Raw genomic sequence first — 72,089 nt, 5'->3', positions numbered from 1 at the left:
TGAAAAATGTCCGATAATTTACTGAATAAACATATTTAAAAGTAACATACATGTCATGCTATATCTCTGTACGTGTATATAATCTTATACAACTGTATAATACGTGAAATAAATCTTAGGATTGATAGCTAGCTGATGCCATGTATTATCCCCACATGACTGGGTTGTGCGGCTCGAAGGCGGGACTTAGCACCGGTTGGCTGACCATGCTAGATCAATATAAGTCTATAAGTATGATGGGTCCGCCCCACCCTGGTCCGAACTACCAGGGAGACGTCTACAACTCTGCACTGAAACCATATTGACTGCCAATCTCCCACAACCCTTTGCGGCATGTGGTAGCACTAACATAATCTGAATACATATATAGCTACGGTACTATGCTCCTGAAAACTAAACTAAACTAAGCCATCTGGGTTCTGATATCATATACTATGTTTCATATGCTGAACATAACTATTTCATCATAATATCTAACATAATAATAATTTCATGAAAATAGCATATCATACATCACGACCCTTGCGCCGGCATATCATATTATATAAATTATGGCCCTTGCGCCATTTCATATAAATCACGCCCCTTGCGCCGTATCATATAAACTACGGCCCTTGCACTATTGCATTATAATATACTTTAAACATATTTCTGTACTAGTTTTAACAATTTCTCGAAACAGTGATAGCATGCTTATTTTGAAAACATAGCATTTTGTGATTGCATAAAATCATAAAATTCTATACCTATGCCACACAAAAGTAAATTATGTTCTACTCATAAAATCTGTATTGAAATCATTTTCCCTAATTAAATGTATAAAAACAATCTCCTGTTAACAGCAATAAATTTCCCAAACATAATTCTATACTATACATAATTTCCTGAAATAAAATGCTGTAAAATAGTAAATATTTCCATAAAAAATGCTGACTTAATTTATTCCCTTACTCGACTTATTGAGATGTCCACACAATTAAATCCTGAGTCCGTGGCATTTCCAGCACAAAATCTACAATTTCCATTTCCCTATAACATTTAACAGAATTCCAACATAATTTCCATAGAACATTTCCTAGGCTCCCAATAATCTAAATAAATTATTAAACTCCAAAATAATCAAATTACCTTGGTTTTCCTAAACCATGCCCGTAGGATCCCGAAGTTACACTTGCGGAGCTTACCCGAAACCTGAATCAAGAATCATAATTCTATTAAATCAAACCTAAATAAAATATTATTTTAATATTTCCTAAGCTCATAAATTCCAATAAATAATTATACCCTCAAATATAACCAATTTACTTTATAAACTCCTAATAACTTATTAAACTTTATAAATAACTAACTGATATAATTTCATTATCCTTACCCCAACTTTTAAGTGGTGTTTGGAATGTTTAAATAAAAAATCTGCTCCGATGAACTTACTAAGGGCCACTCCTAGGACACTGTGGTGGTGTCTGGATGTCGAATCGGACTGAAATTAGAGAGAAATCGAAGAGAGAAGGGAAAGGGTGCTATCAGGTTTTAGAGAGAGAGAGAGAGGTTTATATATTTTTTTTGTTTAACCAAAACAAGGCTGCAGGATTTTCTTTCATTCAGCACTGTCAGACGAAACCATCGACAGTTTCGCAAACCGTCGACAATTTGGTATTTTAACCCTTCCGTTTTTCACTGTTTTATCGTTATTGGGCCGCAGTTACACAAAACTGATAACACACTTAAAGTACGTAATTAGGTGCTTTAATTCATGCATTGAGACTTATATTTTTAATTAAATACCTAATTACTCTCAATAATTTAACGTTGTGTCCTATTTATAATATTTTTTATCGCAGGACAATTATTGGAAGCTAAAATCAATGCTACTTCGTAATCTGTGCATTATTTTCTCGTTCAACCTTCGATCGAGACAATTCAAAATTCTATGAAAATTTGAGAAAATTATCTACAACTTTTGTGTTTTAAGCTTCAAGAGATACAGGCTCTAGAACAATCAAACTCGAGCTTGTTCGCTGGGAGACAGAAACTTAAAATGGAAGAAACAAAAAATAAAAAACATGACGTGACCTGGCCATGCGGAATGAGCGCACAAGAAGAAAGGGGTTGGAGTTCCTTTTTTTATGAATGGAGATTTTGACAAGTCAAAGGGGGATAGATGTAGGTAGGGGTGAGCAAACGGTCGATTCGGCCAAATTCGGGTAATTAACCGAATTAACCAAAAAATTCGGTTAAATAATACCATTAACTGAACCGACCGAATTGAAGGAGGAAATCGAACCTAACCCGACCGAATTACCCATTGGTTAACCGATTTTAACAAAAATTATCATTAAATATTTTGAAGCTGAATTCGTTAATACACACAAAACCAAATTTGTTAAATAATCTGAAGGTCGTAACTATTTACACTGAAACTGAAATACTTATCCTAAATGCAAAATCAACTTCAAAGACAAAACATATTTTCCATCCTTAACCTTCTAATAATTTCTACCATAAATTAAAAATGAAGCAGCAAAAATGTCGATAAATGCGAACCCAAAAAACGCAGATAAATATAATAACAAAAGTGGAAGAAGAAGATGAAGACGAGGAGGAGGAGAAGAGGAAGAGTTACTGGGGTCTGGTTTTGCACGGCGAGCTGGTGGCTGAGACGCTGAGGGCCGAGAGGCTGGACTTTGGAGAGCCAAGCTGCCGTAGACTCGAAGAGGCCAGAGGGGATTTGCTGACTCCGAGAGTTGGTCCGAATCCAATGGAGAGCTGCGGGCCTGCGGCCTGCGGGGCAGATTAGCAGAACGCAGAGAAAGTGAGAAACCTAGCCCTAACTCTAATCCCCAAACCCCACTGTGAACGAAGCCTTTTTTCCCCCCAGGCCCCAAGCCAAACTCCGTTCACTACCCGACCCTATTATAAATTATATTAAAAATGTAATTAATTAGTAATTCGGTTAATCGGTTAACTGATATTTTTTTTACCGTTAACTGAACCGAAACCGATTAACCAAAAGTTTGTAGAATTCTAACCGAACTGACCGAACCAGGTTTTTTACCCGAACCGAACAAGCCAATTTCAACCGGTTAATCCGGTTAATTCGGTTTTCACCGAATTATGCTCACCCCTAGATGTAGGGTTTTCTTTAAGATTTTTTTCTTTAGTCCTTTAAGAGTGGCTTTTTGGGGGAGGACACATGAGGGAGGCTGGGAGGCCGTGTGCACCAAGGCAGCCGAGCAGCCGTGAAGCTCCCTCGTTGGGCCTTCTCTCTCTCTCTCTCTCTCTCTCTCTCTCTCTCTCTCTCTCTCTCCCTATTGTTTTTTTTATTTTAATCTTAAACACTTGTTGGATTTATTTTAATTATTAAAACATTAGTTCAATTTCCTAGTTATTTAAATATTGTCAATTAGTTTTAGGATGAATCTTTCTCTCTTCTACTCTCTTTCTTTAGTGTATTTATTTAATAAAAAGTTGTGGTTGGATTTTATTTTGATTGGGTTATTTTGAATTATTTAGTTTAGATTGTTCTTAAAGTCTTGCATGGAGTCTTTAACTATTTGTTTGGGTTATTATTTATTATATAAAAATTTTCAATTTGTTTCTTTTATTTGGAATCTTTATTAGAATTTAAATTGTTCTTGGATGTTTTTATTATTAAAGTTGGTGTTTTTATTTAGAGTGTATTCTTGCTTGGGTTTACGTTTAAAGTTAATATTTTTATTTAGTTGAATGATTGCAGGGTTTAGTTCTTTCATTATCCTGACATTGAATCTGATATTTATTTAAGTTATTTCATGCATATTTAATTTTTAGTTGGGGTTTAAATTTCATTGCAAAATCTCAAAAATCCCAGGAAACTGAATCTGAACTATGTTAAGTAAATTTTTCTTTTCTTAATTTCTTTTGGAATTACATGAGTTTGGAATTAAAATGCATTCCCTAAGGAGACGATTTGGCCTTTGGGCTAAATATTACATGACAAAACTCCTATACTTGGGATAGTTTCCGAACTGCTCATTTTTCGAGTGAGTCAAAAATCGTCGACGATTTTCTGGCCTCCACCAAATCGTCGACGGTTTGGTCTACACCAAACCATCTTCTATCTTTTCCTTGTTTTTCTTCTTATTATTTAAATTTTTCGGGTCTCTACATCCTCCGCTCCTTACAAAAATTCCGTCCTCGAAATTTGTTTTCTATCACATTTACCAACCTTAAGGAAAAGTACCGATGGTAACGCTAACCTGTAAGCAACTGGACCCACTTTCTCCAATATTTCAAATGGTCCAATAAACATAAAGCTTAACTTACCCTTTTTCCCAAATCTCATAACTCCTTTCATCGGTGCAACTCTCAAGAATACGTGATCCCCCACACCAAACTTCAGCTCTCATCAGTGGGTGTTAGCGTAACTTTTCTATCAACTCTGAGCCATCTTCATCCTATCTCTAATAAGTCTAACTTTCTCAGAGGTTTGCTAAATAATTTCTAGCCCCAACACCTGCCTTCCACCAATTTCATCTCAATATAATGGAGATCGGGACCTTCAACCATACAATGCTTCATATGGTGTCATCCCAATGTTAGTCTGGTAGCTGTTATTATAAGCAAATTCAATTAGTGGCAAAAACTGTATCCAACTACCTTCAAAGTCCAGCACATAAGATCGCAGCATATCCTTTAGTATCTGTATAGTCCTCTCTGTCTATCCATCAGTCTAAGGATGAAATGTTGTATTAAATGTCAGCTGAGAACCCATGGCTCCTTGCAAACTCTTCCAAAATTGAGATGTGAACTGTGGGTCTCGATATGATACCATGGATACTAGCATGCCATGCAGTCTAACTATCTCCTATATGTACAGCTCTGCCAATCTACTCATGAAGTAGTTAACTCTAATTGAAAGAAAATGAGCAGTCTTCGTCAATCAGTCCACGACCACCCAGATGGCATCTTGTCCATGAAGTGCCGGCAGTAACCTTGTGACAAAGTCAAATAAAAGTAAATAAATAAATAAATAATATTAATTATTAATTATTATTAAACTGAATTAACTAAAAAAATAATATAAGAGGATATACATACATACATATATATATATATATATATATATAAGTTTATAATATAATACTATTATAATATAAGTTATAGGAAGTTGGAAGCTTCCTAAATTCTGCAGAGATTTCAAATTGAAATCTCAATTGCAATTTTTCCTACAAACAGATGCCCCTTTTCTTCTGCTTAGCCGTGAGGCCACTTTGCTTCTCCTCACTCCACCTCTCTCTCTCTCCTTGATTTCATTAGCCTAACGAGCATCGATTGGAAATTAGAAAATACTACTAGGCTTCATTCTCCACCATCGACATTTCTACTAGAGTGGATTTGTCGTAAGAGCGACGTAGGCATATCTCCTAGGGTAAGATAAATTCTCATTCTTACTTAAATTTTTCCTAAATCTTAAGCCAAATTGACGATCAGACACCACCACAAAAATTTAGGGATGGTTCTCTACAAGTCTAGTAGAGCAGATTTCTCATGGGGTTGTCGTAAGCATAGCCCCAAAACTAGGATAAGAGGGTTGTTTAGAGATTAATTGTTATTTATTTAATGTGAATTTGGAAATGTCAGAATATTGGGCATTCTAGGGTTGAACTAGGGTTATTGAATTCAAGATTCGGGTAAGCATCGCGGGTATAATTTTGGGATCCCTGCAGGCGTAGTTCAGGAAACCAGGTAAGGGGAATAAATTATAACAGACGATTTTTAGAAATACTGTTTGAGTTATTATGTGAAAATGAAATATGATATTTTACCTGAATTTATTATGCTATAAATATCAGATAAAATGGTGTGGCATATGAGGTATACTAAAAAAATGATATATGATGATGAGTATTTTCTGAGAAAATGATGAAATTTGAAATATTGATATGTTTAGTGGTAAATGAGGGGTTGTGATATATAGATATATGTAGAAATGATTTCCATGAAAAATGAAATGGTATGAAATATTGATATGTGTATACTGAGAAATGTTGAAACACGTAAAATGAAATATAAGCTATTATGAGAATGGAATGAATATTGAAATGAGAACATTGAATTGTGAATATTGAAATATGAATATTGAAATGTGGAAATTGAAATGTGAATTCTGAAAAGTGTATACTGGAATGTGAATACTGGAAATGTGATTATTGTAATGTAAATGCTGCAATATGAATATTGAAATGTGAATGTTGAAATGAAAATACTGAAATGTGAAAATGAGTTCCTACTGATGCCGATGGGGAGAAATGCTCAATATGGAAAGGGTGTGTGTAGTTCCTACTGATGCTATTGGGAAGGTATGCTCAATATGGAAACTGTGTGTTTGTTTAGTTCCTACTGATGCCGTTGGGGAGGTATGCTCAATATGAAAACTATGTGTGTGTAGTTCCTACTAATGCCGATGGGGAGGTATACTCAGTATGGAAATTGTGTGTGTGAAGTTCCTACTGATGTCATTGGGGAGGTATGCTCAGTATGGAAATTGTGTGTGTGAAGTTCCTACTGATGCCGTTGGGGAGGTATGCTTAGCATGTAAATTGTGTTGTGAAGTTCTTATTGATGTTGTTGGGGAGGTATGCTTAGTATGGAAATCGTGAATGTGTTGAGAATTGAAATTATGTGATCTGTTGCATTATGTAAGTACATATATGTGGATTTATGTATACATAGATATTTAATGAGTTAGAATGTGAAATGAATATGAGAAATGAAAGAGTGTGTGTTTTATAACATGAATAATTAGAGCGAAATAAAACTCTTCGCCTAGGGGCTTATTGAGTAAGGTGAGTGCCCTGATAAATATCAATTGTAGCCAAACCCAAGTTATTTGGGCAAGCTTGTTGGCCTAATAAGACTTACAATTCTTATTTTGATGATAACAAATCAATGATATGTTTAATATGTTTCAAGTAAAATTTTTTCAGGAAAGTGACAAAGCCCAAGTGCATAAAGAAGCTTATGGATTACAAAGAATTCTTGAAGAACACAAGTATAGTTTATGGATTACAAAGAATCCTCGAAGAACACAAAGAAAAGCTTATGGATTACAAAGAGCATGAGGAATAAAATTATACTGGTGAAAAGCTCAAATAAAAGATTGAAACAACAAAGATGATGGAAGAACAAGATTGAAGATTAAAGAATTATATTTTAGGATGTTCTTAATGTAAGTACTTCAAAGGTTAAACTCAAATATAAAGTGGTTTGAAGCTCATAGAAAATCAAAAATATTTTTTTTAAACATATATATTCTAAAATTTATTTTTTTTTAATAAATAAAAAGGGTTTAAGAAGGGAAGATTTTTTAAACCATTTTTTAAAACATATATACTCTAAAAAGTTTTTTTTTTTTTTAATAAATAAAAAGGGCTTGAGAAGGAAAGATTTTTTAAACCATGTTTTTAAACATATTTATTTCAAAATATTTGGAAATGAATTTTAGGAATCTTTGGGAGTAATGGATGGCTTCTAAAAACATCTATAAATAGTCAAAAGCTTCAAAGGTTTAAAATAATGATCATAGAGGCAATATTGAAAGGTTTTTGAAATTAAGCAATTCTCAAAAGTTTTAGATCAAGAAATCTTCAAAAGTTTCAGATCCAAAAATCTTCAAAGTTTCAGATCCAGTAATCTTCAAAGTTTAAGATCAAGCAACCTTCGAGGTTTTTAGATCAAGCTTCTTTTCTAAGGTTTTAAGATCAAGTGATTTTCAAATATTCAAATTTCTCAAAGGATCTAAAATTTTCTTGTGCTTAAACTTTCTGATCTGATATTGATTTATATTTTTGAAGCAAAGCTTTGAAAAATCAGAATCCTTCATTTTCTTTGAAAAATCATTTGGTAATTCATACTAAGCGTTGAGTTTCAAATTTCTTATATTTGAATTACTTTAGAGTATAAGTGAGCTAATCATTGTACTAATCTATTCTATTGTGAGAGTTCTCTTTTGTACACAAATTTCTTTATCATCATTCTTAAACGATTCAGAGTTGTTAAATCGTTGGACCAAACAAGGGGTTATTGTTTGGAGAGGTGGGCTCTAGCTTGACAGAAGGAGTGGTTGTAAATTGGTATTGTTCCACCAGGTAACGGAACTGATATAGTGGAACCCTTTGGTGTTTTACCAAAGGCGAGAACGTAGGCTGTGTTGAAGCCGAATCTTGTAAAAATCTTGTGTCTTTCTCTTTGCTTTACTTTATATTATTTACTTGCTATTGTGGTATGATTTAAATGTGCAGGTTGCAGATTCTTAAGTGAGAAAGAAACAAAGGTACTTGATATTTAGAAAGTACGTTTTGATTAAACATTTGCGAAAACCCAAAAAGGGAGTACGTTGGTTAATCTACGGAAATCTTAATCAAGTAAAGTGCATACTAAGAGTTTACAGAAAAATCAACTAAAGCTCTAATATTTTTGGTTGAGTGATTGAATTACGTTGATTTCATTAATTGACTTGTGAATTTAAATTTCAGTATTTTTAAGTGTAGTTATCGTTTATATATCTTGTTTTCTAGGTAATTAAAATCAATAGCTTAAAAATCATTAAAATTTAAAAAGAATCCAATTCACCCCCCCTCTTGGGAAGCTATTCTTTATTTCAAAGCTTACAAACGATATTAGAGCAGAAGGGAATTACATGTATTGGCGTGTAATTTCCCCTATTCCTAGGAACTTCGCTGATAAATGTGGGTTGCATGTGTGTGTGAGTTTGAAAATGGATATAAAGCTTTTAAAAGTTTGTGTTTTATATCTATATGACAATGAGCATAAATTGTATATTTTCTCAGATGATATGATGATTTAAAGGAGTATATTAGGATATAACCAAACTCATATTGCCACACCCTGTAAATAATTTATTCCGTCTTACTAAGATATGTCTCGCCCAAATATCTAAATATTTTAGGAAACCGAGATAGATCAGGTGATAGAACTTTGAGATAATGGGGAGCTAGTACCCTGATATACAGGGTAAGTGTATGAACTAGATAGGTGTAATTCCCCTAGTGTATTTGTAGATTTTTGGGGATGTATTGAGATATGTATATTGATTTGTTTGGGATAGTACTTTAGTATGTGTATTTTTTGTGGTATGTAAACATTATGACTTATGTTGTTAGGGTTGTATGTATGACTGTTTACTCGGTACCCTCTTCGGGTCCGGTTATATGGGAATGGTATCAGAGTTATTGACGTGACCGATGTGTAATGATTTATTTATTATTGAATGGGAAAAAAATGGCAAGGAAAAACGGGGCGTTACATCCCTGAAGGACCTGAAAAATCATTTGTATAATGGGGTGAGACACTTTTCAGTAAGATGAATTATATTATTATCAGTGTGTGGCTAGCATGCTCCTCGTGTGAAATGAAATTCCATTATATATATATATATATATATATATATATATATATATGAAAATGGCATTTTAAAGAAAATTGTACTATACTGTATATCAGAAGATACTTAATTTCCAAGTAATAACTGTCAGCTCAATATAGCCCATTTATAGTAAATTTGCCCATATATGCATAAAAGACACAACCTAGACTGCCAAAGTAGCGTTGTCATGCTATCACATACTCATATGACATGCTTCCCCCTATGACGGGTTGTGCGGCCCGAAGGCTGGACTTAACTCGCAACTGGCGATTCCGCAACTGAGTCAAAACTATCACTGTAAATACGATTGTGTCTACCTATGGTCACCCGGTATACCACGAATAGGGCCCCCCGGCAAAAACCTCGAAGTAGTACTATAGCCCAGGTCTCCAATCGACTTATCACACTTCCATGCCCGTGTGATTGCACTCACTACCCACATATAGCTATGGTACCGTGCTCACAATATCCACAATATCACATATCGCAAATCCACAAGGTTCTAGAATCATATATGACAATTTACATAATAAAAACTGTGTTATAACTCATTTCATATATAAAAACTGTCATTCAATAAAACCTGACCCCCAGTCGTTATATCAAACTCGGCCCCAGACTGTTATATCAAAACTCGGCCCCCGACCGTTATATCATATACAACGTAAAAATGAATTAAAACATTCTATTCACATATAACATTTAAAACCGTTCGCATGCTATACAATTTTCATTTGTTAACCATAAATAAAATAACTTGACTGGGAAAAGCATAAGTTGCTAAAAATAGGGTATGAACATTTCCAGGATTTTATTTAACTCAAACTACATATTTAATAGAAAATAGGAGATGATCAAACCAACCACAATAATATTCCCAAAAAATATATACTACATTTTAATTAGTCCATATTTCACAAAAAGCTGACATAATATAATCCCCTTACCTGACTTACAAGAAAGCTCACTGAAAATCCCAAAACCACGCCCTACGGCGTTTACAGCTCAAAAATCATGAAACCACATTTCCCCTAGATAAAATCAACACAAACCCTATAATATTCCTCATTTAGCATTTCTTAGGCCCCTTATACTCCAAAACAATTATAAAGCCTTAAAATATCCTACTTACCCTGATTTTGGAGTAATGCCTGAAAAACTCAGATAAAAAATCTGCTCTGCTAGACTTGTAGAGAATCTCCCCTATATCCTCGTGGTAACTTCTAATCGTCGAATCTAACAACGAATGACGAGAAATCGTAGAGAGAGAGAGAGTGAGGGTGCGAGTTAGAGAGAGAGAGAGAGAGAGAGAGAGAGAGAGAGAAATTTAGTTTCTTAATGATTAAGTAACTAAAAAAATCAATTTATAGGTCGTTGGCCCGGTCACATTCGTTGACGAAATGACGCCTTCGTCGATGAACTGCAGAAGAATGTTCGTCGACGAAAGAAGGGTTTCGTTGACGAACCCTAAGCCTGAAATTTTAGTCGTTCGGGATCTCTTCGTCGACGACACCCTGAACTTCATCGATGAAGCACTAAAGGGAATTCATTGACGAAAACAGGGGATTCGTCAACGAAGCCTACTGAAATTCCCTTTTTAAATTCCTTTACTTTTTTTCTTATTTATTTCTTTATTTTTTGGGTTCGGGTCTCTACAATAAATGTGATACCCTGTGGAAGAAATGCTTTAAAAGGATTTCATATTACTACTCATATCAACAAGGTGTACCTTTCTTTTCGAGAGCCTTCCCATAAGAACTTCACGGTTAAGCGTGCTTGACTTGGAGTAATCTTGGGATGGGTGACCTTCTGGGAAGTTTTTTCAAGAAGTATGTGAGTGAGGACAAAACACATTGAAAATTACACGTGTTGGTCTATCGGGCCAGTCATTAGTCCGATAAGGCCCGCCTTCCCTGTTGTCTGGTCTAGGTGGAGGAGGAGAGACGCAGTGCTCCCTAACAGACCCAGGTTGGGATGGGTGACCTTGTAGGAAGTTTTCTCAAGAAGTATATATGTGAGGACAAAACATACTGAAAATTACACGTGTTGGTCTATAAGGCCAGTTATTAGTCCGATAAGGCCCGCCTTCCCTGTTGTTTGGTCTAGGTGGAGGAGGAGAGACGTAGTGCTTCCTAACAGACCCAGGTTGGGGTGTTACAAAATGGTATCAGAGCCGATTAGCCAGTTGGAAGTGTGATGAGATTCACATCGCCTGGGTTTGGAAATATGGGTTCGCAACGAGGATGTTGCATTCTGTAAGTGGGGGAGAATGTGATACCTCGTGGAAGAAAGGTTTGAAAAGGATTTGATATTATTAGCCATATCGACAAGGTACGCATTTCTTTTCAGGAGTCTTCCCATAAGAACTCCACGGGTAAGTGTGTTTGGTTTGGAGTAATCTTGGGATATGTGACCTTCTGGAAAGTTTTCTCAGGAAGTGTTTGAGTGAGGACAAAACACACTAAAAAAAACACGTGTTGGTTTGTGGGGCCAGTCATTAGTCCGATAAGACCCGCCTCCCTATTATCTGGTCCAGGTGGAGAAGGAAAGACGCAGTGCTTCCTGGCAGACCCAGGTTGGGGCGTTATAGTTGACTTGAAGCGAGGACGTAGGCAGGGACAGCCGATGCTCGTAAAAATATTGTGTTTGCACCTTCTTTCCATACTCTCTTTAATTTTCTGCACTTGTATGTTTATATTTGATTTGTTGTGATTATTGTATATGTGTTGAATATTTGCACACTTAAATATTTGTGGAAATTGAGATTGCTTAGAAAAACCTTAGGCTTGCTGAATACTAGTTGTGGTTTTTAAAATTAGGGCAAAAGTGACCTATCCAGTTCATCCCCTTTTTAGGAATACACTAAAAATCACATATTATTATACCTTAATCATCATTATTAAAACTTAAAAGATTTCATGATGCTTGGAACCGTATAACTATTTATATATGCGCATCAAACTTCCTTTTCAATAAACTCAAAAAAAAAAAAAAAAAAAAGAATAATCCAACCTCCAATATTTCTATTCAATACAAGGATTCTCATCCCTACTTCTTGCCCGAGTTGACCCGTAATTAGTAGTCCAGCGAGTTCTAATTGAGACAAACAAGTAGTAAGGTCAAGTATTAGTCACCATTTTATTAGTTATTGGATTCATTTGAAACAATTAATCAGTTTTAGAGTTTTACATGTTAAAATTGAAAAATTAGAAGTTGTATTGAAACTAACTCCAAATTGCAAGTGTCTTAAAGTTACATTTGGGAGTATGAATTTTTGACTTTAAATTTAGATTTAGATGAATTTGGACTTTCAATATAAATTTACACCATATTTTGTTCAAATTAAATCTAAATTTAAAATCTCTTCAAACATAAAGTGTAATTTGTCTTAATGTTTAAATAATTATTTTGGCAATTTGTGGCTCATCCACATCATCTTCCCGTTCCTATTTTGAATAATAGAGATTATATTATTCTTTGGGCTTTTGTGTGCCCTTTTGCTGTAAATTGGTGTGGTTAGAAATATAATTGTGTAGAGGACTTGTTTAGGTGCACCAAAAGAGGATCTAAAATACATAAACAAATAAAATAAACGGGTTGTAATAGAATACCTAGATTTGATTTCTTGGACAATGTTTTGATCATCACCCAAACACGAGATTTGCACTTGAGTACATTATCCAGCATATCAAATTTGTCAATGGCTAAACCCATATTTATGAATGACCAGGACATTGCGTGAGACACCATTATTAATATAAAAAAAAGTAATTAGTTTGCCTCCACGGGCATAGAGCGGTGAAAATGCATCAACATGTACGAAGGAGTATCGGAAGTTCAATTTTAGGTACATACACTCACGGAACTAGTGGTATATGTAGATGGTGAGAATTTACTTTGTAACTCAGTGGAAACCGTGGATGGTGAGAGTTTACTCTGTGAGTCAGTGGGGACCGTGGATGATAATGGAGATGTGTCCCGAGGGTCGGGTTGGTCGAACGTCCAACTAATGCACAAAAGAGTTTGTTGGTGGTTGGAGTTCTTATGTAATAATAAAAAAAAAATATTTAGTTTGGTCATTTGGTAACCATTATTAGAGAGACAATATTTTAGATGCATCTCACATGGTTTGAGACATTGCCTTGAGTAGCATAGATATCATTTTCATTATTTATTTTCTTGAAAAAATTTAAGAACCATTCAATATCAATGTCAAATGTTTAATTGAACAAATTTTCATTTTTGCCCTTAAATCAACTATCAATTAACAATTACTATGATTAAAACAATTAAAATACAAATTAAAAATATTATAATAAAATTATTATAATTATTTTACTTAGTTATTATATTTCATAGTTTATTTTTAAAAAGAGCCCTTTTGTTATACATGATAATAAAAAAAAATTGTAAAAAAATATTTTTCAATGGTTTTTAATATTTTTAAAATTTATAATATTTTATAAATATTTTCATTTAATTATATATTAAGTTTTTATAGTTATTTTTTGTTATTATAATTAAAAATTATATATAAAATGAATGATTTAATGTATAATAGTTAATTCTGGATATCAAACTATCATGGTAATGAATTATCAAAATAATTATAAATTATAAATTTTTATCAAAATAATTAAAATCAATAATAAAAATAAAAAATTAACAAATATATTGACAATATAAATAAATATATATATTTTTATAATACATTTTTTTTATCTGAAACTAAAACAAGAAAACATAAATAATACCAATCATTCCTTTAATAGTCGATTTCTATCGGCGAAGAGGTTATAACGGTGTAAACTATAAACCACATGTAAGTCGTAACTGGATAGTGGCTCTGAAAAATTGAAACGCATAGGAAAGGAGGAGAAATGGCGGGCTCTATGGCGATAGTAGTGAGCGAACACCATGAGAAGTCGATGACCGTCGATGGAGAGCAGTGGGAGATTCAGTACTGTCGATACTTCAACTATCCTTCTCCCTCGTCGACTTCTTCCACCATCCTTGTTCCTCTCTCCAACTCCAGAACAAAGCTGAAAAAATCAGGCACTTGGCTGTCCTCTTCTTCCGCCTTTTTGTTGCAACTGCTCGTCGATCGCTCTACTTCTGAAGTGATCCTCGTCGTCACTCACCGAGGGAAGATTCAAGTGAGTTTTAAGTTAATTCCGAACTATTGGAACCTATTTTATTTTTTGGATTATTTAAAATCTTAGTTGGTTGAAATTCTACTAGTCATCCTCTTGATCGTCAAGGAACAATTTGATTTGATTTTAGGTCTTAAAAGCATAAAATTACTTATCTTGGATGTCATATTTTGAATTTGTATTTGTGCGAACGTCGACAAAATACAGTTCAAATTTGAGTTCCTGCTTAGTCCAAATCCACACAGATGTAATTTTGAGCCCTAAAATATATGATACAAACACACAGCGTTAGAGAAAATGCAAATTAAACCGTTTAATGAAGCTATTCATTACGTACTTTATTTTATCAAATTCATACATTCAGTTTCTCCTATTGGAGGTCATAAAATGTAAATTCTCTGTTTTTTCTTGCGGTCCGTATCTGTATGTGATACCAGTAATATTTTTTTTCAGAAAGTAGAAATTAGCCAAAATTTTTATTTCATCTGGTAATTCATTGATGCTTCGATCTAGCGTCTTCATTTCTATAAAATTTTGAAACAAAGCTTCTAATGGTCGCCTTTCAGAATATTTGGTGTAAGACCGGCTTGATGATGAGCGCGTTTGTTTTGTTTCTAATTTGTGCGCGTGTTTGTGCGATCACAAGTTTGTCTTTGTTTGTATTTTGTGTTCTTTGATTAACTTCTGTAAGAATTGTTCGGATTACACTTTTTCATGTTCAAGGAATTGATCTTTTATCCTTGGTTTAACTTCATTTGTTATTATTTTGGATGCGTGACGTCTGCAAGAACGAAACTAGACAGCTTTCAGTTGTAGTTTTTATCTACGCGCATTTTACTTTCTAGATTGTACATGTTAAAGATTTTTAACATAGATTAATGCTGAAATATCATTCTTACTTGTACTAGTTTGTATGAAATTTGCCAGTGATGTTTGATGCGGATTTTTAAGAAATTAATGCCGGTTCTGTTTATGCCATTGGCACAAGCATTTGCTTTTTTTTTACTTGTAAGTCAGGTACATTTTGTGCTTTGTTCAAGGCCCCAGACTGTACAGCTGAAAATTGTTCTCATTAATGGATTTGTGAGAAATTAATGCAAATTAATCTGGATGAGGAAGGATCAACATATGCTTCACCCTGCTGTCAACATGCTTTTGCTGTGTGCAATTCTCATGTTTCATTCCTCAACTCAATTCCATAGTCAAACTGTCTTCTTGCTCTACCTTTTTACTAAAATTCAGCTTCAAATATTACATAACCTTCCCGTGGTTCCTTGGGAGATGAAAAGGTCTTTGAATGCGAGGCGACTCATTGGATTACTTAAAACTTCTGAGTTTATATGTTTATTCATTAAATTCTGAGTTTATATGTTTATGTTTATGTTTATGCGAGGCGACTCATTGAATATACTTGTTCTTGTATATTCAACTGTGCAAGTTTTTGATTGGCTGTTTCATTTGACGGAAATTATGTTAGAGACTCCTGAGCAGTTGAAAAGCATGGTTAATTTCTGCGACATAATAGACACATGAAATGTAGGTTCCATCTGTGCAAGTTCTCCACCCATTTCATGCTTTTTAGCTTGTGAACTGTTCGGTACTTGGTGCGTCTATCTTTTTGAGGTATTCTATGTAGTTAACAGCTGAAATACTGCATTCTTGATGGATTAACCCAGGGATTGTATTTGAGAGTGTCTCCTTTTATGTTTTGTTCAGTCTTGCAGATGATATATTTCTTTTGGAATTCTGGTGATAACTGGGTTATGTGTGTTACTTCGTTTTAGGAAGAGCACTTCCTTTCCAAGCTGCATTTCTCATGGCCTCAAGTTTCATGTGTCTCGGGATTACCACCCAGGGGTATCAGATGTATACTTGTCAGCTACAGAGACTCTGCAGATCAGGCAAGCTGTTCTATATTTTTCAGGACTCCAGCTACTTTAGGTTGTGTATGCTAGGTTAGCTTTTTGAAAATTATATAAATATAGAAGAAAATGTTACAACACAGAAAAGAAGTCATATTGACTAGAGTCCTTGTATGTCCTTTCATAAATCACAAAGGTCTCAATGGATAGGATAAACCAAAACATATAATGCACCTCCATATACTGTTATGATTCTTGTTCGAGTCACAAACCTTTCCTTTGGGGTGTTGATGTTTGGGATGGGAGCCCATAGCAGGCTAGCTGAAGGAAGTGTGCATCAAATTAAATTGAATCGCTTGAGTTGAGCTTGCTGTGGCTGTAGCATTGGCTTTTCAGGAAAAATTGTTCCATCTTCGTCTCCACTCACTCATCCGATGGTTGTAGCTGTCATCATGGATGGACCTGCCACCTATGCTCCTGCTCCATTTTGTTCTCCTGCCAGAGTTTCTTTTGTAGCTGCTTTATTACTTCTGTTTTTCTGTCTTCTTTTGCCTTGCTCTAATATGAAACTTGACAAGCTCCCACTTCATGAGAGTCATCCTCCTAATCAGCAAAAATAATGTCCACTCCTTGTGGGTTGACTCACTGCCTTTGTCTGTAAGCTTTACTCCCTTGTCAAAGTTCTTTTTTCCAACATGAATTTTGCAACTATAGGTTGCATTGATTAATTTCTAATTTGTTGTTGGACAGAAAGCAATGAACTGCCCTTTTTGATTTTAATACTTATTTTATTCGCTTGTCATGTCAAGAAGGGCATGTTCTCTCACTATCATTTGATTGATTTTATTATAACAGAATTGTAAAAACCAATATGTAAAACTGCATTATACTTACATAATCCTAATACTCTATATGTTGAATATATAATATATATATATATATATATTAATATTATAATTTGATTTTCTCAAATCTAAAAATTTGTGCTTCTAGCTCTTCAAATTATTGGTTACAGGAGATGGGCAATGCCGATATTACATCAGAAGTAATAGGCAAGTTAGGATAACCTAAACCATCAAGCAGCTGCATTCTTATGCAAATAATTTTGGAATGTGCAAAATAAAAAGTCCGTGTAACATAGTATCTTTGATTTTATCCAATAGTGGCCACTTGGCAAGGGATGAAATAGAGCTATTTGTGATTCAAATCAACAAACCATGCAGATTTTATCGAGGCAAGGCTTTCTTTTTTCTATAAGAAACCTCATTGATGCAAATTTACTATGAATGGAGGACTTCCTATGGGGACATAAAGATGATACATTATAATCACATCTGCTAATTTTGATAGGCCATATTCTAATTCATAGGTGTCACTCTCTCCCATTGTTTTCATTGATATTGTGTTTCAGTGGTTACAATCAAAACAGACAACATATTTTTTTTTTAGTGTTTCATTGCTGCCATTCCAGTAATCCTTTCTGATTGGTTCCAGATCCAGAAGTTTGCCTTGCAGTTCCCAACAATTTGCAAAACAGAAAAGTTTATATGCACTTTAAAGGTCTGATAGTACCTGTTCTTAAAATTTTACCATGGTTTATTATTTTATTATAACATCTGTTAGCATATCAAACTCATGAAAATGGCTGCATGTATTTTGGCACATTTTCATCTTCACCTTCCAATAATGGTGTTATACGTTGTTCCTTTCCCAGGAGATATTAAATGATGGAGGGGATGTTAGGGTTCCCAGTAGTGAACTTGTATCTGAAATTTCAGCTCAATCTGAGTTAGCTCCATCTAATAGAACCCCTTGCAGGTAGAAAAGATGATATGCTAGTAGCTACCTTTGCGAAGTCAATGAACATTATGACAGAAGTTTATGAATTGAATGAACAACTAAATCTAAAATTCAAATACTAACTGAAGTTTATGCTGTTTGCAACTTGCAGAGCTAGAGAGGAATTGAATTTCATGATTCCAGTTGACACTAGTACCTCTAATGTGCCAACAAGCATGGACTACAGGGTTGAGCAATATTCACTCTCTCAGGAAACAGCGCCTAATCCCAACCCTGATGGCATTTTAGCAGCCTTACCTCCAAGCTTTACCTCATTAATGAGCAACTGTCTCTCTGAGAGCGAACAATGTAGGTTGGCCATGCTAGTTATGAGCACAAGTGCTCATCTGATTTCATAACGACATTTTTTAATAGCGGAATACTGTTGCTTGCAGCCCAACAAACTAAACCTCTGGAAGTTGACCTCAGGGCTCAAATCATGGTATAGCTTCAAATTTTTTTGGTTGATGTAATTTATTTTTTTCTCACCAGAGTTCAAAAGTAGAAATTGGTGCTGTTTTTTACATTGGTACACTTCTCAAGACTGTTTAATTTCAGCAGAGAGTGATTGATGCTTCATGGTATAATGATTCATAAATGAATTTCCTTTGATTTGTTGCAGAGATTTATTGGAGATTCCTCCTTTCAAGGTAATTAGTTTTCCTAAGTATCTAGTTCTTAATTTTGAACCTGTTAAACACGATTCACGCATAAGCACTTACCCCCCCCCCCCCAAAACCCCTCAAAACCAAAATTTCATCTGTATAAAAGAGAGGCTGATCTGAGTAGATTTTCATTTTCATGATTTAAGCATATCTAATCTCTCTCCCAAGTCCCTGCTTTAATAAATATATATTTGCTAGTTATTGTCTTTGGGGTTGGATCAAGTTCATAACGGCAGTCAAATCATATGTAGAGTATTTATGCTCTATCTTAAGGGAGGCCAAGTTTCTGGAACTGTTATTCTTTGGAATTGTTAATGAACACTATTGGTTCTAGAATTTGTTCATTTGTCTCATTGCTCACGATGCTAATCCCCAAAATTTTCCTTTGTGCTATTACCAGATACCTTGGTTAAAGTAGAGAAAGTTATCAGTGAAATGGGATATGATTTGATGTTGTGACCGTCCGTTGCATTAGCATATGGAGTTCCTACCTTTTGTGCATGTCACTTCCCCCAAGGTAGACTTTGCTACACCTTACTCGAGCTGTATTAGATATAACAATGTGTCCTCTCTCTCTAAAAATCCTAGGGTATTACTTGCACCATATTGTTTCTTTTTGACTGTACACTGTACAACGATGTCCTTTTATGTATCCGTTATTTTTTTTCTTATGGCCCTGTATCTTATTTGAGTGACTCCTTCAAATTCATTCAATTAGTACTAAACCAAAAAGATAAAAATATTATCGTTTGCCTATTAACGCATCCCTAATAACTTATCAGACGAACAATGCATAACATTTGAAAAAAATCAGACCACAAACCCTCCAATTAGAGCAAAAAGAAAAGCATTGTGTCAGCATAAAAAAAGCCAACAAGGAGAGACCTCTCACGTATGAATTTCAAAAGCACGTATCCTTGTTTAATTAAAAAGTGCGTATATACCTTTTCTTGTTTTCCATTAGGCATTTCCACCCTGCAACACTGAATCTGTGTGGGTTGGTTGGGTCCATCAGTATTGACGCATTGCAGCCCTGTGACATATAAAATCGCAAAATCATTCAGAAAAAGACAATGTGGATTTTAAACTCACATATCAAGGGCAATCAGAAAAGCCGGCGTAGAAATTGACAATGCAATTTGTTTGAGACTTGGAGTCCTGTCTACCTCAGGAGTTGGGACATGGCTGAGAAGAGGTTCAACACGAAGGACAGAGACATAAATTTGACAAAATTTTACCCAAATTTATAAATAGTATAACTTCAAGTTATAATTTTATTGAAAAATTCTAACCTTTCCTTCCCGCGCCCGCGGGGGTGGGGATATTTTGAATGTATTTGGAAAGATGCATTACTAAGCATGAACTCCGTCCTTCGCATAGGCTTCACATTCAGTATGTGTATCATTGCCTTTTAATTTATTGACCAAAATATATAAAAATAAATAAATAAAATTAATTTATTTGTACCTTTACCCTCTTGATTCTTCCTCTGCATACAAGTTTGTGGATTTAATTTTTGGACTTTTTTTTTTTCTTTTCTTAAAATTATTGTTGGTGCTATAGTGCTCTCTAAGTACAACGTACAATATTTTATTAAATATTAAATTAAGAGCTTTATAACACGAAAAAAAACCTTATGAATGTTATAGTATACCATTTATGTAGAATGTTTTAATTATAAAATTATTTACTTTACGCATAAAAATTTCATATATAAAACACAAATTAATTAAGTATTATTTTAATGTTTAATTTGTTGATCAAAACTAACTTATATGATCAACCATCAATTTAAATGGTTTACCAGACAGTTATGATTCTGTTATCATTTGTAATTTATCTAAGTAGTGAAAAGTTAATTTGATTTCAATTATTATTATTATTATTACGATAAAATATGTAGACACCTCATTTTGTTTGGGGTGCTATATAGCAAAAATTGGATCATTCCATTTAATTCATACTCATTTTGTATAGTTTCAAATGAAAAATAAAAATTGGATACATGGGGAAAAAAAGAGAGAGGAAAAAACAGAAAAATGTAGGAAAAAGTTTGGTGAGCCAACATCTTCATGCTTGCACCTGCACACATGCAAGAGAGTTTCAGTTAATAAATCAGAATAAAATCAACCAATTAACTTTGAATTTGATGGGCTAATTCAAATTAATTGATCAATTAGACTTTATATTTGATAGGACAAATTCAAATTAATTGATTAATTAGACTTTATATTTGATTAATCCATTAAGTTTAATTTGTTCAATTACATTTAATTGGAATTTTTTTGCTTATAAATAGGGATATTTAGAGAGTTGCTAGGGAAAAAAAAGAAAATTGGAGAAAGAATTGCTCACTGAAAAAAAGAGGATGGAGAAAAATTTGAGAGAGAAAATTGGGACAAAGGTGAAAGGTTCGAGAAAGACTTGGTTATTGAGAAGGTAGTTGAGGTTGAAGAGGGACTCAGGGTTGAAGGATTCGAATTGCAAAAGCTAAAAAACGGCTTAGCAAGTGGAGACCCAAGAGAGTTCGGGTGAAGGAAGAGCAGAAGAAAATTGGGAAAGAGAGCAAAGCAAAAAGGTTTCTAGAGGCATAAAAGGTTAGTACTCTTTCCTTTTAATTTTGTTTGTTTTGAGTTTGGGATTAAATTGTTTTCAGATTCATTAAATTCAAAAATTCAAAGAAATCAGTAATTCTAAGATCTAAAATTCAAACTGGTTTTCTATAAAATTTTTGAATGAAAATTCTATGTCAATGCCCAATACCAAACTCGAAAAAGCCAAATATCCATACTTGGAAATCCAGGCTCGAGGACCCGGATCCAATAACCGTGATTCGACTCGGAGACTCGGGTCAACTTGACTTAGGTCCAAATTAATTGACTTGAAGACCCAGGATCCAAGTCAACTTTGACATGGATTCATTAGTTTAAAACCCTAAAACGCTAAAACCCTGGAACCGAAATGCCTTAAAGAACCAATTGGGCTCAAATCTAAAGACATCTAACATATTGTCCCAAGGCCCATCTAATCTTACCAAGGCCCAATTAGGCTTGTTTAAAAACCGTTCAACACATAACCCAATTAAGCCTAATCAAACCCTTTAACCCATTTGCCCTAAACCCAAGATTAGGTCCTAACTAGCCTTTAAGCCAGCCCAATTTAAACCCAGGCCCATTCTCATGCTACCTAAACCAAGCCCAATTGGGTTTGAGTTAATTCAGTCCAAACACAAAATAAACCAAGCCCAAACCGAGCTTAGCCCTATTAGATCAACCCAATTAACCCAACCAGATCAACCCAAAAGCTAGCCTGAAACCCAACTCATTGACCTATGTTAAGTTAACCTAACCCAAGCAAGCATCAACTATGTTTAGCATGTAAGAAACACCAATAAAATGCAAGAAAAACAATGAAAATAGCAAGTAACAAGAAAAAAATCAGCAAGTCACAAAAGAAGAGGAAGGTCTGATTTTTACATTTAATTGATCCAAAACAGGGTTTGAAAGGTGAGCTCTCTGCCATATTTGACATTACTTATACCTGCAAAATAAGAAAAAGGAGGGGTGAGATTCAGAAGAGTAAAAGAAAATAAGATTTGAGGGAGAAAAAAAGAGAATAGATCAAAGAAGAAGCTGTGAGGGAGAGTGAAACAGAGAGGAAGGGAGGGATCTGTGTGTGTGTGTGTGTGTGTGTGAGAGAGAGAGAGAGAGAGAGAGAGAGAGAGAGAGAGAGAGAGAGAGAGAGAGAGAGAGAGAGATGCATGGAGAGGAGAGAAAAAGATAGAGAGAGAGGTTAGAGAAGGGTCAGGGGAAGAAGAGGAAAAGAAAAGACAGGAGAAAAGGGAAAATGAAAAAAAAAATCATATTAGATTCTAAAAAAAAAAAATCAATTAGTGTGACACGTGTCACCATACGGATGGTGACATGTAGCCTAACTAGGACCGTGCATTTAGGGAGCGACGTGGTACACCATCTAGTATGTGTTTTTTGTGGATAGTTGGATCGCTGTCACATCAGATTTCCATGTCTAAAACCCAGAGCTTATAGTTCTTTGCCACATGACGTCACCCTACTACAATAAATTCAAAAAAAATAAAAACTATCTTGTGCCAGGTGTTGCCGCTACTGGCTGACGCATGACAATCCCTTCTTGAATTGGGTCAACCTAAGTCAACTTGAGTTGATCCATTGATCTTGGTTCAGACCAGTTGAACCAATCTGACTCCTTTTGGACTATTGGTTTATTTTCTATTTAATAATTAAATTTTAATTTTAAAAAATTGGGAAAAAGTAAAAAAAAAAAAAAAAGTTAAGGAAAATTACAACAACAAAAAATCAAATAAAAAATTGATTTATTTTTTATTCATATAACAAAAAAAATAAAAAAAAATGCAAAATAAATAAAATGGAGAATATTTCTTTAAAAATCTTAGAAAATTGGATAAAAAAATTTGAAAACTTCTAGAAAAATCTTGAAAACCTAGGAATGTTTTAAAGAGTATTTTTGGTTATGTTTTATAATTTTTTTTTTGTTCATTTCATGTTTAAATATTTGTATATATTTTAATTTTTTTGTTTGTGCATCCCAATGATTAAACAAATGGTAAAAAAGTGTTTTAGACCTTACCTATATTAGTTATAAGGGAGGTTTATCTTATAAGATCTTATTATTAGAAGTTTTATTAGACATTTCTAAATCGTACCCTATTTTCACAATTTCTTCCAAAATTCAATATTTATTTTGTTTATCAAGGAGTTAATTAAGACCATTAGATTCAGTTTAAAGATAATTCATAGTTAATTAGGTATCGTTCATAAAACTAGTGTGTAGGGGGTGCTAGTACCTTCCCTTTACATAACTGAACTCTCAATTCCAAATCGGGTAAATGTAGATTGAAACTACTAGTTCCTTGGTATAAGATTAGTCTAGAGACCAATGAATAGGGAGTAATTAGGTGAACTAACCGCACTTAGGAAAATAATAGGTTAGTGACGACTCCATTGAACTTTCAATAGCATCACCCGTCGCCATTCAAGACCATTCTCCGGGACATTGCAACAGTTTGGAGACTTTGCTGGGGACTTAGAGAGTTGAACCATTGATTAATTGGGAATTATCCCAAAAATGAGTTCAATGGCTCTTTTGATGATTCTAATATATTTTACGTATAAATTACTATGTATATGTGAATGTCGGTTTGTATAAATTTTATGAATGAATGGATATAGCGTGTGATGATATAATGAACGGGGGTTTGGGGTTTGAACCTTATGTAAACACACACATTTTCACAAGTCTTATACCTAGGCTTTGCCCTCTTAGGAATAGATAGGGGTGTAGTAGCGTTAACTTCTTCAGGCATAAGTCTTCAGGAGCACATGAAGCACTTCGCTTAGTTTGTACTTTGTCCAAGCCCATCAGGAAAGTATGTGAGACATTTTGGGACCTATTGTTAATAGGAATAAAGCATGAACCACACATACTTAACTCCAATTTCCTCTCCTAGGATAGAGTCTTAGAAAAGCCGTAGTTAATGAATCCACCTTGGGTTGGGACATGAGCTTCATCATTCTTCACATGACTTAGTACAATCTTTTGTTGTATATTGTTTTGAGTTCCCTTGTGTTGTACATTTTGTTTAACACATTTTGCATCCATTTTAGGCATACGCACTGTTTTTCCAAAATTCTGGATTAACCCTAAACTGCCTTATGGATGATTTAGTAGTGGTGTACAATGAAGAAGAAACAAAAGTTCAGTGGTATTCAAAAGTTTGAAAAAGTCATCAGGGAAGTAGTTTGTAATGACCCCGACCCGCCACGTGGACTTGGAGTGCTACTTTAGTGACACCTGTGTACTTAATACCTTGTTCATCATATATAAAACACATATATGCAGCGGAAATAAAATACAAAATCCTCAAATTACATTACCAGAGTTCTAACTATTTTTATACACAAATATATCCATTTTCACATAATTACATCCCATAAAACTAAACAAAAATAAAATCTCTATCTACACACTACCTACATAAATTTACACCTCTAGCCCGCTAGACCCGTTCTCTAGGATTTCTTGAAAAGATAGTTCGTAAAGTATGGATGAGGCATAGCTCAGTAAGGGAAAGACTAAGTTAATGTCAGTGTGTGACCAACATGCATTTAATGTACAAAAAATAACCAATTCATTAATTAGATAAACACATTTATGAAAATATTCATATTTTACACTCACACACATAATTAGCCGAGGATAGGGAAGATTACCCGCCCATACAAGTAGTTTCCCTTTACTCTAATACCATTACTGCTACTAGGGCACTCGCCTTTCTCATCAAGCTCTCGAAATTATCTTATTAATTATTCGTATTCACATGAATTAACAGATATGCATATAAGACACTCCCTGTGACAAACACGCCATTTACTTCCCTTATGACACGGGTTGTGTGCGGCCCGAAGGCTGGACTAATGTCCTAGGGGATCCACCCAGACAGTAGTCATATGTACTCTCCGCTAACATACTCCGCCAGTATATGCAGCTCCAACTGTTGGTCCGATTGTCCTCTCCCAGGGGGGCGCATTCACGTCATGTAGACAAATCGGACAAAACCACCCTACACCTCTCAGCACAGGTGTGGGCGCACACGACCACATAACAAATCTCTGGTAACAGTACTGTGCTCACAATACACTGGTCCGCAGGGTTTTTAAAGCATATAATTCAATTTAGATAATAGAAATCCATAAAAACGTGATCCCATTTCCACTTTAGAATGAATAATGGCTACAACTGCCTTGCTGGTTCTAGTGCTCAGCCTTAACCTGCTGGCACGTTAAACACTACTGTACAAACTCAGCTATCTCCCTCTTCATTCCACTCTACCAGAAACAGACCCCTGCACATTTTAGTATTGCCAAGATGAACTGTGTATAGTGATCTGTGAGCTTCCTTTAAGATTGTTCTTTTAATTTCGTCATATGCAGGCACACACAGTCTGATGCGAAATCTCAAAGCCCCATCATCAGAGATACTGAATTCCTCTCCCTGACCATCCCGCACTTTTGCTATCACCTATGCCAATTCTGCATCATCATTCTGAGCTGTCTTAATATTCTCATATAGTGTAGGTTGTACCACCAAGCTGACAATAAATGCCTGAGGACTATCCTCTACTAACTCTATACTGAGTTTCCCCAAGTTCATCAAAATTGAGTGTTGAATCTCCATGGCTGCCAGTGCTGGTCCCACCGATTTCTTGCTTAGTGTATCAGCTACCACATTCGCTTTCCCTAGGTGGTAACTAATGATGTAGTTATAATCTTTAATAGTTCCAGCCACCTTCTTTGCCTCATATTCAGTTCTTTCTGGGTAAAGAAATATTTCAGGCTCTTGTGATCTGTGAAGATTTCGCATTTTCCACCGTACAGATAATGCCTCCAAATTTTAAGAGCGTACACCACTACAGCTAATTCCAAATCATGCACATGATAGTTCTTTTCATATTATTTTAACTGTCTAGATGCATAGGCGATGACTCTTCCATGTTGCATTAACACACATCTCAGACCCTTCAAAGAGGCATCACTGTATATCACAAATTTATCCCCTTCTGATGGGATAGCCAGAACCTGTGCTGAAACCAACCACCGCTTTAACTCTTGAAAACTCTACTCACAATCACCGGTCCAATCAAACTTCACATTTTTTATCGTAAGTCGTGTTAATGGACTTGATAACCTAGAGAAGCCATCCACGAAGCGTCGGTAATAGTCTGCCAATCCCAAAAAACTCTTGACTTCCTGGACATTTCCTGACCTTTCCCAACTCACCACTGCCTCTATCTTACTCGGATCAACTGATATACCTGCTTCAGAGATCATATGATCGAGAAAGGTAACTTGTATTAACTAGAACTCACATTTCTTGAATTTTGCATATAATTTTCTTTCTCTCAATATCTGCAACACCGGCCTCAAATGATGCTCATGCTCCTCAAAACTTCTTGAGTTAACCAGTATATCATCAATGAACACAACCACAAATTGGTCCAAATATTGATGGAACACCCGATTCATTAAATCCATGAATACTACTGGTGCGTTAGTCAACATAAATGGCATCACCAAGAACTCGTAATGCCCATATCTCGTTCGAAATGTTGTTTTCGAAATATCTTTCGCTCGAACTTTTACCTGATGATAACCCGAATGCAGATCAATTTTAGAGTAAACCTGAGTCCCTTGGAACTGATCAAACAAATCATCAATCCTATGGATAGGACATTTATTCTTGACTGCCAGTTTATTTGTCTCCCTATAATCAATACACAACCTCATGGTCCCGTCTTTCTTTTTCACGAACAGAACTGACGCTCCCCAGGGCGGCACACTGGGCCTGATGAAACCTTTATCCATCAACTCTTGTAATTGATCTTTCAATTCTTTCAGTTCAACCGGGGCCATACGATACGATACTTTAGATACCGGTTCTAAACCTGGCAACAGTTCTACAGTAAACTTAATCTCTCGGTCTGGTGGTAAGTTAGACAATTCCTCCAGAAAGACATGAAAATTCTTTCACCACTGATATATCGGCTTGTTTTAATTCTTCTTTTGTCAACTCTTTTATGTACGCAACATACCCCTGGCAACCATTATGTAGCAATCTCCTCAGCTAAATAGCCGACTCCAGTTGTGGCGAGGCATGCACATGTGAACCCACAAATCAGTATTCTTACTCGCCTGGGGGTCCGAAAACCACTTCTTTCTGATGGCAATCTATGCTGGCGTGATGAGTAGCTAGCCAATTCATACCTAGTATCACATCAAACCCCTACATATCTAGGACCACAAGATCAGCTGGTAGTACTCTCTCCTGAATACTTATTGGAAAATTTCGAATCACCTTCCTGCATCTTACTACAGATCTCGTCGGCGTACCCACAGATAGTTCTTTATCTAATAACTGTGTCTCTACCCTAGTTATTCTTACATACCCCACCAATATAAAGGAATGAGTGACACCTGTATCAAATAAAACAATAACTTTACATGGTAAAGCAATAAGGGTACCTGTGACTACATCTCCGGCTGTCTCGGTGTCACCAGGCGTCAGCGCATAGACTTTCGCCAGCACAGTATACCTTTGCTGACCTCCGTAGGACGCTTGGTATCCACCCTGAAATGGTCTGAGAGTTGGTTCATAATTCGACGACATCTGACATGATTGAGCCATATGATCGAGCTTCCCGTAGCGATAACATACATCCTCCCCCAGCTAGCACTCACCTGGGTTTCTTCGTCCACATCTAGGACAAGTGGCAAAAGACTGTCTACCCTCAAATCCTCTGTGCTCTACCATCTGCCTCCGCTAGATCCACCTCCTCTCCAAGGGCCTTGGCTGGGACCCACTTGAAAACTCAAGGGTGCGGTCCTCTTCTTCTGCCTTTATATCTCAGTCTCTCTTGGTAAACTCTCTTCTGCTATAATAGCCTGATCAACCAGCTCTGAAAAATCTAGTACCCTCAATACCGCCACCTGTCTGTAAATATCATGTCTTAGATTTCTCTCGAACATCCTAGCCTTCTTAACTTCATCTGGAGCGATATAAGGGTAAAAACGCTAAAGCTCGATGAATTTTGCCGCGTACTACTGGAAGGTCAATGATCCCTGAGATAAGCGTAGAAACTCCTGTACTTGAGCCTCTATAACTGAGGCAAGATAGTATTTGTCGAAAAACACATCCCTGAATTAAGCCCAAGTCATCGGCACTGGAATCGTCCTCTGTTCCTCCAACAACCTAGTGGTCATCCACCATCTCTCGGCCTCCCCTGCCAATCTATACGTAGCATATAGGACCCTCTGCTCATCAGTGCAGTGAAGTACTATCAGAATCTTCTCTACCTCCTGCATCCAGTTCTCCGCAACTGCAGGGTCAGCCGTTCCTGAAAATGCCAATGGGTTCATCTTCATGAATTTCTCTATAGTACTTCCCTGAGCTGGAGATGGACCTCCCTGCTCTCTAGAGCTCTAAGCTATCTTAGCTATAACTTGCTGAGCCACACTACGTAGTACAGCATCTGAATGCCCACCTCCTGCACCAGAAGGACCTGCTCCGTCATCACCACTAGCATAAGCGCTACTACCTCTTGGGTCCATTCTGCAATAATACCAAATTATCCGAGTATTCAAATCCTACAATACTATACTAGCTAAAATACTCCTACCCTCTTATTATTAATTAAAGGCTGAGCCCTACAGCATGAAAATAGAAATCATCAATAGTTTATTATGGTTTTCTTAGAATCGTCATCCTAGAAAAATCACAGAAACCACCTCACACTTTACCGCCAAACTGCAAAACAAAACCCTAAATTCTCATCCCTATTCCCTAACGCCACCTTCACTAACTCACTATGTTTCTCATCTTAAAATTCCATTTCTAAATTCTGGTATTGTTTTCTGTTGCACTCTAGAGTTTGCAGAACCTAACAATCTGAGCTCTAATACCACAATGTAACGACCCAAAAAATTCTCCATTTTTTTTTCAATAAATAAATTTCTCCTACTAAAGCATCCCAAGCCTCAACGGGCACTGAGGCATTCTTGTACATAATGGGCAACCTATGTAGCGAAAAAGACATAAATCACATAATCATATATATACATACAATATTAGTATTCAATATTTTTCCATATCATAATTGCATATACCAGTGCCTTCTCCCAAAAACTTAACTTCCGTACACAAATTTACCCTATATACAGGGCAATTAAAGGAGTCCCGCTATTTGCGAGCCTGATCTGCTCGCCTAGTTAGTTCACCTGAAAAATATTAGAATAATGGGATGAGTTGACACTCAATAAGTGAAAATATGCTATTATTAGTGTGTGGCGGCCAAGTTACGTAACTATAATAACATGTGAAACTGTATAATCTAGCAAATCACTACAAATAAGTCTTACATTTATCGTAACTTAAAATATAACTGTATCATTTGAACTTTCTATCTTTCATATTGCTAATATCATACAATATTTGTCAAATGTTGTAAAACTGTATATATATACATAATTGTGATTTTCCCTAAAAATCTGTTTGTCATGATTTAACCCTTCATGATAGGGTTGTGCGGTCTCGTAGGCGGGACTTAACTTTGGTTGGCCTACCAGGTAAGTCATTGTACTCTACACTACCTCATTCTAGCCAAATTGCATCCTTTCCTAAGCACGAAACTAGACTGCTACCTCGTCAAATCGGCCCCCTCAACCCAAATCTGGGGAGCTGCATCAACTCCGAGCACGATCTGATGGTACCCACACACTATCTGAGATATGTGGTTGCACTCTATTCTGTAAATAGCAATGGTACCATGCTCTGTAAACTGTATCTATCTGTAATATTTTCTCAGGGATCCGATACTATATAAATACATATACTATAATTATCTTTACTGTTTTCATCATGTTTCCAAAATAACCATAACACTATAATTATGTACTGAAAATACTGTAATATCTGGATAGTATAACTGTAGCATCTGGATGCTATAACTGTATAATCTGTCTGTATAAACTGTCTGTGTAATCTATATGTATAATCTGAGTGTTATGACATTAAGAAAACATGGCATTCTGTAAATATTGTAATGTACTAAATTGAATAAAATTTGTTTATATTTTTCTGTTAAATATCTGTGAATATCTGTCTATGTATTGTATAACATGATATGCTGAAAAGCTATGTAAATGCTATATCAGCTAAATATCTACTCAGGCCACACATTCATTAAAAATCCCTTTTCTGTAAAAATCGTATAATAAATTGGTATATATGTATATACGTATAATCTTTTGATAATATGATTAAAATCTCCTAGCATAACATATTTCCTTTACTTGATTTCTGCAAAAGCCCCTTACTGCACTTGGTCCTACTCTCGCAGGGTTCCCTATTCAACACCCTGAAAACAACATCTCTCAGAATAAAATATCATTATTTTTCTACGTAAGACATTTTATATAACTATGGGAAGGACAAATTCTGAATAAAATGTCTTACCTTGAAATTGGGATTGAATTCAAACCACTCCCACCAATGATCCGCTCCGATAGACTTGTAGAGAACTTTCCCAAGAGCATCGTGGTAGCCTCAGATTGTCGATCCGACGAGAAACGGAGCCGGGATAGAAGAGAGAAGGAGAGAGAGACATTTAGAGAGAGAGAGATGGAGGGTTTTGCGCCAATCTTTGATGAAAAATCTGGATTTTAGCTATTTATTGCCCCAGGTTCATCGACGAGACACGTCATCTCATCGACGAGTCCCTGAAGAAGTTCATCGATGAACCTTCACCCCTCGCTGATGAATTTCAGACTGCCCCAATCCCCCCTCTCGGTATCTTCTCGCCGACGAGACTTATCCTCGTCGACGAGAACCTTATGTATTCTCGTCCACGAAACCCTTGTGTTCGTCGATGAGACCCTGATTAATTCCTTGGGTTATTACATAGGATGTCCATGAGATCAAAGATTAAAGGAATAAGTTGATGGAAACACTATCTAGAGAAATTGTACAAGTCCCTAGCTCTGAGGTGAATCATAAATATGAGGTATTAAAGGAACGCTTACAAGCTGTGGAGGGTACAAATGTGTTTGGATCAATGGATGCATTTGATCTGTATATAGTGTTGAATGTGGTCTTACCACTAAAATTTAAAGTTCCTGATTTTGAAAAGTTTAGTGAATCTAGATGCCCAGTCGCACATGAACATGTATTGCAAAAGATGGCTGCTTATTCCAATGATGACAAGTTGCTTATCTATTGCTTCCAAGATAGCTTGATTGGGGCAGCCATGAGATGGTATATCTAGTTAGACTATACAAAGATTCACACTTGAAAGGATTTAGTTCATGCCGTTATAGCATAGTACATACATGTAATTGAAATGATTCTTGACAGTTTGACTTTACAAAAAATGGAGAAGAAGTCGAGTGAGTTATTCAAAGAGTGTGTCTATCAATGGAGGGAAGCAACAACACAAGTGCATCTTCCAATTGGGGATAAAGAGGTAATCTCTTTATTTGTCAACACTCTTAAAGATCCATACTTCAATTGTAACACTCCGACCCACCACGTGGGCTTGAGGTGCTACTTTATATACGTAACATACATTTCTCTGATAACATACATATACAACCCACCCAAACAAGGGGAATGGGTGTTCCATACTGATCTGTAAAAACATAAATAGCGGAAAAACATATATCCTTTAAAAAGTTACCAGAGTATCTAACTGTTTCCCAACATACATACATACATACATACAAACATACATACTCCGCTATTACAACCCCACAAGGAACATAATTACTGTCTATGACTCATTAGCTCTGACAAACCAAACAATGATCAAAACCAGCTCGGTGGTATGCTAAACTTGATCCCTTGAAGGACCTGAAACATGAATTGTATGATAAGGTGAGACACTTCTTAGTAAGACGAATTATATTATCATTAGTGTGTGGTTAACATGAGATTTCGTGTGTACATAAACAGTGGTAACTTTTTAAATCATTTAACTGACATTTTAAAACTATACTGAATTGTATATCTGAAAATACATGCTGCTGGCTCAATATAGTCCTTTCTATAGTAAATATGCCCATATATGCCTAGAAGATACAACATGTACTGCTGACTTTGCGTTGTCACGCTAATCATAACATATAACATGCTTCCCCCCATGACGAGTTGTGCGGCTTGAAGGCTGGACCTAGCATATAGTCGGCCGACTATAGTTAGGTCAAACATAAAGTAGTACGATGGTGCCTACCCTATGCCCGAAGGCAGAGTCACCCGGAATTACTGCATTGGATGGAGCCCCGTAATTTCTGCATCAGGGAGTACTTTACCTAAACCACCAGTCGCCTTTCCAATATCCACACTCTATCTCAGACGTGTGGTTGCACCCCTACAATATATATATATATATATATATATATATATATCTACGGTACTATGCTCATAACATAACATCATATCAACAGGGTTCTACAATCATATATGACAATTTACATCGTATAAAACTGAAATCATAATTCATTTTCATGAAACTACATAAGACAATAGTTGTTCGTAGTTCTATAAAATATCTGTTGTATATTGTCTCGATAAAAACCGGCATATCATAACTCGACATTTAGCCGTCATAATTCAATATTACACAAAACATGTTCATTCATGCCTACTAAAACTATACTAATGCCACACAATTTTCACCTGCTAAATCATAAATAAAATAACTGTTTGAGTAAATAGACACTGTGTTTAAAATAGGGGTATGAGTATCTTCAAGTTGTTATTTTACTAAAAATATAGATACGTAGGTAAGTAAAGGAAAAATAGAGACAATCAACCCTACTGCCTTTGGTTCGTATTAAAACACGCCTAAGGTTTGAAATCACAAATTCCAACCGATGAAAACGTTCAAAAAACCCATTACTTTAATCCAAAAATATCATAATCGAATTTCATTGGTTGGTTTTGAAAATAACACCGGTTAACCAAACCCTAGCTTTTCCCCTTACCTATTTTCCGAAAAACGACTCGAGACACTCAAAAATCGAAACCCTAGCTTTTCCCGAACTGGCTGAAAACAAACTCCTACAAGCCAGAACGAAAGAACCGTGCCCGGAGCGTATACACGTACTCCGAGTAGCCTTAGGAGAGCGAGAGAAACCTAAGAGAACCCTTAAAATTTGAAACCCTAGTTGAGAGAAGAGAGGGAGTTTAAATTTTCTAAAAAAAAAAAATGAGCCTTCCTCTATTCATAGGCAAGTAGGCAATCGTCGACGGTTTTCTTGAAACTGCCGATGGTTTGGCCATTTTGCCAAATGAAAACCTTCTTAAATCACTCTCGGTAGTTTGCCTGCAGAAAAACCATCGATGGTTTTCTTGAGTTTGACAAAACCGTTGACTTTTTGGTAGTTGTCTCACCCAGTTACTTGAAAACCGTCAATGATTTTTCTCGCCCTCTGTGAAACCATTGACGGTTTGGGCCCTGCCAAACCAAACTCCTTCCTTTCCTTTGATTTTCCTTTATTTCTCTCTTTTATATTTATTTCCTTTTATTTTCAGGGCTCGGGTTACTACATCAGTTATCTTATTGGAAGTGGTCCCTAGAGTTTTGCGGATTTGGAAAATATCAGAGAAAGAATTGAAGGGACATTTAAGATGGGAAGGATAGGCAACTCTAGTACTGGGCAAAGGGCTGTGAAGAAAGGAATTGAAAAAAAGAACGATGGGGAGATACAAGCAATACAAGGAATATTCAACCTGGAGACTCGGGTAAACTTGACTCGAGTCCAAATCAATTGACCCGAAGAACTAGGATCCAAGTTTACTTTGACCTAGATCCATTAGTTTAAAACCTTGGAATCTAAATGCCTTAAGGCCCAATTGGGCTGAAACCCAAAGACAGCCAACACATTGTCCCATGGCACATCTAATCTTACCAAGGCTCAATTAGGCTCTATCACGCCCCGAAACTGCAGATGGGTCCCAGTTGTGATTTTAGTAACTTAACATGTCACTGTATCATTTAAAATATACATAATACTACACTAAATGAGGGTCCGACCCTGTGGGGTACACGTAAACCCTATACACAATCACATACATATCTATACACATCAAATATGTAGCAAAAATGTTCTTTCTAATATATACAACGTACCACACTAGAGTTTATACATGACTAGAGTCTACGCTCCAAAATACAGTACATACCCCGGGTGTCTATAAAACCCAACAACGACAACCCGGTTACAAAATCAGTACTTACTCAAAGTACTATATGTAGCTAACCGACACCTATGCTCCCGAACGCTAGGATGCTAGTTTCGGCTACTCGAAGGACCTAAAAAACATTTGTATATTCGGGGACACCTCTCAGTAAGGAAGAAAGTAGGTTATATCAGTGTGTGACATACATGTGTTATTTCGACATAAAACATAACACAATATAGTTTCAATATTTTCATAATCCAGTTCTAGTACATACGATACCAAACATACGGTCAATGTGGTCACACTTAAGCACCCGATACCCTGCAATAACCGAAGCCTCACAACGATATCGTTGCTAATACAGTGTCCACTCACACCCATCGCTGACCCGCCGGAACAAACAGGTGATGTTTCACACCCTCGGATATAGAGCTGGACACTCTCACTCACAATATTTATTTTGAGACATGACATTTGCCCACGGTAATTAGCCGAGATGTGGCAAATTTCACAAAACCTGGAACAATTTTGGAACTCATGTTCCTATACCCACCAGCCTACGGTAATTAGCTGTCACAACTGTTTTACAGAACCTGGAACATTTTACATAGAACAGTTCATTCCACACTTATTTGAGTATACAACAATCATATCGTTTTCAATTTGAGAATATAGTTTAATACAAATACAGATACGGTCATCTCATTACTACATTTTTATACAACATACAATTTTCCAACAGAAATATAGATGATACCTGAAACCCTCAATTTTCTCCAAAACTGTAACTCGAAAATCCCACATTTTCACTCGATAGATTTTCCCAAATAAGTAGCCAAAACATATATACAATTGTAAACTACATGTTTACCAATTCCGATTTAAAAAATAACTGATATAAACAAAATCCCCTTACCTTTTCCCGAATACCAAAACCCAAGCTCAATGACTCCAAAACAACGAACTGAGGCACCAAAATCTAAACAACGAAGAACAATACTTCCTTACAATACTATTCTCTACAGATCTATCGAGACGAAAACGAAATCGGACCCTTACCTTGATTTAGGGTCAAAACCTGAAAATCCTCGAAACGAAATTTCGATCCTCTATAAACGTAGAGATTCTCCTTCTAATCCACGTGGTAACGTCGGATTGTTGATTCGGGTAACAGATAGCCCGAATCCCTAGAGAGAGAGAGAGAGAGAGAGAGAGAGAGAGAGAGATTCGAGTTCTAGAGAGAGAGAGGTTTTGAGTTTTCTTAGCAATGAAGTAAAAAAATATCCTATTTATAGACCCTTGACTCGGTCCAATTCGTCGACGAGACAACGCCTTCGTCGACGAATCATCTACACATTTCCTCGACGAACCGGTTCCTTCGACGACAAACCTTATTCCGATATTTTACAACTCATTCGGTATCTCTTTGTTGATGAGGCTCTGAATTTTGGAGATGAAGAGTATATGGGCCTTCGTCGACGAGAACAATGACTTCGTTGATGAAGTTTGCTAAATTTATCTTTTTACCCTTTTTTATTTATTAACTCTGAAATTCTCAGGTCAAGTTCTTACAGGCTCATTTAAAAACCGTTCAACACACAACCCAATTAAGCCTAATCGAACCATTTAACCGATTTTCCCTGAACCCAAGCCCAAGTCCTAACTAGCCTTTTAAGTTAGCCAATTTAAACCTATGTCCATTCTCGTGCTACCCAAACCAAGCCTAATTGGGCTTAAGTTAATTCAACCTAGACACAAAATAAACCAAGCCCAACCTGAGGTTAGCCCAATTAAATCAGCCCAATTAACCCAACCAGATCAACCCAAAAGCTAGCCTAAAACCCAACCCCTTGACCTAGGTTAAGTTAACCTAACCCAAGCACACATTAACTATGTTTAGTGTGTAAGAAACACCAAGAAAAATGCAATAAAAAACAATGAAAATAGCAAGTAACAAGAAACAAATTAGCAAATCACAAAAGAAGAGGAAGGTCGGGTTTTTACCTTTAATTGATCCAAACCAAGGTTTGAAAGGTGAGCTCTCTGCCATATTTGACATTACTCAGACATGCAAAATAAGAAAGGGGAGGGGTGATATTCAGAAGAGTAAAAGAAAATGATATTTGAGAGAGAAAATGAGAGAATAGATTGAAGAAGAAGTTGAGGGGGGTAGTGAAACAGAGAGGAAGGGAGAGATCTATGTGAGGGAGAGAGTAAGATCGAGGAAAGAGAGAGGGGTTCGAAAATGAATAACAGAGAGAGAGAGAGAGGTCAAAGACAGAAAGAGGAGCAGTTAAAGAAGGTTCCAAAGAACAAGAGGAAAAGAAAAGAAAAGAAAGGAGAAAAGAGAAGAGAAGGGAAAATGAAAAAAAAAAAGAGGGGGGGGGGGGTTCATAATAGATTCTAAAAAAATAAAGATAGTGGGATACATATCACCGTACGAACGGTTAAAAAATTTATACATACCCCTTGAAATTTAGTAAAAAAAAAAAAGATACAAACACCTCTTGAGGTATAAAAAATTTAATGATCTTGTCGTAAGATTTGACAAAAAGAAATATAAGAAAGATCAAAACACTTGAGGATGGAGTATAAATGCCCCCAAAAATCAAATCTCAAGCCATCTTAAGGAAGGTTTGCACCTTTTGCCAATCTATAAAGGGAGATCAATGTCTTGTACTACTACTACTACTACTACTACTACTATTATTATTATTATTATTATTATTATTATTATTATTATTATTCTATTGAAATTTAGCAAAAAAGATTTTAGTCTCTCTTGAGGTAAAAAATCTCACAAACCTTCATGAGATTTAGTAAAAAGACATGAACTGCCCCCATAGGCATGGCGCAATGTAAAGTAGGAGGGTTCACATGGAGCATCTCTGTCGCCCCTCTGGGGTCCTGTCCGCACGACGTAAAGGGGGGTCCATGGGAGGGTAGCCGTTTCTCGAATGTCTGGCCCAAGTGTGCATGAGCTGTGACCGCATCCGATTTACTAGGGTGGCGAACCAGGGGGAAGGCCGCCACTCTGGGGGTTTGATGCCGCACCGGGGGTCCCAAGGGCTCGTTGGTGGTTGGAGTTCCCATGTTATCGAAAAAAAATAAAAAATGACATGAACCTCTCTTTAGGTTCAAAATTTTCATCAACCTCTATTGACATTTGAATGTTAGGAAACTTATATTCCTTTCCTAGACTTGTATTTTTGTTAAATGTTAGGGGATGTCTATGTCATTTTATTGGAGGTCTATGAAATTTTTTTAAAACTTTGAGGAGTTCTACATCTTTTAGTTTTTGTCAAATGTTTGGAGAAGTCAATGAGATTTTTAAAAATGAGAAAAGGTCTCAAATTTTTTTTATTAAACTTTAAGAGAAGGCTTAGAGGTCATTGTCATTTGCTCTTATTATTATTATTATTGCATGTTTTTTATATTAAACTATTTTGACTTAAAAATCTCAAATGCACTGTCAAATTCATAAAGTTGAATACTCATAATTTATATTAGAAATAGACAAGCAAGACCATATTAGTTTCCATCATGTGGAGAGGTAAAGATAATTTTTAAGATTTATGATTCTATAGGCTTTAGGGTTTCTCAAGACCCATCTAACCAATTTGGTTGGTGGGTTCAATTTATGTGTAATCTAGATACACATTTCAAGTTGTGAATTTAATATTTAATCCACTTGATTTGGCTAAACAAATGTTATAAAGGCAAAAGACACTGATCACCTCTGAATTTCAAGGATCTCTTGAAGTTTGTCAAAAATAAACAAATCTCTTTTTATATTTTACAAGAGGACAACTTTTTTTCAGGATATGTCTATGTATTTTTAGCAAATATCAGGGAAGATTTTGTTGGGCTTTGTGGAGCCTAATTGCGTTCGATCTGGATGATGACCCGACCTTTCTTTAATGAGAGATTTCTATCCTAAGGCTTAATCCATTGAGCGAAGAAACTCAAGCTGTACTCGTGGGGGGTTTGGGGGCAACGCCCCTAGGAAAATTTTTTGGTCCCATTTTTGTAGCCCATTGTTGTGCGCAGGATATAAAATCACCGTTATAGTGATTAGGATTGATTAATGGTTACACTTCGCGAGAGAGCGAGAGAGAGAGTATTGTATCGCCGCACTCTCTGTATTTTCTTTCTGATAATAGTGAAATTCCTATAATTCCGTGTATATAGGCAAAATTGCCGAACCACGTAAATATTGTCTTCTGCGTGTGATTGATTTTTTTTTTTTTGGCGTGTATTCTTTCTTTATTTTGTTTCTCACAGGTTTCAGGAATTTGTTATTAATTCCAAAAATATTTGTGGTATTTTGAAATCTTAGGAAAAATCTATGACATTTTGAAACTTCAGGCGATGCCTTTATTTTTTTGTCAAATTTATGAGACTGTGAATGTCTTTTGTTCTAATAATAATAATAATAATAATAATAAGGGTTAATTGCTTGATACAAATATTTTTTTGGGTAAAAAGGTCAAACATACATTAGCTCGAGTTACAGTTTCATACCAGTATTTTTAAGGAAATTTATCTAAAATTTTAATCTCATGTATTTTTTTCTAGTATTTTTTCCTTTAAAAAATTAAATTTTCAATCTTATTCAACCCATCTACAGCCAAAACAATCTAAATCTAAATTCTACCGGTATAAAATTTAAATTTTATATTTAGATTTATATAAATTTAAATAAAATTTAATATAAGATAATATTAAATTTATTAGTAAATTATAAGAATCCATATTGAATCACTATTTAGCGGGGTTTAAATTTAAATTTAAAACTCATGATCAGATTTTTGTTTTTTTTTTTTGGTCAGGCCCAATTTTGGGCCAACAAAAGCCCAAGGCCGGTTTTGCAAACTTTCGAAGTCGATAAATATGGGCTGCTCTTCGCCCGAACCCGTGGCACTCATCCCCGCTGGGCCGATTCGTAACAATAAAAGCCCGTCTATTTTTGGGATCGTCGTGCAGAATACGCAGATTGCTTACGTTGGAAGCACATGATCGCCCCATCCAGCTCCACTTGAATCACCATTTCTGACTTCGGACACGGATTGCATACACCGCTCCGGAATTGTTTTCGCAGTTTGTTCTCATGGTTCCTTTGCGGAGAGTAACGAGCAAATGGCGCTCGAGGTAGGTTCTGCGGTCGGAGGAATTGAATTCGCGGATCCGGCTGGTTTTCCCCGAAGAATCACCACCAGATCCTGTCCGTCTCTGTCACCACTAATCTGATCTCTTAGATCTCTCTCAGCGAAAAGAAACCCTAGGATCAATGGCAGGAGCGGCCTCCGCACTCTTCCTTCTCGATATCAAAGGCCGCGTATTGGTGTGGCGTGACTACCGCGGGGACGTCTCAGCTGTTCAGGCTGAGCGCTTCTTCACCAAGCTTATCGAGAAAGAGGTTCGAATCTTTAAGATTGTGGGACTGATTTTGATTGATACAAATGATTGTGGGATTTTGCTCTGGACTTGTAAAACTTTTTACCCCCCTTACTTTTCGAGTTTGATTCGGGTGATTAAATGGGGTAGGCATGCTGAATATCCCCCCTCCATTTGGTAAGAAAATGATGAAAACTTAATATCCTTTTACTGATCTTTTACTTCAGTTTCTAAAGAATGGGAAACTCAGTTAAACTCGACCGAATGGTTCTGCTTGGTAGATTTTAGTTTAATTTTGTTTCTTCAGTTAGTTATTTCTCTTCTTACATTCCTACCAACTGGACAGAGTTTTGCCCCACAACCTTTCTTTGCAAGTTGCGCTTCAATTTGGTTTTGGGTTCTTTGTCATGATTTCTGTCTTGTAAAAATGGTCTTAACTCAATGCAAGATAATCATGCTTCATTTGCATCTTTGATCTGTTTCAGGGTGATCCGGAGGCTCACGATCCTGTTGTGTATGATAATGGCGTTACATACATGTTTATACAGCATAATAACGTTTATGTGATGACAGCAGCGAGGCAGAACTGCAATGCGGCAAGCCTTCTTTTATTTCTACATCGTGTAGTTGATGTAAGCGCTATTCATAATTTTGGTTTTACGCCTTTTCCTAGTGTGTTTTTTTTAAAAAAATATAATAATATATAATTAGATAAGATGAAATATGGTTTGAATGATTTTATGCCTGGAAAAATTAGAAGTAAAGTATCGCATGTGTTGTTTTATTTTTTATTTTTGAATAGTGAGGTAAAATGTTTATTAAATTTGTTGGTGTTATTCCCGGCCACCCGTTTTTTTCTGTTGCAGGTCTTTAAGCATTACTTTGAAGAGTTAGAAGAGGAATCACTTAGGGATAATTTTGTTGTAGTGGTAAGTGGATGTTTTTATCTTTGTTTCTATCTATTTGCTAACTTCATTGAGCTTTGCTCCTTATTAGGGGTTAAATATCTTATAGAGGCAGTGGTATCCAAAAACAGTTGGATGCTATAACAGTGAAGCCTTGTGTCTTTGGCAGTATGAGTTGCTTGACGAGATGATGGACTTTGGTTACCCTCAGTATACCGAAGCAAAGATTCTCAGTGAATTTATCAAGACCGATGCTTACAGGATGGAAGTTACACAGAGGCCTCCGATGGCTGTAACTAATGCAGTGTCTTGGCGCAGTGAAGGGATACGTTACAAGAAGAATGAAGTAGGTTTATTCCCAAATAGTATTTATTGTGGATTTTGACCATTGGATGATGGGACTTTTGTTTTGTTTGGTCAGGTATTTTTGGATGTGGTGGAGAGTGTTAATATACTTGTCAACAGCAATGGACAAATCATTAGGTCAGATGTTGTTGGGGCATTAAAGATGCGAACATATTTGAGGTTTGTTGCCTTTCCTTCTTACTATTTGTTCAATGTTAGGACAAAATGCTTGAACCATCCATAGACTATACAATAATTATCTAACTTATACTGCGGAAATTTTGGCTCAAGGATTACGTGTATTCCACTCGACGACACTCTTAAATGCCTTTAGAATTACCAAAGTGGTCATTTGATTATGATCAATTAATTGGATGATTTTTTTGGACGTTATCATCTCAAATAAAGTACTCTCTGTTGTCTTGTGGTCTGGGATTCACAGTACTGTTACAGAGAAAGCAGATTACCAAAAATGGTCTTTTGGTGATGTGATACTACTAGTTGAATGAATTTTATTTGGTCATTAGTGTCATCCAAAAGTAGAGAATTCTGTCATTAAATTGTATTATGGGATTAACAATACTATTAACTGGACTTAAGTGAGGCAGCCTAGAAAACTTAATTGATTTCATTTGTGGAATTTTTACATCTTTAAAAAAAGGGAAATTTTCTTGACTTTAATCATGGTCTATTTGGTAAAATTGTGGGGATTACAAAGGGATAGGATGACAAAGAATGGTATATTTTTTGGTACATTATTTTAGAACAATAATCATGGGATAAGGTTTTATGACTTGTTTGTTTTACATAGTATAATCAATGGGATATTCCCTGTATTATCCTATCCTTAGAGCAACAAAAGGTAACACTTCAATCCCATGTAAATACAATAAGGAGTGGTCCCAAGATACTTTTAGGTTAGTTATTTCACTTGTGTATTTATTGCTTCCTCCCCCTCATCCTGGGAACACTATTTCGACCTCTCCCATGGATTGTATAATTTTATCCCATATGCACAGGACAAGAGTGGATCTAAGACATTATCCTTTGCACATAACAATCAGACACATACGAGAAGAGAGAGGATATCATATTCGATCTCACCCCCTCATTCTGCCAAACAAAAGGGACCTATGAGCATGTGGGTATTGTTGCTCGTGTATTTGATGTCAAATGTTTGTTTCGCAGCTTAGACTATGAAGAATTCTTCTGATTCTTTTCAGACTTGTGAGGCTAGGAAATCCTTGCTTTATATGATTTCCATATGTATGCCTGCTCACCAGACCCAATATGGCAGTTTGTAATTTCTGCACCTACCACTGCGCCAGTGTCCATTTAATCCTGGCCGTGGAAGGATTCTTTCATTTCCAAATCTTTTGTCTTTGCTTGAACATGCTAGTCAATTTTACTTGCCAATGAGTAGTACAGAAAGTATTTATGCTTCATTTGTTGCAGTGGGATGCCTGAGTGTAAGCTTGGCTTAAATGATAGAGTATTGTTGGAGGCTCAGGGTCGAACTACAAAGGGAAAAGCTATAGATCTGGATGACATCAAGTTTCATCAGTACGTTAACTCGCTCACTGGCATAGTTAAAGTTTGCCGTTGTTTTTAGAATTGGTTGTGATTCTGGAGTTCATAAATATATATATATATATACACGGTTTTTTTTAGAATTGGTTGTGATTAGGGAGTTTATATACTTCATTTACATGCCCTCTTTTGGTTTAGGTGTGTCCGTTTGGCCCGATTTGAAAATGACCGGACAATATCTTTCATTCCTCCTGATGGATCTTTTGATTTGATGACATATCGACTCAGTACTCAGGTCCACCTTATGGTTCAGGATGCTGTATTTTTTCCTGTTTGGTTTAGAAATTCCTTATTTTGTAAATTTTATTGAGGTTTAGATTTTGTCTCTCAGGTGAAGCCTCTTGTCTGGGTGGAAGCACAGGTAGAAAGGCATTCAAGAAGCCGCATTGAGATAATGGTGAAAGCTCGGAGCCAGTTCAAGGAGCGCAGGTATGTTTCTGAAGATTTTTATTTACTGCTCAATTGTATCTCCCGTTATTTCTCATAGCCCATTGTGCTGAGTGAACCATGTTTTTCCCAAGTTTATTCACTAGTTGAGTTAATCTTACAGCACTGCAACAAATGTTGAAATTGAGATGCCTGTGCCATCTGATGCCACCAATCCAAATATTCGAACATCAATGGGATCTGCTTCATATGCACCAGAAAATGATGCTCTAATGTGGAAAATAAAATCTTTTCCCGGTGGAAAGGTAATAAATTAGTTTCTTACTCCTAGCTGCTGTTAGTATTTTTTTTTACTCAGCAGCTGCTGTTAGTATTTGGCTATGCATCACTATGGACTTTGAAGGACATATTGTGTTATTACCTTGCTCACTGTTTATGTATGATTTTGATACTCTTTGGGAATTCGAATGTTTAGGAGTATATGTTAAGGGCAGAGTTTAGCCTTCCAAGTATAACAGCTGAAGAAGCAGCTCCTGAGAGAAAAGCTCCCATACGCGTGAAATTTGAGATACCATATTTTACTGTTTCAGGGATACAGGTATAAACTTACTGCCTTTTTCTTTTTTTTTTGGTTGGCTTGGATGTTTTTATATGTGCTTCAATCAGCCTTTGACAAGTAACTTGCTTCGCAAAATGAGTAAACTAGGTAAATTAAGTCAGTTGAGTTTAAGTAAATACATGTTTTGCATAAGTAAAAAAACGAACACTCGAAAAAGGAAAGAAATTATATATATATATATATATATATATATGTAAAAAAACAAACGCTTGAAAAAGGGAAGAAATTATATATATATATATATATATATATATATTGATTGGTTAAAAAGCTATGCATTAAAGGGCATCAAGGGGATGCCAATTGAAGTCCAAGAAGTCAATCAACCTCTGGGGTGGTAGAAATAAAAAATCACATTAAGCTTATTTTCCGTGAGTCCACAATGCCAACTATTAATCGCAGTAAACCATGCTCTTTGCTGAACTGAAGCGTTGAGATTGAATTTTTGAAAATTCTTTTGTTCCTCTCTTTCCAAGTACATGAAAAATTGTGAGAGGAACAAGTGACAAAGCCTTCCTCTTTTCCTTTGTTGCCAAGATCCCTCTCTAGGCCCAGAGTTCCCTCCCACAGATCGAGTGGTAACCCAGCTTTGTCCAATAAGAGACAAAGCCACATTCCAAAGATTTCTAGTCCAGGGGCAGTGGAGAACGGTATGGTCAACTGATTCAACCTCAACTGTGCAGAGGGTGCATCTGTTGGCAATGGTGTACCCCCTTCTCTACAAGTTGTCCAGAGTCAAGATCTTACCGTGAGCTGCTTCCCTGGTAAAAAAAAGCAACCTTTTTTGAGGCTGTCATCCATAACTGAGTCCAAGGGGATTGAATGTTGCTTGGCTCTTAGATAAAAAAATTGTAAAAGGATCTAACAGTGAAAACCCCCTTTTTGTCCGAAGATCAAATAGGAAGGTCAAGAGTGTTTTGAGGTTGGATTTGTAAGGATGACTGTAGAAACTATTGAGCTGGTGAAGTTCCCAATCATCCACATTTCTAAGAAAAGAGTTTCTCTAGAAAAAGCCCTGTAGCGATGCTTGAAGATGCTGGGGCTAATGTGAGTGTCTCTGTCACAAGCAATGTTGTAAATGGTTGGAAGAAAGACACTGAGAGTCACTGGATAGATCCATAGATCATGCCAAAAACAAATGTTGTCTCTGTCCCCCACCTGAAATCTGATAAAGGAGAAGTCATCATCCCAATGTTTCCTAATGTATTTCCACACCCCTGTGCCATAAGGTCCTCTGCTAGCCCGAGAGGTCGACCCATTGTGCTCAAGCCCATATTTGATAGCCACAGTTTCTCGCCATAGGTGATCCTTCTTAGTCATTAATATCCAAAGCCATTTTCTAAGAAGGACTTTATTGAAGATGGGAAGGGACTTTAAACCCAAGCCTCCTGAACTGATTGGCTGCTTCACCGGTTGGCTGCTTCACCGGCTCCCATTTCATTAGGTGGAATTTGAATTCTGCCCCCAAGTTCCCCTAAAGGAACCTCCTTTGAATCCCTTCCAACCTTTAGGCAATAGAAATTGGGAGAGGGAGGAGAGACATGAAGTAAATCGGAAGGTTTGTGAAGGTGCTTTTAGTAAGAGTTAGTTTCCCTCCTTTATTCAAGAAGTTCCTTCTCTATCCTGCTAGCCTTTTCTCAAACTTCTCAATGATGTGGTCTTACGTCTTAGACTCTTTTGTCTTCAAATTTGGCTCCAAGATGTAGCCTGAGGTAGTTGAAATGGAAGGATCCTAATTTGCACCCCAAGAGACCCGCAAGGAGAGGTCCTCTTGAACCGTCACTGATTGGAATGATTTCACTTTTTTGAGATTAACTTTCAAACCTGAGATGACCTTGGAAGCAACTAATATGCAATATAGGTTAAGAATATAAAGGGTCATCCTCACAGAAAATGATGGTGAAGGTGAGAGACCTCCAGAGATCTTCCTTTACTGCCGATTATGAGACCTTTAAGGAGTCCTTAGTTTAGTGGTTTTTTCTAACATAAGACTCAACACCTCCATCACCACAAGGAAAAGGAAGGGAGACAGGATCTCCCGTTCTCAGACCTTTATAGGAGCCAAGAAGTTAGAGGGGCACACATTGATGAGCACTGAGAAGCCTGGAGTACTTATGTAGTGGGTGATCGAAGAACACCATCGCTCCCTGAAACCCATATTTCTAAGAAGATGAAGAAGAAAGTTCTAGTTGACATGATCTAAAGCTTTCTCCATATCAAGTTTACGCACCGCACCACTTCTCCTTCCTCTCTAATAGGAATTCACCATCTCATTAGCGATGAGGGCTGCATCCGTGATCTGTTTTCTGGCAACAAAGGCATGTTGGTGCTGCTTGATAATTTCTGGGATGGCTTTTTTGATCCTTTTAGCGAGGACTTCAGCAAGAATCATACTCCCTACTAGGTTGATTGGAAGAAAGTCCTTGATGTTAAAAGCCTCAGATTTCTTTGGAATCAGGGTAAGAAAAATGGCATTAATGTTGCGCACGAACCTACATGAACTAAAGAAGTCCATAAAAGTGTCGATGAGGTATTGTTTGAGAGTGCCCCAATTAGGCTGACAATAGGATAAGAAGAAACCATCAAGGTCGGGTCGGGTTCTTTGTCCTAATTGCAATCTTTGATGGCTTGGAGGATTTCAGTTTCTTTGAAGGGTCTCTCAAGCCACTTCGTAGTAGAGGGGCTAAGCAATTTGAAATTAATGCCATCCACGACAAGTCTCCAGTTTTCAATTTCAAAATATAGGGTCTTGTAAAACTCACATATGCCTCTTTTGATTTCCCCTTCCTCGACCAAACTATTCTCATCGATTTCTGTGCTCGAAATGGTGTTTAACTTGCGGTGAGCGTTACAGTCCAATGGAAAAATTTAGTGTTCCAAATCTTCCGATCTCCCTCCTTGAGCCATAAGGCTCTAGATTTCTGTCTCCAAGTGGTCCCTTCAAAGCTTATGATCTTTAACAACTCCTTCATTTGGTACTAAGCCCTTGACCTATCTTCTGCTCAACGAGATTCTTGATGTCATTGAGAATGGTGGTCTTTTTTGATTGAATATTATTGATGGTGCTCTTATTCCACACCTTGAGCTTTTATTTCAACCCCGTCAATTTTGAAGCTGGTACAACGCTAGCGTTCCCCTTGACCTGAACGAGGACCACTAGTTCTTTACGAGGTCTATAATACCCTAACCACATGTTCTCAAAGCAGAAAGGGGTTGGCCCCCATTTGACTCCTGCTGTGTCAATAAGAATAGGTAAATGATCCGATCCTGAGTGGCTTTGAAATAGTGAATGTCCTAGTTTGCAGAGATAAGGAATCTTTCGATCCTAGAGAAAGTGGGTGGCTCTCTATGCCCCCCCCCCTCCCCCCCCCCCAATGTGCGGAAGATTGATAAGGGTGTTTTGATTAATGAAATCCAGAAACTATCTCATGCAACTGCTCTCCACTCCACCTCCACTTCTTTCATGGGGGAAAAGCACTTGTCGAAATCTTCACCAATAATCCAAGGAGCGTCCCAGCAGCTTCTAATTTCCAAGAGTTATGCCTAAAGAAGATGTCTAGAGGGTCTTTCTCCTAGGTCTTAGACTCTGAGAGTCCAAAGAAAATTGTCGTCTTAGTTTTTGAAGTGACACGAGACTGAAAAGGAGTTGATGGAATGATCCAGCAACTCCACCACGTTGAGAGTCCACATTAGCATTGAGGGAAACCTATCCACAGGTCTCCCATCCCCAGAGATCTTTGACAAGAAAAAGATCCATATTCTCCACTTTCGTCTCTTGCAAGCAAACAATGTCACTTCTCCACTCCTTGAGAAAGGACCTTATCACGCTTCTTTTGGTCGTTCAGCTCCCTCACATTTCAAGAGATGATTTTCCGCAACATTATTTAACCACGCAAGTAGCAACCTTGGCTGCTGCTTGCCTCCATCAAGTAAGTACAAACTCCCAATCTATCATAATTAACTGACCATTCCAGGCATTTTAGTTCCCTGTTCATGTCTGGTTTCCTATCGCTGCCCATGGGGTCTTTTGGAGTTGGGTAGAGGCTCCACCCTTCTCTCTTTTTCGATGTCCTCAAACAATCTTAACACCCCATCTTCAAACCCCTCAAGGATACCCCAATACTTCTTCTAACCAATTTCACCTTTCGTAGCACCCAATAGAGACCTGCTCCTTGAATTGTGTGCTCTCTGGATCAGAGCTGAACAGCTCCATGAAGTTGGGGCTACCTTGCGTGTCAGAAGACTCGGGCTGCAGTGCACTGCCTCAATGGAAGGGGTGGGAGCTGGGATCAGGGATAAATCAGCAACAACAACCTGCGAATTCTCCTTCTTAGTGACTCGGGTTGCCTCAAGCTGAGGGGAAGGGTGGACCTGCAAGATGGAATTCCAGATGTCAGCCACCAACCCCGCAGCCTTGGCAGGTCATCTGAAAGCATTGTCAATAGCTGAAGGAGAAGAATTAAGAACTAGGAGACCAAAGAGAGTAACCTCCTCAAACACATTGTCAGAACCCATCTTCAAGTACTTCCTGAGGTCAATAAAGGAGGAGAAAAGTTTGGGCCTGGCAAGCTTAAGACCAGAAGAACTAAAATCAGAGGGGGCTCCTGCTCTTCTTTACAATATTCACAAAGGTTTGAGAGCTATCAATCTTCAGCCCAGCTTGGGTGGCCCTTGTAGCTGGTCAGTTTTGGGGATCAATTGAAAGGGCACGCTACAATGGGGGTTAGATGCAGTGAGGGCACGAGTGGTATGCCGAAGGGCCTGCCAAAGATGGAGGAGTCAAATGAGGGGCTGAAGCCTTTGAGAAATCCAGGTTTGAACTGCAGAAAAGGGACTGGAAGTCGAAACCTTGGGCTTCCAAGAAGAGGGAGGGAGAAGGTGTTGCGCAATGACAGCGACTGCATCGGACACTTTTTTCCAACCCTTTGAACCAAACCCCTCTGGGAATACTAGATGTCTCCAACCACCTGTTGTTGTCCCCATAAGAGATAAAAACTTGCCATGTCTATTTGATTTCAGGGAGTGAAAGGGTTTTATCCTGTCCTCAATCTGTGAAACCAAGAGGAAGAGGAACTGCTGGTAGCCTAGAATTCTTCCCAAGCACGAAGGAACCAGGCGAACTCCTCAGGGTCCAAGAAAATGGACTTGCAGTGGCCCCTGCGATACTCCATCGGTATGACAATGTCAGATAGTTCGTCTTCTAAAAGCAGGTCAAAAGATCTCCTTTCAATCCCCACAGAACACTTCGCATCTACTGTGGTGGAGGAGCAGGGAGCGAGAGAACCACTAGGGAAAGGTAATGGACTGCTGACAAGGAGAAGGGAGACAGTAATGGACTGCTGACAGAGTGTTAGGGTTGCCGTAAGGAAGGTGAGAAGGTTGAGAGCAGAGGAAAAGAGGAGAGAAGGGTATTAGGGCTGAGGTGAGAGAATGGTACCCCCCGCGCCGGGGGGGGGGGGGCGAAGGAGCTTAGTCAGGTGAATTTAGACATGTTTGTGATGTAATTCTGGTTATGTTGGTGGATTACTTGATTCTTCCCATGTCAGCCCAACATAACCCTGCCATAGCTCCAAATCTGGTCTTATGGATCGATAGCAATCAATCACTGCTAAAGAGCAAGTGGTTTGTGTAGTGGAAGGCAAATCGGATTCTTAGGATCAAGATGACATTATTGTATTCATTGTTATAAAGTGGCAATTGGTTGTTACAACCATCTTTTGTGGCATCTTAAAATCTTATTTTGTTGTCCTTGGCTTGTTGATTTCTCAAGGCATGTCTGTGATGCCTATAGATGTCTAGTGGGAAACGTAACAGTGGAAAAATTGGGTATTTGAATTGCTTAATTTCTCTTTCAAAAAAAAAAAAAAAAAAGGAACTATAGAAAGTAAAATATTTCCATTTTTTAAAATCAAATGTTGGAAGATAGAACTGTTGATTTATAAATATTAATGGACATTTAGTGCATCATTTTCCTAGTTCTAATTTTTTCTATATGATGTTTGATGGTATAGTTCATGAAATGCATATTTTTTGGGGAGAAATTAGGAAACTTGATATTTTGCATGCATTGAAAAGCGAATGGCATATTGTTGTAAACTATGCAATATGCACCATTTTCCAATCAATTCCTCTAGGTTGAAGTTGGTTTCATTTTCTCAAGTTGATTACTGAAACTGATTTGATGATTTTTCCCTCAATGATGGAACATCACAGTGGTGCTGTTGCTGCTGCTGTTGCTGTTAGTTTTTGAATGTGGCAGCTGTGAATATTGTTCTTTGCATTTATGTACAAGGTTGGGTTTTTGTAGGTTCGTTACTTGAAGATCATTGAAAAAAGTGGCTATCAAGCTCTTCCATGGGTGAGATACATAACAATGGCTGGCGAGTATGAACTAAGACTCACATGAAAGATGCTTAATCTCTTATTTTTTGCATTTCCTCCAAGTGCTTTTTTTTATGGGCTCAGAGCATCTGGTTCTCAAAATTTTGGATAAAACCAAGAGACTCGAGGATAAGTGAATTGTGTAGAAAAACAGGCTGTGGTGGAAGTTGGTGGTTTTGGCCCTTGTCTGCATCATCAATGTTTTATCTGGCAGAGTTTTGTAACAGTTGATGGCTCCAGAGGGTTTACTCTCATCCCATCTTTGTTTGTGCAATTTGAGTCATTTGTTGTGAGTTGAAAAATTGACTGTTATATTCTATTTGAGCCCCATAGTCTACTTAGAAAAACAGTTGGCAATTAAAAAAAAAAAAAGAAATTCAGTTTCACTGTATTTTAAGTCATTACTCTTCAATTTTTATCCATCATTTTATTGTTTGGTGTATATTTCCCCACCAAAATTAATCTGCATACTTGATGCTAGCTGCATGGCAATGCTTTATTGGACTGCTGAAATTGAATTTGCTTTACGTTTGGAGATGTTTTACTTCAAATCTGGATTTGAGTCTTTCACTTTTAGGAGAAACATTTTGAAAATTTCCATAAAGTTGTTTCCTGATAGGCCTTCTAGCATTCAGGCATATAGTAAACCCCCTGTATAAGGACAGCATAAGAAATGGAGGAAGCAAATCAGGTATGTTCTTTAATCTCCACAGCTAAATTTGACATGGAGCGGAAGTGGCATGTGTCACCTGGGAGATCTAGAGCACTATGGGTAAGAGCATGGAAGAGATGGTTCTTTAAGACCCCATTTCCTCTCTGCCTTCTCCTTTGTAATTCCCCTGGATATTGCCGGGCATGGATGCAGGCACCAAAACCTTTGTAATCGCTGGAACAGATCTAGTCTAATGGGGATGAGATATGAACAAGAAGTTATGTAATGGGGACAACACATAGCAAGAAATTCAATTATATTACTGCTAATTAAACTATTGACTCAGTTTCCATTTTCATTTCAGAGATTGGATTTTTATTTTTTATTTTTTTGTGGTTTGTCAATTGTCATGGTACAAGTAATGCCCGTCCAGATTGATGTGGTGGCGCATCTAACCCTATGTTTGGTACGGTTGAATAGAATGGTAGAATGGAATGAAAAATTGTATCACAATTTATCAACTTGTAGAGATTAATGCCATTCTATTCTATTCCGTTATTTGTCTACCAAACAAATCAAGAGATTTTCAGCAGTGGAGGTGAATTGACTAGGTTGTTGGGCTCGCAGCAGGATGACACTGCTTGGCTAAAAATTTGAACCTTTTAAAGAATTGTTATTGTGAAGAACAATTCAATCTCTATTTCTCTGTTGCTACAAACAGGAATTGTTATTCAATCTCTATTACTCTGTTGCCATTAACAGGAATTGTTATTCAATCTCTATTTCTCTCTTCTATGCAAGGAATTTCAAGTTTTGATATTAGGAAGAACAGAAAGTGTTGTGGAATAAGAGATGGAATTATCCTCTTAATCCTATGTAGACTTGATGATGAGTGCAATCATGCGTCTCCATTACGAATTATCACTCACCATGGTCCATGGTCAGTGTCTACCGCATTGAAGCTCGCTAAAATGATAACAAGTTTTTGTATTGCCATGATGAGAGAGAGAGTTAAATCCCTAAACCTAAAATAGGAAAATAGTAAAAATTTAGACTTTGCACATGTAATTCTTTCTTACATTACTTGTGGGATAACCTCTTTTATTTTGCAGCATGAAAAATATTCCGATGAAATGATATTTTTGGGAGAATGGGATTCCGTTTTATGGGGAATGTTTTCAATTTGATTTTCGTTGTAAAATTTTTAAGAATGAGCATTTTGTTTACATGTTTATGTTTGATTCAACTTGAGAATCTTTGAGTAACAAATATATAAATAACAAGTGTATTTTTGATACAAACACTTACTATGTGTACTTAATTAAATCTACATCTTAAAATTTTCAACAACAATAAATTTAAAATATTTGACACTTTGTAATTAATTAATCCAAATAATCGAGGGCAATATAATGTTTAAATATTGACTATTATATTAGTTTTTTAAAATAATAATATTACTTTTATTTGATAAATTTTAATACTTTTAATAAACATTTTGAAAATTGCCTAATAAAAAAAGTAATTAAAATTTTCTAATTAATATGTGTAATTAAAATTTTAAAATATTTCTAATTAAAAAAGAATTAAATATATGTTGATTTAAAATTTTAATTTCCATTTTAATATTTTCAATTAAAAATTAATAAAGTACAAGTTAATTAAAATTTTTAATTGCCATTTTTATATTTTATAATTAAAATTAAATTTTTTTATATTTAATAATTAATTAAATTTGAGTTAAAACTTTATAATTAATATTATATATATATATATATATATTCTAATTAAAATAATTTACATTTATACTAACTTAAAATTTTTACTTTTAGTTTTCTTATAATTCATTATTTTAAATCTAATAATAGAGTGTGAATACATTATATCATAAGGATATTATTGTCAAAAAATCAAAATAGTGAGGGCAATTTGGTGAAAAAAGTAAGACTCCCATAGAAATGAAATTTATATAGAACTTACCCATGTGGGAGTAGTGGAAATAAGATTCTTATGTTTAGAGCGAATCCTATCATAGGATGACACATTTATAAGAATCTTGAAAGAATGTTGTGAAATAAATGTCTCACTCTAACTCAATGTTTGGAGAGATTTTATATTTGGATTTGTATTGAATTTGGATAAGTTGTAATGTAAAATTGTACTAAAAATTGTTCAAATTCACTTAAATCCAAAACTAAGATTTGAAACCCATACTCCAAACACTATCTAATAATATTTAAGTTTACATAGACAAAAGTTTAATCCAATTGTCATAATTTATAATTATTTTTTAGAATTAAACTCATGAAATTTTTATTAGTCTCAAGTTAATCACTAATCTTAACTTGGTGTGAAAAGGTCCACTAGGTGTTACAATTTATCAATCCTTCCATCAAAATTTTTTTAGGAAAAAAAATTAAAAATAGTAAACTAAATACCTAACTTTTTTTTTTTTTTTGAATTACAAGTTGGTTCACTAATTTTAAATCAATGTAAAAAGACTCAATAACTATTATAATTAACTAAGTCAATCCTTCAATTAAAGTTTATTAGAAAATAAGGATTAAAATCAACTAAATTCATTAATTTTTTCCTTATTACAAGTTTGTCCACTAATTTTAAGTGGGTGCAAGAAGACCCAATAATTATTTCAATTAACAAAGTCAATCATTCAAAATAATTGGTTAAAATATTAAAAAAAAAACTCACTAACTTTTCTATTTTTTATATTTCAATCCACCGACTCATTAATAGTCACTTTTTACATTATACAACTAGTTTAATTAAATAAATTAAAAAATATTAATTAATTTTCATATAAGTCAAAAAAGAACTCTTGAATTAAAAAAATTAACTGCCGAAATATGTAAATAATATCAACCAACATTATTTCAAGATATTTTCTTAAAGAAAATATACATCATAAAAAGAAAATAAAAAAATATATTTACTTAAATTTAAGCTTTCAATTGGACATCTGTTCTTAAAAGACACAGCTTTCTGCGGATTCATGTTTATGTTTTGGTTTGTGTTTTAATTGTTTCATTTTCAAAGTCTCATTTGGTTAATAGAATAAGAGAAAGTGGGCGGCACGAACGCCGGGGCCGCACATTTGACCATAATTTCCATAGAAATCACGAAAATGCCACTCATCCCCTCGCAAGGATCCAACATACGGAAATCGTGAAGTCATCCGGGACCTTCCCTTGACGTTCCTTCGACGAATGACGCGTTCATCCCCGCCGACGCGTACCCCAACCCATCTCTCCCGCCCTCTCTCTCCGTCAACTGCTATCTGAACTTCCTCTCCTCTGAATCATACAGGTACTTTCAATTCGATCCCACCAGATCCGTGATATCAGAGTTCGGATCTCATCACCATGCTCACACAACACCTCTTTGTTGGGTTTCTTCTCAATCTGTTCCTCCTCTCCCAAGCAAATCCGGTTCCAAATTGCCACAAATCCAACATTTCCATGGACCATTTCGTTTCTGAATTCGTTATGGTTCAGCACCAGTTAAGGGGAGTCCTTGAAGTGATTGATGGTTGTTCTTTTAGGGTTAGCGAGTTTGATATGCTTCCTGGGGCTGATGTGCACTGGTGGGGTGCACTGGCGGACGATTTTGGCAATCTCACGGCCGGTTTTGTCATTTCCGACGATAGATTGAACAGGACTTACAAGAATGATACTTTTACTGTGCATTTATCGGGCAATTTGACGTGGGATCAGATCGGGGTCGTCGCCGTTTGGGACGTTCCCACCGCATCAGATTTTGGGCATGTGGTTTTAGGAAAACCCAGAAATGCCTCGGACAGTTCTGCTTCGGGTCAAGCTCCGCCGCCGTCAACATTTAACGGCAGTTCAGGTGGTGGGGTGGGGAGAATTTATGAGCAGCCAACGATGCTTGAGAATTGCCTGCCGTTGTCAAAGAATTACAGGTTGAGGTGGACGGCGAGGGTGGAGGAGGATTTGATTGACATTGGGTTGGAGGCAGTGACGGGCATCATGAACTATTTGGCATTTGGGTGGGCGGATCCTAATTCATCGCCGGAGCTCATGCTCCATTCAGATGTTGCAGTGACGGGGTTTACGGAAGAAGGTATGCCATTTGCAGATGATTTTTACATTACTAAGTATAGTGAGTGTACAATAAACAAGGATGGTTCCGTGCAGGGTGTTTGTCCTGATACGATTTATGAAGGGAATGATCCCGTTGGTTTGGTGAACAATACCAAGTTGGTTTATGGCCATAGGAAAGATGGAGTCTCCTTTATTAGGTATCGGAGGCCATTGAAGTCAGTTGACAAGAAGTATGATCTCCCAGTGAATGCTACTGATAACATGACTGTGATTTGGGCTTTGGGGTTGATGAGGCCACCGGATGCTCTTAGGCCATATTATCTTCCCCAAAATCATGGGGGCCCTCCCCATGTAGCATATGGGCATTTGGTCCTTAACGTTTCACAGCATATAAATGATTGTTTGGGGCCATTGGATGCAGAAGACAAGGAAGATCAAGATGTTATCACTGCAGATGGAAAAAATCCGCTCATTGTTATGACAGGTCAGGCTTTACATTACCCAAATCCCCCAAATCCCCCAAAGGTATTGTATATTAACAAGAAAGAGGCTCCTGTCTTGGTAGTAGAAAGAGGAGTACCTGTGAAGTTTTCAATACAAGCTGGGCATGATGTTGCACTCTACATTACTTCTGACCTTCTTGGTGGGAATGCGACTTTAAGAGGTATGAATGAGACTATTTATGCTGGAGGACCAGAAGCTGAAGGAGTTCAAGCTAGTCCAACAGAATTGGTTTGGTCACCTGACAGGAACACCCCTGATCAGGTCTATTATCAGTCTTTGTACAAGGAGAAGATGGGTTGGAGAGTTCAGGTGGTTGATGGGGGCTTACCTGACATGTATAATAGCAGTGTTGTTCTGGATGATCAGCAGGTCACATTATTTTGGACACTAGCAGGGGACTCTATATCTGTAGCAGCTCGGGCTGAGAAAAAAAGTGGGTATCTTGCAATAGGATTTGGCAGCGGAATGGTGAATAGCTTTGCCTATGTGGGTTGGATTGATGAGGTTGGCAGAGGACGGGTGAACACATACTGGATTGATGGAAAGGATGCAAGCAATGTGCATCCAACAAATGAGAATTTGACATATGTAAGATGCAAGTCAGAAAATGACATCATCACATTGGAGTTCACTCGCCCATTGAAGCCTTCATGTAGACCAGGTGATAGACCAGAGTGTAAAAATATTATTGATCCCACAACTCCTCTTAAAGTCATTTGGGCAATGGGTGCTAGGTGGTCAGATGACCATTTAAGTGAGAGAAACATGCATTCGGTTACAAGCAATAGGCCTGTTCGTGTGATGCTGATGCGTGGTTCTGCAGAGGCAGAGCAAGATTTGCGACCGGTATTAGCTGTACATGGGTTTATGATGTTTCTTGCTTGGGGAATTTTGCTTCCAGGTGGAGTACTAGCAGCCAGGTATTTAAAACATGTGAAGGGTGATGGATGGTTTCAGATTCACATGTACTTGCAGTACTCAGGATTATCAATTGTTCTACTTGGCTTTCTCTTTGCTGTGGCTGAGCTCCGAGGCTTTTATCTTAGTTCATTACATGTTAAGTTTGGAATTTCTGCTATTATTTTGGCTTGCATACAGCCATTGAATGCATCCTTTAGGCCTAAAAGACCTGGTAATGGGGAGGTGGTTTCTTCGAGAAGGCTTGTCTGGGAATATTTACATGTTATTGTTGGCAGATCCACCATCATTGCAGGGATTGCTGCACTTGTTAGTGGAATGAAGCATTTAGGAGACAGATATGGTGGGGAAAATGTTCAGGGACTTAACTGGGCTTTAATAGTTTGGTTCTTGATTGGGGCCTTGATAGTCCTATATTTGGAATATCGTGAAAATGTACGGAGAAGGGACAGAAGCTTTGGAAGAAGCAATTGGGTTTTAGGTAACGTCGAGGAAGATGATTCTACTGATCTGTTGAGCCCAAACATGACATTTGCGGAAAAAGAGCCACATTCATCTGGAAGAATGGAAGTTCAGCTAGAACCTTTGGGCAGATAGACATGCTTTTAATTTATCTTGATATAAAGTACAACTGTTTTACATCAGTTTTGAAAATTTACTTTTACTCATACAGAAGATGATGAACCTGTGTGTTCACTTGGAAGGTTTCTTGTAGTGAAAGAATTGTGTTACTGACTACTTGGTAGTGTTGTCCCAACCATTCATCATGGAGAGTAATTGCCCTACGACATGTATTTGTACACTAGATACATTTTTTTAACATAGTGGAACTTCAAATCATTCTCTATGTATTTTTAATATGAAAAATTTGCTTATTGTTTGTATCATAGTATCTCTTCAAATAGACATGACTGTGGCATTCAAGTTTCCAACTGTATTTTAAAATGACAATCTTTTCCAACAGTCATCTTAACTCAAGGCAGGATAATTGTGCTTTGTTTGCATTTTTGATCGGTTTCATTGTGATTTGGAGGCTCAAGATCCTGTTGTGTATGATAATGGTGTTACCTACATGTTTAGACTTTAGGCATCATAATAACGTTTACCTGATGATACTATCGTGGCAGAACTGCAATGCTGCAAGCCTGCTTCTATTTCTACATCCTCTAGTTGATGTAAGTGCTACTGGTAATTATGGTTTTATGCCTTTCCCCATTGCGTTTTTGAAAAAAAATATATAATTAGACAAAATGGAATATGATTGTGAATTATTTTGTACCTGGAAAAATTAGAAGTAATTATCACATATTTTGTTTATTTTTTATTTTATTGAATGATGAGGAAAAATGTTTATTGAATTTTTTAGTGTTCTTCGCAGCAACCCATTTTTTATGTTGTAAGTCTTTAAGCATTGCTTTGAGGAGTTAGAAGAAGAATCACTTGGGGATAATTTTGTTGTAGTGGTAAGTGGATGTTTTAGTCTTTGCTTCTACCTATTTGCTAACTGAATGGAGCTCTGCTCATTATTAGGGGTTATATATCTTATAAAGGCAGTGGTTTCCGTACACAGTTGGATGCTATGACAGTGAAGCCTTGTATCTTTGGTGGTATGAGTTGCTTGATGAGATGATGGACTTTGGTTACCCTCAGTATACAGAAGCAAAGATTCTCAATGAATTTATCAAGATTGATGCTTACAGGATGGAAGTTATACAGAGGCCTCCCCCGGCTGTAACTAATGCAGTTTCTTGGTGTAGTAAAGGGATATGTTACAATAAGAATGAAGTAGGTTTATCTACAAATAATAATTATTGAGGATTTTGGCCATTGAATGATGTAACTTTTGTTTTGTTTGGTCAGGTATTTTTGGATGTGGTAGAGACTGTTAATATACTTGTCAACAGCAATGTGCAAATTATTATGTCAGACATTGTCGGGGCATTAAAGATGCCAACATATTTGAGGTTTGTTGTCTTTCCTACTCACAATATTTGCTTGAAGTCTTCAATGTGGATTAGGACAAAATGCTTGAACCATCCATAGAGTATATAATAATTTTCCAACTTGTACTGCTGAAGTTTTGGCTTAAGGATTTACGTGCATTCCACTGGATGATGCTATTAAATGCTTGTAGAATCAATTATCTGGATGATTGTTTTTTGGCTGTTGTAGTCTCAAAATGAGGTATTCTCTGTTATTAACTTGTGTTTTGGGACTCACAGTACTATTACATGGAAAGCGGATTACCAAAATGTTCACTCAGTGATGATCAACTTAAAAAAAAAAGAAAGGGGCAGCCTGGTGCACAAAGCTCCTGCATATGCGGGGTCCTAGGAAGGGACGGATCACAATGGATCTATAGTACGCAGCCTTAACTTGCATTTTTGTAAGAAGCTGTTTCCATGCCTTGAACCCGTGACCTCCAGGTCACACGGTGACAACCTTACCGTTGTACCTGAACCCCCCTTGTGATGATCAACTAATTGAATGAGTTTTATTTAGTCATTGTTGTCATCTCGAAATGGAGAATTCTGTTATTAAATTGCTTTGTGGGATTTATTATACTATTAACTGGACTGTGATGAGACAGGATTAAAATTCCGAGGAAACTTTCATTTGTAGAATTATTTACATCTTGAAAAAAAAAGGAAAACTTCATTTGACTTAAATCATGGTCCATTTGGTAAAATTGTGGGGATTACAAGGGGATAGGATGGCAAAGGAAGGTATGATACTTGGTTTGTTATTTTAGAATAACATCACGGGATAAGGTTTTATATCTTTGTAATTAATGGAATATTCAATGTATTATCCTATCCTATGTTTGGTGCAACAAAAAGTAATAGTTTGATTCCATGTATAGGATAAGGAGTGGGCCCAAGATATTTTAAGTTTGTTATGCTCTTATCCCTTCCTCCTCATCTGGGGAACACTATTCCACCTCTCTCCCATGGATGGATAATTTATCCCGTGTACATGGATAAGAGGTTGCACATAACACAAACGAGAAGAGAGAGGGTATCATATTCGATCTCCTTCCCCCCTATTCTGTCAAACAAATGGTCCCTGCAAAAAAAGAAGGATATGTTAGTATAATCTTCCTAAGTTACCCTTGCACCCTTGTATACTTTCTAAGTTACCCTTGTATACCCCACCTCCTTTAGCTATAAAGCCTTGTAAAGTGTTAATAAGAAATAACATAGAGAATTTCTCTTTTGACATGGTATCAGAGCCTAGGGTTCTTTAATTTTTTTTCCGCTGCTGCCGTCCGCTCCAGCCCTCCTTCTGGTTTCTGGCAACCACAGCAGTTCCTCTCGTCAATCCTCTAGCTTCCTCTCAGTGTTCCCTTGGCTTCTCGGTGCTGTCATTATTGTCGCCGCTCTCTCATGCACGTCGTGGTCTTTTGGTTCGTAACCCTCTCTGTTCGTCCCCGTCTCGGTCTCTCTGCACTCGTCGTGGTCGTGGTCTGTTCGTGGTCTCTTGGTTCGCCACTTGCCTCTGTTTCTCCTTCTCCGGCGTCGTCATAGTTCTCTGCCGTCTCGCGGACTCTGCTGCTGCCACTCTCCTTCTTGATTCTTCGGCGATGTTCTTGATTCTCCAGCGTTCTTGATTCTCCAACGATCTTGCTTCTCTCGTCTATTAGCATTGTCTTGTCGGCTTTGTCTCTCTGGCAGCAACCCTCCCGACACCAAAGAAGCGCCCTTCTCTCTTTATTGTGATTCCACTTTCCAAAATATTTTTAATTCCTACTCTCCAATAAAAGCACACTACCAAAAAAAAAAAAAAAATAAAAAAAAATCAGAAAAGCTGCTGTAATTCCTACTCTCTTCACTGTGATTCAAATTTTCCAATATTGTCCTTGCATTTTTATTTTTATTTTTTTTTATGGCATCTTTCACCGATGTTGTTCGCCCTATTTAGATTGTTTTGAAAGGCTTCAACTACAATGCATTGGCTCAACAAATGTCAGTTTTTTTGATTGGTCGGTGATTATGGCGTTTTGTCACTAGAACAAAACCAAAACCCACCAAAACTGTCACGCAATCCACAAAGGAGTTTGATGAGACTCTTGATGAATGGGAAAGTACTCACTAAAAGATCATTTCCTGGTTTATTTATACATCAGTTCCTACTTGATGCGAACCCCAATCAACATGCTTTGAAACCCAACAACCAATATTGGAATACTTACCAAATGATGCGAACCTTAACCGACACGCGTTGAAACCCAACAACCAATATTGGAATGCTTGCCTAAGAAAGCTAAAATTCAGATTTTGAATGGTAGACTTCGACCTGTTGTTTACGACAAACAAAAACTTTGGTATATACGACCTCAACCCGTTGTTTAGTGCGAAACAAGAACCTCGGTATAAGGAAGACACCACAAACGGTGGTGGAAAACCGTTTGATAAGTCGTTGGTGAACGCCGCGGGAAATCCCGATAAGTTCGAATAGTTCTCAAAAGAACCAAGAAGAAACAAAGCCTCACATTTTTAATCCATGATCAATTAATCCTTGTTCTTACAATAAGAATGCTTTTATAGGCATAGCCTAGGAGACAAAACATTAAACATTTCAAACCACTCTCAACAACTCACAACAACTTATTAAGACTTCTTGCAAGATTACAAATTAGACTCAACAACTCTTAACAATTTACTAAGACTTCTTGTAAGATTACAAATTAAATATAACACAAAAGTCGAAGCTAGACTCAACAACTTACTAAGACATGTGCAAGCAAAACAAGTTGTCTTGCACGATTACAAATTAAACATAGCACAAAAGTCAAAGAGTCAAATCCCCTATTTGAATAGCACACCATTATTAAGGAGATTAACACATTTAAGCTCCATCAAAAACTTAGAATAAGTTTAGTAGACCTTCATATTTCTTTGGACCAAGCTTGGAGTGACCCGTTTTTGAATAAACCCAAATATCTTGAATCAGCCCATGAAGTGCTTCATTGATCTTCTTGGATCTTGCTCTAGTAATAGGCCCAACTGAAACATGTAATGGATCCTTCAATGGTGCTTATTGATTCTCATCACTACTATTCAGAGTCTACTTCCTAAGTTTCGTAATGCCAAACTTGCTTGGGATTTTTTGGCCAAACGATACAACTGTGGCAGTGATGCTGCTCTTGAATTTCAGTTGGAAACTAGACTTTCTCAGATGCATCAGGAACTTGGACAGTCTATTGTCGAGTTTCCATGCTCAGGTTAGTGGCATTTGGGATCAGCTTTCTCATGCTGACCCTGCTTTTTCTGATGAGCAGTCAATTAAGCTTTTTGCTGCATATCGGGATCGTCGTCAGTTGCTATACTTTATGATGCATGTCCGGGATGAATTTGAGAATACTCGAGCTTCTTTGTTATGTCGATCTCCTCTTCCTACACTTGAGGTTGCTATTGCGGAGCTCATTTCTGAGGAGACACGACAACAGACTCGTTGGGTTCATTCTACCGATATGATCTTGGCTACTACTTCATCTAGCTTCTTTACTCCTGTTGCGGCTGTTGCTTCTTCTAGACCGCGCCGTTTCAATGGCCAGTGCCACTATTGTAAGGAAGACGGTCACTGTATTTTCGATTGTCCTAAAAGAAGGCCAAGGATGCTAGGGATGCTCTCAAGGCTAAGGCATCTTCCTCTTCCAGGCCTGTTGCTGTTGTCTCCTCAAGCTCCTCCGTTTCTACTCCATCTTCTGCATTTCCTTTGTCGTCTCTTTCTGCAGTTGACCTTGAGGCAATTATCACCTAGGTTCTCTCCCGCACTTTTATTGCCTTATCAGTCTCCACAGGTACCTCTACACCTTGGTTTATTGATTCTGCCTGTTGCAATCATATGACCTCTGATTCCTCTTTAGTGACGCATAAGCAGTCTTTAAATCCTGTTCCCTTAATTTATACTGCTGATAGTTCGCATATGTCTGTTAGTCATCTTGGTCTTGTTTCTACTCCTACTTTTTTTGTCCCTAACACATATGTTGTGCCTAACTTGTCTCTCAATCTCCTTTCTGTTGGTCAACTTGTTGAAAGTGGTTTGATCTTAACCTTTTCTCACAAAAGTTGTGATGTGCAGGATCTGAAGACGAGCCAGCTTGTTGGGATCGGGCGTAAAGTTGGTCGCCTTTTTGAGCTCACGTCTCCGCATTTGCCTTGTTCATGTTCTCCTCCATCTTTTTCTGCTGTAGTGTCTTCCCGTGTTTGGCATTCTCATCTCAGTCATACCTCATTATCTCGTGTTCAGTCTTTAGCTTCTAGTGGTTGCTTAGGAAATGTTAAGTTTGAACCTTTTGATTGTATGCCTCGCCAACTTGGGAAACAGAAAGCTTTACCTTTTAATGAAAGTAATTCTTTGTCTTCTGCACCTTTTGATTTGGTTCATTCTGATATTTGGGGACCTGCTCCTGTCCCCACTAAGGGTGGGTCTCGTTACTTTGTTATTTTTATCGATGATTACTCTCGGTATATCTTTTGCATGATCGCATTGGGTTACTTACTGTTTTTCGTGACTTTAAGCAAATGATTAAAACTCAGTTTAATCGCACCATTAAAATTTTTCGGTCTGACAATGCCCTGGAATATACTTCTACTCTTTTCATTGCAGAACTTCACGAGGCCGGCACCTTATCCCATCGATCCTGTCCATTCACCTCCCAACAGAATGGTCGTGCTGAACGTAAGCATCGCCACATCGTTGACACTGTTTGCTCTAAACTTTTCTCTGCATCCCTCCTAGAATCCTTTTAGGGAGAAGCTGCTCTTATCGCTGTTTACACTATTAATCGGGTTCCAACCCCTACTCTTTCCAATAAATCTCCATATGAGGCTCTCTATGGAAAGGTACCTGATTATTCTCTTCTCAAAGTATTTGGTTCTGCTTGCTTTGTTTTGCTTCCACCTCATGAACATACAAAACTTGAACCTTGTTCTTATCTCTGTTGCTTTCTTGGTTATGGCATTGAACACAAGGGTTATTGGTGCTACGACCCCATAGCCAAGCGTCTTCGAGTCTCTCGGCATGTTTAGTTTTGGGAACACAAAATGTTCACTAGTATCTCTCCATTTTCTTCTGATTGTCCCTTATAGTCTCCCATTTTCACTGACCCTGCCATAGATCTCTCTCCCGATTTTTCCTCTAATGCAGATCATGACAGCTCATTAGGTGATCACTCTGTGTTTGCCTCTCCCGAAATGGTCCATCTGATGATCATGCTGTCGCATCCACTTTACTTGAGTCCTCTGATTTGGATGTCCATCGTTCTAGTCGGGTATGGGCACCTCCTACCTATCTTAGTGATTATCACTGTTTTTATACTCTTGACTCCCTTCACGAGCCTCGCAATTATCGCGAAGCTTATTCTGTTCCTGTTTGGAAGCAAGCTATGTATGAAGAACTTGACGTTCTTCACAAAACTCATACTTGGGACCTGGTTGACCTGCCTCCTGAAAAGACTGTAGTTGGAAACAAATGGGTGTATAAACGGAAAACGAACTCCGACGGTTCTGAAGTAAGACATAAAGTTCGTTTAGTGGCAAAGGGCTTCACTCAGGAATATGACATTGATTATGAGGAGACATTTGCCCCTATTGCTCGTATTACCTCCGTTCGCTCACTTTTGGCTATTGCCTCTGCTCGCCAATGACTTTTATTTCAGATGGATGTCAAGAATGCCTTCTTACATGGTGATTTGGCTAAGGAGGTATATAAGCAGCCCCCTCCAAGATATCCTCATCCTTCTGGTAAGGTCTATTGTCTCCGCCGTGCTTTATATAGGCTTAAGCAAGCTCCCCGTGCTTGGTTTGCCAAGTTCAGCTCCATTGTTGCACAACTTGGGTTTGCCTCTAGCCCTTATGATTTAGCCCTTTTTATCCGTCACACAGCTACTGGCATCACTATTCTAGTACTTTATGTTAATGACATGATCATTACTGGTGATGATGCTTCTGGTATTCATAAGCTTAAGCAATTTCTGTGTCAGCAGTTTGAGATGAAAGACCTTGGTTCTCTTCGCTACTGGCTCGGCTTAGAAATGTCTCCTACCTCTGATGGCTACTCTTTGACTCAAGCTAAATATGCTTCTGATCTTCTCACACGAGCCTGTATCAAAGATTGTAAGATCGCCGATATTCCACTAGAGCCCAACATCAAACTTCGTATTACTGATGGGGAGCTATTTTATGATGCCACTCGTTACCGAAAACTTGTTGGGAGTTTGATTTATCTCACTGTTACTAGACCAGACATTGCCTATGCAATGCACCTTGTTAGCCAGTTTATGTCGGCTCCTCGCTCTGTTCACTATGCAGCTGTTCTTCGCATCTTACGATATGTGAAGGGAACCCTATTTCATGTGCTTTTCTTTTCCTTTCACTCATCCTTGAAGTTGCAGGTTTATTCAGATGCTGATTGGACAAGGGACCCTACTGATCGTCGGTCTACAACTGGTTTTCTTTTTCTACTTAGTGACTCTCTTATTTCTTGGCGGAGCAAAAAGCAGACTGTTGTTGCTTGCTCTAGTACTGAGGCTGAGTATCAGGTTCTTGCTGATACAACTTCTGCGCTTCTTTGGCTTTGTTGGCTTCTCCCCGATATGGGTGTTCCTCAGCCCTCGCGCACTCCGCTTTACTATGACAATCATAGTGCTGTCTAGATCGCTCACAATGATGTTTTTCATGAACGCACCAAATACATCGAGATTGATTGTCATTTTGTGCGTCATCATCTTCAGGAAAGGATACTTCGCCTCCTGTCAGTTCCTTCGATTGATCAATTGGTTGATATCTTCACAAAGGCTCATCCACCTGGTCGCCATCGTGTTTTAGTATGCAAACTCTAGTTGACATCTTCAATACCACCTTGAGTTTGAGGGGGGATGTTAGTATAATCTTCCTAAGTTACCCTTGTACCCTTGTATACTTCCTAAGTTACCCTTGTATACCCTACCTCCTTTAGCTATAAAGCCTTGTAAAGTGTTAATAAGAAATAACATAGAGAGTTTCTCTATTGACAGGATAAATAATGGTGTTAAAGATAATTTTATTTGCAGCTAGAATATGGATGGATTTCAAAAGAAAAGAAGATGAAGAAGAAGAAAAATATCAGTGGCTTACTATAGTGGCTTTGGCCCAACTATGGTGAAGTATTGTCCACTTTGGCCCATTGGCCTCATGAGTTTGTCATATGAAAAATGCCTCACATAGTTGGAGTCCAAACTATCCTTATAAGTCGAAGATTTTCCTAGTACACATCTGATGTGAGACTGACATTCTCTCCTGCCCAATCTTTGATGCCCTCGTTAGAGTGCCTTTGCGCAGGTCCCACATGATAGCACTCCTAGAGTGGCTTTGATACCAAATTTAATGGTCTTGGGCCTAACTGCAGTGAGACATTGTCCGCTCATTGGTCTCATGGGTTTGTCCTATAAATGGCGCCTCACATAGTTGGAGTCTTGGAACCCAAACCTTATAGGCACAATATTTTCCTAATACGCATTACACATCCGATGTGGGTATGACAGTTACCATGATATTGGCGTTGATGTTTTGTCTTTGTGAGTTTCATAGAGCTCTAGATCAACAAATCATTAAACTCACTACTTTGGGCTCATTGTCACAGTCAAAAGCCAATATTAGTTCATCACAGCCCCATTCCCCACCCAAAAAAAATGGTCCCGCATTCCTGACTTTCCAAGTACTACACAATGGAGGCTAAGTTGTTAATGCAGACTAATGCAGAAGAAAAGAGCCTGCCAAAATAATGTGCATGAATTTATTAATAAGTCTAATATGCTAACGAAGTTCCTGGAATCAGATAAAAATCGGCACTTTGTTTTTTTTTTGTCACATAACTTAGACCAGAAATTTTGGTGTACATATAGTCCAATCACCACCTGGGTAGATATATTACAGCCATGCATATATTTATTAAATTACAATTACTGGTATAACATATCATCGGTGGATATACTTTCGAGCCCAAAAAAAAAAAAAAAATCATTGTAAGGGTGCACTGCTACTTCAACCATCAATTTTATTTACACTCTTAGACAATCACAATTTTCAACAATTCTATAAATCACTGAACAAAATATGCACCCAAACCAAAAAGCAGCAAATATCAATTTCGCTTAAAACTTGCCCCTGTAATCCATCCACACAGCCAAACCCTATCATATGTTTTAGTTAAAGCCTACATCCCAACATAAATCCAAACCATTCCTCTGAACATTCAATTCATCTAGAGCCAAGCCAAATTTGTAAGGAAGCTCATAGTTAGGACCTCTGTTAATACTTTAGAGTGTGGGTATAAATAGCACCAATAAAAAGAACAACCTTGAAAAAAAAAGATACACACACATATATATTCGCACGCACACACACACATCGACAACATACAAAACAATCTGTTTCCATGTGTAAAAATTACCCTCCACTCCAAACAATGCACAGCAAAATAATGGCTAAAAATATAATCTTTGGCTTAACACCCTGCAATGCACACACACATGCATTAATTAATTAAGATTTTGTCCATACAAAATTAATAGGAGGGAAAAAGTATAAAATTAAACATTTGAAATATTTAAAACGAGCATTAAAAAAAAAGAAAGAAAAGAAAAGTCATGTTTGCAACTAAAAGTGGAAATCAAATTAACTAAGCTTTTAGGGTATCAGACTCAGCAATATCCAAGCATTCCTTTAATTTTTATAGTTGATTAATTTTGGATTGAAGATATTGGAATATAATCCTCTAATTATCTATTTACTAAAAATTTATAAAATTTAATACAATCTTGTTGTATAGTCTATTTATAGTATAAAAATTTTGAACCCCATATCCCTTAGCACAACAACAATGTTGTAATTAAAATTGGAAGCTTGAATTCCTATTTGGTTAGCCTTAGAATTAAATTAGCATCTGCTTGCAAATATAGTTATCTCATTTTTATTTTATTTTCTTTTTCTAATTCTACTGGAGGGCAACTCTGGAGGTAGCTCATCTCCCATTCCTTCCTTTTTTAGAGTCTTTCTTCCGAGATTTGGATATGGGATCTCCAACATAAAAGTCCGTAGCTCTAACCATTTTGGTATTCTCTGAGAGAGGATTTCAGAAGTAGTTAAAAATACACACATATATAACTGTTGTAATTTCAATCAAATCTAGTCCTCCTTGTGTACTAAGTATGCACTTGAAAACATCACTTTCAATCCGCAAAAGGGTCATAACTTGTTGATAACTATTTACTAATAGCATGTGATTAACCAATTTAATCAACTAATTGTATGACTTTTATTATTTGTTTGACGTAATATCATCTACTACCATAGTCCACATTCATCAAGAACTCTCCTTCATGCGTAATAAGAGTAATCAATTGTCCATTTACGGCATCAATTTAAAGAATACATAAACCGCATAACTTTAAAAAGGCCTCACCAAACTGCTCCATCCAGTCCCTTTGGGCGAATCAGCAATGCTCATCAAACACGGAACCGCAACACTTGCTTGTGTCCTTAGAAACACAAACTTGAGAGAGAGAGAGAGAAAAAAAAAAAGGTGGGAATTTTCAAAGAAAAACACAAGGCATTTAAAATAAAGTAAGCAAGAATAACCCACAAAACAGGAGAAATTCACCAAGCCTGAAACGGTCCATGATCACCCACAATGCTCAAGTGCCAAGCTGACTCTCAAAATCAGTTTTTAAAACCTACAGTATCCAAGAAGAAATCACATTGGACCACGTACTTATTTTTTTTTTTCTTTTTTTTAAAAAGTAGGCATGCCTCACAAAGCAACTGGCAAGAATCATGTTTTCCTGCAGAATTAGAAATCTTTCATATAGCATAGAAGAAGAATTTCCTGTATTTTCCTCATTATACAACAGCAGTATGATCTCCTAAATGGAAATATTAACTGCATTTTGGAAATTACATTTTGAAAGCAAAAAGGAAGAACCATCCTACACCCTCCCCTCTCATATATCCAGAACAGAGGTATATAAAAGATTAGAAAGTTAAGAATTGGTTCACAAAGGATCATCTAAATTTTGATTTCCAAAAATTCAGGGCACAAATTGGAGGCTAAAAATAAAATGAATCTCAACTTTTTAAATGTGAGGATAATCCATGATGTTGAGTGCTAAATATGTAGCAGCAAAAATTAAGGATGGGAAGCACCCAAATCCAGCGAACACAGTAGACATAGCAGATGCCAAAAGTTAAGAACACACAAAATAAATCGCAGCAAGGACAAAGCCTGCCAAACACAACGCAAAAACAGCATAATAGAAGAATAAAGAAAGATAGATATAAGCAAATATGAAGACATATAAAGAAAGATATAAGTAAATATGAAGACGTGTGCTTTTCTTTCTACGTATTTCTTTTTTCTTAGACATGTACTGGGCAAATTAGTAGTAGTAGTAGTAGTAGGCACAGACAGAGGCAGCAGATTGAGTGGAGAAAAAGGAAAGAAAAGTAGTAGTAGTAGAAGTATTAGTAGTAGTAGTAGTAGTAGTAGTAGCAGGCGCAGAGAGAGCGCAGCATTAAGTGGAGGAAAGGGAAAGAAAAGTAGTAAGAAGATTTGTCCAGCTTTGTTAATGCTTTGCCAAAATAGAGATGTGAAAAAGTTGAGCAAATACAGTAACGTATTCAGTGCGTCAGTGCTTTAGCAGAATTAGTATGTTTTGTTTCTATATTTAAATACTCAAATGCTCAAAATATTAGCTCAATCTTTATTGGATCCATAACAATTCTGGAGCACTGCCGAGCTCAAACTAACAGGAGGAACCACAATTTCAGGATTGAAAAATAATAAAGACAACTACAAAAATGTGATAATTTAAGAAGAATAGATTGCAAGGGAGAAGGAAAAAACATCTCAGATTGGAGAAGAAAAGAGGGAGAGAAAGACTGAGGCCCTTACCTACTGCAGCAAAAAAACAGATATAATAGTTTCTAAACAAAAATGGAAGATATATTGGGAAATAAATGAGGCATATGGGATATATGTTCGGTGATAGATATTTAAGGTTCATATGTGACTGCTAAGAAAGGTAACTCATAAAAAATAAAAAATAGATTTTTACAGTTCAATCCTCATCTTCTGTTAGGCAATGGCTGTGTGTTGTATAATGAGAATTTTTGGAGCTCATTGGAATGATCATAAAACTTGTATACCTGGTGATGTATGACAAGTCGTAAGTGTGCGGAGGAAATAGGAAGTTGGACAGGATAAAATGGAAATAAATAAATAAAATGGCTCTTTACTTGTTGGGATAATTAAGAATCATGTATATAGAAGAATACTTGTTGTTCTTGTAATGTCCAAATTAAAATAGTTACAAAAGCAATTTTACTTCATTAAAAAAAAAAAAAAATCGTTCAGAAAGAGAATGAAAGAAAGAGTTTTTCTTTAATACAAAAGGTAACTTGTCATATCTTCTTTCCCTAATCAATCACATGAGTCGCAATAACTGAGAGAAGGGATAGAGTCCATAAATTTTCAGATCTGTGTGTCATTTGTAAAATTCTCATCTGTCATTAAAGTAAATGTTGGACTGAGTAATTCCAAAACTACAAAATTAAGAAGTAATATATTGATAGCATTTAATTACCTCATTTACGGAACTATTGTCATTCTTTTCTCATGACAAGAAGGGATTAAAAAAAGAAAGAGATTATATTTTGTTGGAAATTTGAAAGAGGTTATTTTTTGTTCAACTTCAACTAAAAGCTGAACACGGACTGATTTTGGTGTGGAGAATTAAAGTAATTTTTATAGTCTATGCAGTATAAAATAATGAATCTTGAGCAATAGGCAAATTAGTAGGAAAATGAAGAGGGAGCTAACCTCTTGTCTTCAAAACTTAGAATAACCATATGCTTTTCTTTTCAGCGGAACTCAGAATAATGAACATGTGCTGATTTGGGCATTTCAAATTAAGTGTGACCAGTTGTGACCAATCATACAAAGTTGGGAATAATTTGAGTGTCAAGGTTTTTGGAGCAAAACTGAGACAGTGAATTAAAAGATTGAAAAGTTAATCATGCTAAGCAATAGTGAAATATATACATTGACATAGAACTCAATTTTAATGACAGTTGATCAGAAATTGTATAGACATGGTTTGTGAAACTGAGTGAGATAAATACTCCATGAGTAGTTATATCTGCCGAGCAAGAGAACATGCAAATAGAGAAATATAGGTCTGTATATTTTATATGCCAAAAAATATATGAATTTGTAGTTTCTTACCTTATCATGCAAGGATTGTAAAGTTATTCTAGGTGACAACCTAATCACACAACATAGAATCTTAGTGTTAGATATATATATATTAAAAATGGAAGAAAAATGATAAAATAAACCAGTGTAAGAGAACTAGGTGGTGGAACCTAAAGGGAGAAAATATAATAAAATTTAAAGATAAAATGATCAAAGATGGGGATTGGACTATAGAGGATGAGATAGATACAAATGCCTTTTGGAGTAGATTAGCTAGCTCTATTAAAAAGATAGAAAAAGAGATTTTAGGTGGATCAAGGGGAAGATTCTTGAATAGCAAAGAAAGTTTGTGGTGGGATAAAGATGTCCAAAAAGTTGTAAAGACAAAAAGAATTTGATATAAAATGTGGCAAAAATGTAGAAATAGGGATAGCTTTGAAAAGTATAAGGAGGCGTGAAAAGATGCAAAAAAGGCCGTTAGTGAAGCTAAATACAAATCAATGATAGATTAGATACAAAAGAAGGGGAAAAAGATATATTTAAACTTGTCAAAGATAGAGAAAGGAAGAGTAAGGACTTAGGAAATGTAAAATGTATAAAAGTGAGGATGATATTGTCTTGGTTAAGGACGAAGACATTAAAGAAAGATGGCGAAGTTACTTTAGTAAGTTTTTTTGAGAAGTGAGGATGATATTCTCTTGGTTAAGGACGAAGACATTAAAGAAAGATGACGAAGTTACTTTAGTAAGTTGTTTAATGAAAACCAAATTGAAGACTTAAACTTAGATTTGATAAATGAGGAAAAGACTAAAAATATGAGATTTATTCGCAAAATTAGAGTTAATGAAGTTAAGTTTGCACTAAAAAAGATGAAAAATGGGAAAGCTATAGGACCGAATAACATCCCAATTGAAGTTTGAAAATGCTTAGGTGATAACAGAATTATATGGTTAATTAATTTATTTAATACAATTATAAAAACTAAGAAAATGCTTGATGAATGGAGGAAAATCACTTTAATGCCTATGTACAAAAATAAATGAGATATTCAAAATTGTAATAATTATCGTGGAATTAAACTTATGAGTCATACGATGAAACTATGGGAAAGGATAGTTGAACAAAGATTAAGGTTAGAAATGAAGGTCTCAGAAAATCAAGTTGGTTTTATGCCTGAGAGATCTACCACATAAGCTATATATCTTTTAAGAAGTTTGATAGAAAAGTTTAGGAAAAAGAAGAGGGACTTGCATATGGTATTTATTGACTTAGAAAAGCATATGATAGGATACCTAAGGAAGTTATATGGTGGGTTTTAGAAAAAAAAGGTTTATGT

The 72,089-nt window shown here is 36.7% G+C and overlaps 3 protein-coding genes and 1 pseudogene across 3 annotated transcripts; all 4 read left to right on the top strand.

Annotated features, from left to right (window-relative positions):
* The first annotated feature begins 14,223 nt into the window (after positions 1–14,223).
* On the top strand, positions 14,224–19,706 carry LOC131144326 (protein POOR HOMOLOGOUS SYNAPSIS 1). The gene is made up of 8 exons (XM_058092892.1): positions 14,224–14,583; positions 16,365–16,481; positions 17,937–18,002; positions 18,157–18,260; positions 18,394–18,590; positions 18,677–18,723; positions 18,904–18,931; positions 19,347–19,706. The coding sequence occupies exons 1-8, from the start codon at positions 14,308–14,310 to the stop codon at positions 19,403–19,405; spliced, it is 894 nt and encodes a 297-aa protein (XP_057948875.1). The 5' UTR covers positions 14,224–14,307; the 3' UTR covers positions 19,406–19,706.
* Positions 19,707–39,618: 19,912 nt separating this feature from the next.
* LOC131144208 (AP-1 complex subunit mu-2) lies at positions 39,619–50,820 on the top strand. Its single transcript, XM_058092684.1, has 11 exons — positions 39,619–40,157; positions 40,621–40,767; positions 41,002–41,064; positions 41,210–41,386; positions 41,462–41,565; positions 42,841–42,948; positions 43,114–43,210; positions 43,307–43,404; positions 43,526–43,667; positions 43,838–43,960; positions 50,289–50,820. The coding sequence occupies exons 1-11, from the start codon at positions 40,029–40,031 to the stop codon at positions 50,385–50,387; spliced, it is 1,287 nt and encodes a 428-aa protein (XP_057948667.1). The 5' UTR covers positions 39,619–40,028; the 3' UTR covers positions 50,388–50,820.
* Positions 50,821–54,179: 3,359 nt separating this feature from the next.
* On the top strand, positions 54,180–57,405 carry LOC131144230 (cytochrome b561, DM13 and DOMON domain-containing protein At5g54830). The gene has a single exon (XM_058092751.1). The coding sequence runs from the start codon at positions 54,395–54,397 to the stop codon at positions 57,113–57,115; it is 2,721 nt and encodes a 906-aa protein (XP_057948734.1). The 5' UTR covers positions 54,180–54,394; the 3' UTR covers positions 57,116–57,405.
* A 20-nt stretch (positions 57,406–57,425) lies between these two features.
* On the top strand, positions 57,426–60,128 carry LOC131144021 (AP-1 complex subunit mu-2-like; annotated as a pseudogene).
* Positions 60,129–72,089: the final 11,961 nt, after the last annotated feature.

Source organism: Malania oleifera, chromosome 12 (assembly GCF_029873635.1).
Source record: "Malania oleifera isolate guangnan ecotype guangnan chromosome 12, ASM2987363v1, whole genome shotgun sequence".
Classification (NCBI taxonomy): Eukaryota; Viridiplantae; Streptophyta; class Magnoliopsida; order Santalales; family Ximeniaceae; genus Malania; species Malania oleifera.
Note: the sequence above shows the minus strand (reverse complement) of the source record. Positions and strands in the feature narration are given on the sequence as shown.

Bases quoted from the DNA above. Each gene is read 5' to 3' on its own strand.
- LOC131144326 (XM_058092892.1), top strand. From the start codon at position 14,308: ATGGCGGGCTCTATGGCGATAGTAGTGAGCGAACACCATGAGAAGTCG. The intron at 18,591-18,676 runs GTAGGTTGGCCA...TGTTGCTTGCAG, and splicing joins TCTCTCTGAGAGCGAACAAT to CCCAACAAACTAAACCTCTG. The intron at 18,932-19,346 runs GTAATTAGTTTT...TGCTATTACCAG, and splicing joins TGGAGATTCCTCCTTTCAAG to ATACCTTGGTTAAAGTAGAG.
- LOC131144208 (XM_058092684.1), top strand. From the start codon at position 40,029: ATGGCAGGAGCGGCCTCCGCACTCTTCCTTCTCGATATCAAAGGCCGC. The intron at 41,065-41,209 runs GTAAGTGGATGT...TGTCTTTGGCAG, and splicing joins GGGATAATTTTGTTGTAGTG to TATGAGTTGCTTGACGAGAT. The intron at 41,387-41,461 runs GTAGGTTTATTC...TTGTTTGGTCAG, and splicing joins TACGTTACAAGAAGAATGAA to GTATTTTTGGATGTGGTGGA.
- LOC131144230 (XM_058092751.1), top strand. From the start codon at position 54,395: ATGCTCACACAACACCTCTTTGTTGGGTTTCTTCTCAATCTGTTCCTC.